The sequence below is a fragment of the Microtus oregoni genome, unplaced genomic scaffold (genome assembly GCF_018167655.1).
Source record: "Microtus oregoni isolate MIOR12 unplaced genomic scaffold, Mior012 000035F_ref0000213, whole genome shotgun sequence".
NCBI lineage: Eukaryota > Metazoa > Chordata > Mammalia > Rodentia > Cricetidae > Microtus > Microtus oregoni.
The window spans coordinates 13,640,173-13,712,261 of NW_024543094.1; the positions used below are offsets into that span (position 1 = coordinate 13,640,173).

General features: G+C 42.7%; 1 protein-coding gene and 1 pseudogene across 1 annotated transcript; both read left to right on the forward strand.

The window, feature by feature from the left end:
- The first annotated feature begins 11,906 nt into the window (after nt 1-11,906).
- Nucleotides 11,907-32,692, forward strand: LOC121432571 (annotated as a pseudogene).
- Nucleotides 32,693-35,295: 2,603 nt separating this feature from the next.
- Nucleotides 35,296-59,694, forward strand: Rbm17 (RNA binding motif protein 17). Its single transcript, XM_041630766.1, has 12 exons — nt 35,296-35,471; nt 40,866-41,003; nt 45,785-45,901; nt 47,623-47,789; nt 49,085-49,182; nt 49,980-50,036; nt 52,126-52,267; nt 54,383-54,546; nt 56,661-56,734; nt 57,683-57,781; nt 59,240-59,312; nt 59,419-59,694. The coding sequence occupies exons 2-12, from the start codon at nt 40,881-40,883 to the stop codon at nt 59,520-59,522; spliced, it is 1,218 nt and encodes a 405-aa protein (XP_041486700.1). The 5' UTR covers nt 35,296-35,471; nt 40,866-40,880; the 3' UTR covers nt 59,523-59,694.
- The last annotated feature ends 12,395 nt before the right edge of the window (nt 59,695-72,089 follow it).

Genomic DNA, 72,089 nt, shown 5'->3' on the forward strand with positions numbered 1-72,089 from the left:
CTACATCTTCTTTATCCATTCTTCAGTCGAGGGGCATTTAGGTTGTTTCCAGGTTCTGGCTATGACAAACAATGCCGCTATGAACATAGTTGAGCACATGTTCTTATGGTATGATTGGACATTTTTTAGGTATATGCCCAAAACCTACTTTCTCTTCTATCAGGTTTAGTATATCTGTTTTTATGTTGAGATCTTTGATGCATTTGCTCTTGAGTTTTGAGCAGTCATACAGTTTGACAAGCACCATTTGTTGAAGATGGTGTCTTTTTTCCAGTATTTCTGGCTTCTTTATAAAAAATCAAGTGTCGCCGGGTGGTGGTGGCGCACGCCTTTAATCCCAGCACTCTGGAGGCAGAGGCAGGCGGATCTCTGTGAGTTCTAGGCCAGCCTGGTCTACAAGAGCTAGTGCCAGGACAGGCTCCAAAGCCACAGAGAAACCCTGCCTCAAAAAAAAAAATCAAGTATCCATAGGTGTGTGAATTTATTCCCAGGTCTTCAGTTCCATTCAATTGATCAATGTGTCTGTTTTTGTGACAGTGCCATGTTGGTGCCTTTTTTTTTCTTTTATTCCCTTCCTCCCTCCTCTCTCCCTTCCTCCCTCCTTCCTTCCCTCCCTTCCTTTCTTTCTTTCTTTCTTTCTTTCTTTCTTTCTTTCTTTCTTCCTATCTTTCCCAAGCCCTGTCATAGTACACCTTGAAATTGGGCATGGTGATAAATACCTCCAGTATTTGTTTTATTATTCAGGATAGTTTTTGCTATCCCATTTTTTTGTTTGTTTTGTGTATGTGTGTGTGTGTGTGTGTGTGTGTGTGTTATGTGTGTGTGTTTCCATATGAAGTTGAAAATTGTCCTTTCAAGATCCATAAAGAATTGTGTTGGAATTTTGATGGGATGTGCATTGAATCCTTAGATTACTTTTGGTATAGTGCCATTTTTACTATATTAATCCTACCAATCCATGACCTTGGGAGATCTTTCCATCTTCTGATATCTTCTTCAATTTCTTTCCTTGAGGTCTTAAAGTTTTTATTATACATGCTTTTCACTTGCTTGGTTAGAGTTACCTTAAGATGTTTTAATATTATTTGAAGCTATTGCAAAAGATGCTGTTTTCCTGATTTCTTTCTTAGTCTGTTTGTCATTTGTGAATAGGAGGGCTACTAATTTCTGTGAGTCAGTTTGGTATCCAGCTACTTTGCTAAAAATGTTCACACCCGGAGGAATTTCAAAAGAAATTTTTGGGGTCACTTATGTAACTATTATGCCATCTGCAAATAAAGATACCCTGACTTCTTCCCTTCCAATTTGTATCCCGTTGATCTCCTTTAGTTGTCTTGCTGCTCTAGCTAAACTTTCAAGTACTATATTGAATATTAAAAGAGAGAACATTGCTTTGTTCAGGATTTTAACAGAATTGCTTTGAGATTTTTCTCCATTGAAGTTAATATTGGCAATGGACTTGCTATAAGCTGCTTTTGTTTTTTTATTTTTCGAGACAGGGTTTCTCCGTAGCTTTTGGTTCCTGTCCTGGAACTAGCTCTTGTAGACCAGGCTGGCCTCGAACTCACAGAGATCCGCCTGCCTCTGCCTCCCGAGTGCTGGGATTAAAGGCGTGCACCACCACCGCCCGGCTAAGCTGCTTTTGTTATGTTGAGGTATGTCCCTTGTAACTCTTCAGTACTTTTATCATAAAGGGGTGTTGGATTTTGTCAAAAGCTTTTTCTGTGTCTAATGAGATGATCATATGTGTGTGTGTGTTTATCTTTCAGTTTGTTTATATGATGGATTACACTTGTCAATTTATATATACTGAAACATATCTGCATCTCTGAGATGAAGCCTACTTGATCATGGTGGATGATATTTTTTAATGTGTATTTGGATTTGGTTTGCAAGTATCTTACTGAGAATTTTTGCATTTATGTTCATGGGGGAATTGAACTGTAATTCTTTTTGTTTGTTGGGTCTTTGTGGTTTGAGTACCAACTTCCCTATTTCTCTCTAAGGTCTAATCCATACACTGCTTTCTAAAAAAAAAAAAATGTCTTATCAGATCCCCGCATCTGGAGGTGTTCTGTTCTCTGAGCTGTTACCTCTCAAGTACTGAAATAATCACTAGCACTGACTAGCTGGTTAGTACTGGCAGGCTCTGGGCCTAGCATTTGGAATGTTCTATCACACTGACTTTTGTGTATGACTGGTGAATTATCACGATTTCCATCTACTGATGAAGACATTGCATATTACTGTCATTATGAACTGTCCACTCTTGTGAGGAGTGGTGTCTACAAACTTAACCCTCGAACAGGCCACCTTCCCATCACTGTCGAGATATTCACCAACTTAAAACTGCGTTCTCATCCCTGGATAAATGCCCAAGAGTTCTAACTGTACCCTGTGTGCCTTTAGAAAAAGGACCTGTCTTCTGACATCACCTTTTTAGACTCAGTTCTGAGTGTAGGACCTAATGCATGATACAGAAATGTTTATTTTGCTTTCTTTTCCCCACCAGATGTGTTAAACAGTTGTGTTTCTGTTACTGTGAAAAAAAATCCCTGATAAAATCAACTTAAAATAAGAAAATATTCTTTGGCGTACAATCATCTGTAACTCTACTCACAGAGCACCCCTCTTCTGACTACCATAGGCACCAGGCATGCATGTTGTGTACAGATACACATGCAAACAAAACACACAAATACATAAAATAAAAAATTAACACGCTTGGTCTTTTAAAATTAAAAAGCAAAACAATGGTTTGGTAGAAAGCTTCAGTGAAGTTGGATCATAGGCTCGACCATAAATCCAAAAAGGTGGGCCTGCTGAGGCGAATATTGTTTTCTTACTTGTAAAACCCTCCTTTTGACTCCGGATCTACCTCTCTTTCAGAGCAGGTGGGTCTGCAGGAGGGGAGCACACCAGCCTCGCCTTCTGAGCACAGGAGGTGACTTCCTGAAGAGAGAGAGACGAGGAAGGAGAGCAGCATGATGCCGTGTCCATTCGAGGCTCTAAGCAACTTCGTTCTTCTCCACTGGGCCTCAGTTTCCCCACATTTCTCCTACTTCTAGTCTCAAATCTTGAGGAAACAAACAAAGACAAAACCAAAACCAAAACATGGGCTTTTTCTCAGTAATAATGCCAGAGACTGAGCTCCTAAGAAGCCAATGCTTTTCGTACAACACCTAGAAGACTGGAAGAACAAGAGGCGCCATCTCTCAGAAACTCTGCTGAACCAGAAGCAGCAAGTGGCTCAGTTCCCAGAAGCAAATCTGTTTCATCGCTTATGGCAGAATGGCATATTAAGAATACTTTGAATTAATGATACTCATTTTTTCTGAGAAACTAGAATGTTTTTGTTTGGATAACCTCATTTTCCCTGCCCAACTCATTGTGAGATTTGTGAAATTCTTTTTTTTTTTATTTTTTTTTTATTTTTATTTTTCGAGACAGGGTTTCTCTCTGTAGCTTTTGGTTCCTGTCCTGGCACTAGCTCTTTCTAGACCAGGCTGGCCTCGAACTCACAGAGATCCGACTGCCTCTGCCTCCCGAGTGCTGGGATTAAAGGCGTGCGCCACCACTGCCCGGCAAGATTCTTTTTTTTTTTTTAATCTGATGCAGGAAAAGACTGAGCCTGGGTGAGTTCATCCATGGCAGAGATGAATTCCTTCCTTTCTTCTTATTACATTCCTTTCTTCCTTTCTTTCTTCCTCTCTTCTTTCTTTCCTTCTTTCCTTCCTTTCTTCTTCTCTTCCTTCCTTCCATCCTTCTTTCTTTCCTTCCTTCCTTTCTTCCTTCCTTCTTTCCTTTCTTCCTCTCCTTCCTTTCTTCCTTCCATCCTTCCTCTCTTTCTCTCTCTCTTTCTTCTTTGCTTTTTTCATTTCTTAATAAATTCTCATGTAGATAGGCTAGCCTTGTATTCCTATGTAGCTGCAGATAACCTTGAATTCTTGATCCTCTTGCCTCTACCTTCTGAGAGCAGGGATTACAGGTGAGCACCATCACATCCAGCCCAAAAAGGACACGTTTCTAATTGTCACCTGCCTGTCATTTGCTGAAGACCGTCTCCGTTTTCATGATCTCCTTTTCCCCACGTTGTTGACAGGCCTACCTGTTTTATATGAAACATTTTACGCTCAGTTTTGAACTCTTGTGACCCCCTACAGTTTATGAAGTAGCTACTATGTGCTAGGTGCGTGCTATGCACTGGGAAAACAAATACACATAAAATCCTTCATTGTCACTGTGGCCCTTCAATTGGGGTGAGGCTGACAGATAAGAAGCGATGAAATGAATGTGTAGCATAATGTTACATGGTGATGTGTATTATAAAGAAAAGTATGACAGTAAGCAAGCCATGCCAGAGCTAGTGTGTAAAGGATGCCCTTGTAGGTGGAAGAGTTATTCAGAGAAGACGCCATTTGTACTGAAATAAATGATGCTACCACTTGCTAAGCTGGAGTGGGTAGAAGCCAGGTTTATACGAAAGACAGACAACCAAGAGTTCTGTTTTTGATATCGACACTTGGCCAATCTCGTCTGGGGTGTGCCTCACAGGACAGAGTGCTCACTTCATATGTAGAAAGCCCTGGATTCCATCCCTCGTGCTTCCTAAAACCAGACATGGTAGCACAGTCCTATAACTCCAGCACTCGGAAGGGAGAAGCAGGAGGGTCAGAAACCCCTTCTGGGAAAGGGCTGTGTAAGGGCTGACCTAGGTCTAGGGCTATGAAGGCAATGTACAGTCAGGCACCCTCAGTTGTATAATGAGTTCAAGGCCAGCCTGGGATACACTAGACACCACTTAAAAACAAAATGGGGATACCATACGCATGCCGGATAAACACCTCATTGGAGAACTTGTACTCTGATACAGAACAGAATACCCTTCTCTGGGAGAAAGCACCTTTGAGTCGAGGAGTTCAGGGTAACAAAGTTGCAAGACAGCAACTGGGTATTGGGAGAAGAGAAGCCAGCTATGCATGTGATCAATTCAGGTTGGGAATTTTTGCAGGACTGGATTGTTTAAAGGCTTGCATACAGGTCAAGAGTCTGGTATTTTAGTCTATGTTGGGGAGCTACATGGTGTAGGAGTCCTTCTGTGTGCTGTGATTACCATTAATGAATAAAATGAAACTGCTTTGGACCTATAGCAAGACAGAACTTAGGTAGGCAGGGAAAGCTAGGCTGAATGCTGGGAAAAGGAAGGGCAGAGTCAGAGAAACACCATGGAGCCGCCGCCAGAGTCAGACATGCCGAAACATTGCCAGTAAGCCACTGTCACGTGGTGATACACAGATTAATGGAGATGGGTTAAATTAATATGTAAGAGTTAGCCAATAAGAAGCTAGAGCTAATGGGCCAGGCAGTGATTTAAATGATACAGTTTCTGTGTGATAATTTCGGGTCTAAGCTAGCCTGGTGGCAGAGAACCAACAAGCGGCCTCGTATTCCCAACAGCTACAGATAGATGAAGCCTGGGTAAATAGTCACTTGGGCTACCACAGTTGCTCAACTCAGGGGTCAGGTACAGTCTGTCACTGCTGGGAGATGGTTACTGGGAGCCACTTGGGGCTCTGTTTTAAAAGAATAACTGGCAAGGCCCGGAGGTATAGCTCAGTGATAGAGTGCTTGCCTAATATCTATAAGGCCCAGTTTCTAAACCCAGCAAAACACACACACACACTCACACACATACACACACTCACAAACTCACACACACACTCACACACATACACACACTCACAATCCTACAGTATTTGCCTTGTTGATCAAATGTGTAAGGAAAATACAAAAAATCAATTCGGACTCAAATGTTTGGCCTGATTCCCCAATGAAATATGTTGCTGCTGGGCCTGAAGAGATGGCTCAAGTGGTTAAGAGAGCTTCCTGTTTTTCCAGAGAACCCAAGTTCAGTTCCTAGCACTCATGTATGGTAACTCACAGCAGCCTGTAACTCCAGCTCTCTGGGGATCTGACACCCCTGGTCTCGATAGGCACCGACACTCAGGTGCACATTGCACATGTATACACAGTCATGTATGTGTTCTTCATGTGTATGGGTGTTTTTCCTGCGTGTATGTCTATGTACCACATGCCTTCAGAGGCCGAAAGGGGGTGTTGGATCCCCTGGAACTAGAGTTACAGGTTGTTGGGAGCTTCCAAGTGGGTGCTGGGAATGGCACCCATGTTCCCTGGAAGGGCAGCCTGTGCTCTTAATGGCTGAGCCGTCTCCCCGCCCATGAGGAGAATTTTGAAGAGGCTGCTGCTTCCTGGCAGAGCTGAGTGGAAGCTGGTGTGTGGTTAAGAAGGAGTTGTCAGACTGAGAGTTCCAGGGGGGCCACAGCAACTGGCATCTAGGTGGAGACGCTGTGTGCACCGAATAACCACCTCAGCAGAGACATTGTGCTCTAAAGTAGAGCAAAGAGTGCATGAACAGGAAGTGGAAGGAGTTGCGGGACTAACCAGGTTTGAGAATCAGAGTCTACCGCTGTCCGGGGCTGGTGCGCACCCTTTATCTCAGCACTTGGAAGGCAGAGGCGGGCAGATCTCTAAGTCTGAGGCCAGCCTGGTCTACAGGCTGAGTTCCAGGATTCCAGGATATCCAGGGCTAAACAGAGAAACCCTGTCTCAAACAAACAAACAAACAATTAAAAAAAAAGAGTATATTTTTCAGAGCAGATTTGGGTGAGCAGCAAACTTGAGCAGATGGCACATGTTCCCTGTCTATCTTCTTTTTTTTCTTTTTTCTTTTTTTTTGGTTTTTCGAGACAGGGTTTCTCTGTGGCTTTGGAGCCTGTCCTGGAACTAGCTCTGTAGACCTGGAGCCTGTCCTGGAACTAGCTCTGTAGACCAGGCTGGTCTCGAACTCACAGAGATCCGCCTGCCTCTGCCTCCCGAGTGCTGGGATTAAAGGCGTGCGCTACCATCGCCCGGCTCCCTGTCTATCTTCTGTGTATATAATCACACATTCACAATCTTCCCCGTCAGAGTGGGACGCCTTCTGCCATGAATGGGCCCACTGCCACATCATTATGTTTCTGGGTTTGGTTTTCTTAACATGGAAACCGTTGGCAGGCAAGGTGGATGGCAAGAATGAACTTTGCTGTGTGTTAAGTTGTTGAGCACACCCAGGGAGTGAGATATGTCACATGCTAATGTTTTTCAATTCTGGGTGTTTCCTAGAATTTTCTGGGTAACTTTGAAGGTTTACACTTGAGTTTCAGATTCAATCTACATAAGTCAGGACTGAAGCATCATCAAGTTCTCAAATAGTCTCAGATAATTTTAAAGTGTAGTCCCCATGGAAAGCATGGCTTGAGTCTTAACTGTCAACTGGTATTTGAGATTAAAGAGTGAGGATGTAAAATAAGTAAATGTATATAAAAAAGAAGTGAGAGTAGAATCAGAGATAACTCAGACAATAAGGCGCTTGCTGCATATGGATGAGGACCTGAATTGTGTCCCCAGAACCCACATCACCAGCCAAACTGGTCTCCTTGGTGATCTGCAGGTCAGTTAGATCTTGCACTAAAAAACAAGGTGAATGAGACATCCTGGGGGATGACACATGAAATGGTCTTTTGACCTCCATAGTCATGTATATACACACACACACGCATAGAAACACACACATCCACACACAGAGACACATACATAGACACACACAGAGAGACACATGTGGACACGCATACACACAGAGAGACACATGCATAGACACACACACAGAGACATGTGTCCACACACACACGTACACAGAGAGACACATGCAGAGACATACCATACACAGAGACACATGCATAGTCTCACACACACACACACACACACATCCACATACAGAGATACATGCATTTAGACACATACACACACATATACACACCCAGAATGTGATAGCAGGGACATATGGTTTGATTTTTAGAGTAATAAGTTGTAGCTACTAATTAAGTCTTCTCAAAGACAGGGCATTTTAAACTATGTAGTCCTATTTAATGCAAATCCACTTAAATGAGGAAGGAATTTATGGCAGGATATAGGAGTTTTTCACAAAACCCAAGGAACTCTTGGGCTAAGTTAGCTTGGAGGAGTTGAAGGAAAAGAAGTAGAGGCTTTGAATGAATAAACATTCAAAGGCTCTGCCTGTAACTCCCACACTTGTTCATTCACATTCTCAATGAGCATGTGATTGGCCACAAGCAACCGAAGAATCTGGATTTCCCTAAGCCAGTATCCCATTTTTGATGCTTTCTGATGCAGTCGAAACTACCAACATAGATGATATAATAGTTTACATAAGCGAACCCAAAAATTCTATCAAGGAACTTCTACAACTTACAAAACTTTACCAGGATACAAGATTAGCTCAAAAAAAAAAATCAGTAGCCCTCCTGTACACAGATGATAAATGGGCTGAGAAAGAAATCAGAGAAACATCATCCTTCACAATTGCCACAAATAGCTTAAAATATCTTGGAGTAACTCTAACCAAACAAGTGGAAGACTTGTATGAGAAGAACTTCAAATCTTTGAAGAAAGAAGTTGAAGAAGACACCAGAAAGTGGAAAGATCTCCCATGCTCTTGGGTAGGTAGAATTAACATAGTAAAAATGGCAATCTTACCAAAAGCAATCTACAGATTCAATGCAATGCCCATCAAAATTCTTCATATACCTCGAAAGAACAATACTCAACTTCATATGAAAAAGCAAAAAACCCAAGATAGCCAAAACAGTCCTGTACAACAAAAGAATTTCTGGAAGCATCATAATCCCTGACTACAACAGAGCTACAGTACTGAAAATAGCCTAGTATTGGCATAAAAAGAGACAGGAACAATGGAACCGAATCGAAGACCCGGGTATTAATCCACACACTTTCAAATGCCTGATTTTTGACCCCTCCCGATATCAAAGAAAAGAAAAAGCAATTAAAATATGTGACTGCCCTACCCCGGCTTTTGTTGGGACAGGGTCACGAAATCCAAGTTGGCCTTTAACTCGAGATCCTCCTGCCTCAGCCTCTCTAATTGTAGAATTACAAGCATTGGCATACTCCCAAGCTGGGTATAGAATATAAGACCTTATAAATGCTTGGCAAGTGTTCTCCTACTGAGTCACGTCCAAAGACCTCAACAACTCCTCATCCTATACATGATAAACTGTATGTAGCAACTTTTTAATAAGCATGTCTCTAAGCACAGTTCTTTAAAACCACATCCCTAGAAGTCTATTATTTGGAGCAAGAAATAGAAATCCAGGTGTAGATAGCATCTGCATACTGAATTCTAGCTGCTGGAAGTATTGAATAGAAATCTTCATCTTCCTTACCCTTTCCCTAGTCTTCCTCCAAGAAGAAGTTGATGGGCTAAGTCTAGTGGGCATTGGTCTGCTTTTCTCTTCTCCGCAGAATGAGTGTACAAAGGGTTACCTAGACTCTGTGCTCAGAAAGGGGTGGAGGCAAATCTCTTTCTCCATAGACCCGGACAAGGTCCCTTCTGTACACCTAACTCCCCCCATATAAGTCACAAGCCTATTGTTTGGCCTAAGCCTCAAATCCACCATGAATTTCAATCTAGGTTTACCACTAGTAAGGATGACACTTTAATTCATATGTTCCTTTTATTTCCTAACAGGGTTGCTAGTCAGAAAGGAGGGAGATGAAATTAATTAGCTTTCTGTCTTCTTCCATTTTCTGTTGCTATAACCCCAAAACATGAAACTAATACAGAGATTAAGCCGGGTATCATAGTGCATGCCTGTCATTCTAGCGCTTAAGAGGCACAGGCAGGAGGCCAGCCTTGCTACATGAGACCCTGTCTCAGACACGCCCTGCTCCACCACCCCAAAATAAAATAAAAAAAAACCAATAGAAATTATCTTTAAGACTCATGATTCGGGAGGCTGTCATAATCCAAGACCGTGGTGTCAACCTGTTCTGAATGTCATATGAATGCTTCCTGCTGCTTCAACTCGAGGAAAATGGAAGGACAAACAGACACATGTGGAGCACACAAAACGATAAGGGCAGTCTACTTTCTGACAACCTGCTCCCACGAGAATGGGATTAGTCACAATGAACGGTTTAACCACCTCTCAGAGGTTCCCATCTCCCAGCACCACCACCACCACAATGGCAACCAAATTTCAACATGAGTTTGGAGAGGACAAACCACACAAAAGCAGTCTGCAGTGAAGTTCTAGTATCATGGGTATAAGAGAAGCGATCTTGCATCCAATAAAGTGATGGGGTCTGCAGCAGCTTTCCACCTTAGCATATGAGACTCTGTGGAGGCTGCCCGATTCCAGCCCCTTCATTCATTCTCAACAGCACAGCGTCAAGCTGCCTCAGGGTGTCTCACAGCCCCCAAGGGAGCATGAAGAAGACTTTTCAGGTGTGTTCTCTTTTCTGGAACAATGTTCATGTCTAGATAAACAAAAATGTCTTCTTCGGAGCACAGAAAACCAACACGTCCAGAGAGACAAACTTTAAATTGTAATTTTCTACTTTTTTTTGTAATAGAAATGACATCTATTTCTGTTCAAGGAAAACATCTAAATAGAAAGGAAATGAAAGATAGGAAGGAAAGAAGGGGAAAGAAAATATCTGTTAAGGGGAAAAGTCAAGAAATTCACCCATGCTCACTGTTTCTCTGAAGGTCACACTGACTGATGTTTTGATAAGGACATCCTCTCTGAGGCATGATGGGTAGAGGGTGCTGTGAGTCACAGATCTACTGTCCCACCTTGAACTTCACTGGCAAGAAACGCCAGCAAAGCCTTTCCCTTTGTCCTGAGGTCATTGCTTTCTAAGTCACCTGTTTAGCTGGACTCCACACTCTTCACCTTGACTTTCAGGCCCCCACTACGGACCTGTGGTTTAATAAAATTTTAAAATCCGTTGCTGGGGAGGACACAAACCCTACCTAGTGCGGAAGCCACTGCTCCTCCTCTGCTACCTGGCCATCAAGCTGACTTCTCAATGCCATGTTGAGGCCCAGAGACTGGTGCTGCCATCGACGTCCCTTGGGGAAGAGTCTTCGCTCCCCTGCAGTGGGCAGTACTAACTTCAGAGACTCATGGTCTGTCAAGTGCTGACAGAGTGACTGGTGGACGTCCGTACTCACAGCAGCTCTGCATAGTCGCTGGGGGAATGAGAAGCGTTTTCTTCAGTGGTGTAAGGTGTCCATGCTCCTGTAAGCAACCATAGTGAAGCTCATTGAGTCACACACAATAAGAGATGACAACAGAAATGGGACTTGGTGGGAAGAGGAAGGGTGTCAGCCTGAGCGGAACAGGAAATACACGATACTTATGTATGAATATACCATAAGGAAGTCTGTTATATATGTAATTAATGTGGTCTAAGGAACTTGAAAAACGGTTTTAAAAGTTTTAAAAATTAAAGTCAAACCTTTTTCAAAAAATGGAAGAAAACCTGTTTTTAAATATGAAAGTGGCCTTTGGAGAAAGTTTTTTGGGATGCTTAGACTAGACCAAAGAATTAAGATTGCATCTTTCATTCCAACAAGATCATTAGAGCCCTACAAATTAATTTATAGTTTCATATATGGCAAATTATCAAAGATCTTTTCAAGAAGTCCATTGTACATAAGACATCTACACCTTTGGCATAAATGACCTTCTAAAATTAAAATTCACAGTGGAAAATGAACTTCCAAAGAGGCAAAATAAGGCATGTTTAATATTGCCATGCATGCTAGGAGAAATCGTGGAACACACATGCATGTCCAATGAAGATGTGTATGGAAGCGAAGGGCAGAGCTTTAATACTGAAGGACCAATCCCATGAGGCGTCTTGAGTTTGTGGAAAGAGGGAAAGGCTAACAGGAGGACTGCTGTCTCTGCAGTTTCCTGAAAGCGGCTCAAGACCAAGCCAGCTGTCCAAGGGCAAAGATGATCTACCCATCGAAGGTGGGATTGTCACTGTGTTGTTGCTGAATGAGGCTTGATACAAGCAAAGGTCTGTTGGGAGGCCCTGCTGATCAGATGTTGCATAAAAGCTCCAAAAGCTCGACCACATGAGGGACTCCTTCCCCAGGAAGACTTCCTGCCCTCGACCTGCCCTCTCTACCTGCCCTTGTCTGGAGAATGTCTGTGGGCCTGGATCACTGACCTTATCTAAATTCTGTCTTTAAGCCCAGAAGCCTGATTTATCTCTAGGGTGACCCTCAGAGGCTTCCTGCAAGAAGCCTCCCCTGCTGCACACACAGTAACTAAGACTTGTACTAGGAGCTTTGCTCTAGGACCCCTGCCACGTATAAAGCCCTGGGATAGGAGTGTGCCGCTTAATGCAAATGAGGGTTTGTCCCCAGGTTTCCCAGTCCTATAGATCCCCTAGACTCTGGAATAAAGTTGAACTTATTCACCAAAGCGATCTCCCAGAGGGCTATCTCTGTCGTGTTCACGAGCTGTCCAAGGCTCTCTGCCATCCCTTCTGCCCCTTTGTTCTTATGGACTGGGGGGCCACACAGACCACGAAAGTAAAGGGAACTCCATAAAGGTTTAGTGGTCAGTGCAAGATAACTAAAGGATAACTTGCCTTATCCCCCTAAGTGCGAAAGGATCCTCTTCTAACACCCCTCTTTCTTCTTGCTTCCTTGTCAGTCAGGAGCCCAAAGGTGGACAGAATCTTATGGTACTAGCTCTTGATAAGAGGGTCTATCCAGAACAGCTGATGACAAGTTAGTCACAAAGGTCCCAGCATTTGCCAGTTTCATAAATTAAGATGAAGTTGTGTTCAATCTATGTTCATATGTTCATTCTAAATTATCTTCAAATAGTGATTCTTTTGAGAAAAATAAAAGAAAGTACAATTGCAGCTGGTGACCGTCCCTGAAGATCTATGTGATGTAAGCTTTGGTGTCTTAGTGTGCTATACATAGCCACTTCAATCACCCATTTGACCTCTTTGGGATTCCTGCAGCCCACAGAGTCCTTTGTGTGCCCTCATGCCCATTTGCATAGGCCATTTTCATAGTAGAAAGGGCAATTTAAAGACCTGTACCTGACTACCAGGACAGCGCAAAGGAAAAAATCCTCACCTCTCCTCTACTCAGTTCTAAATGTTTTGAACACCTCTACATCTGGCATTTAAAAAGTCTTAGTTAATGGCGTTAGGGTTTTGGCTCAGTCGGTAGTGTTTGCACAGGCATGGAGACCTGAGTTTGGAACCCCAGAGTTCACGGAAAAAGCTGGGAGCAGTAGTGTGTCTCAGTAATCCCAGTGTTGAAAAAGCTGAGAGAGGAGGAGGATCCCTAGTGGTCATTGGATAGCCAGGCTACCTAACTCAGAGAGACTCTGTGTCAATGAAAAGATAAAAAGTAATTGAGGAAGCTATCTGATTCTGATCTCTGGCCTACGCACGTGTGTGTGCGTGCACGCAGACAGTCATACACATACCATGCACTCTCACACATACCACATGATAACTGCATCAATAAAAGTAATATTTTAAAGTGTCATGCTTCTAATACGCAATGACACAGGAAAATAAAACCATTTTCTTTTAAAAGGGAGAAGTGAGGTAGAGCAAGGAATAGCTGCCTGAAGCAAGACTGGAACCCACAGGCAGACCCCAAAGCTCTCTGTCTATCCTCTAGAACACATCGGGTTAGGGCGGCCATGCCCCTGTGACCCTGCCACCGCAGCACACAGAAGACAACACTACAGAGCACCACTTCTGAGTTGGAATTTTAAAGACACACTTTGGCAAACTACTCTAGTTTCCTTTAGCCAGGAACTGCTAAGCGGTGCAGGATGAGATATGACCAGCTTAGGTATGTGGCAGTTTGTGCCCCTGGGCTCCTGGAGAGCCTCCATGTCTGCTACGTTGGTCCTTTCACGCAGTGACTGCATGCCAGCACTTTGGTGATCCACGAGCATGGCTGACTAATGTCATCTCATCATGGCAATGTCTGCTGAATCATTTAGTTCTGCTTTTGTGGTGGAAGCTTTCTGGAATCAAAGATACAAGCCACAACAGTGCTCATGCTTCATGTCCACGAGATCTCTTCATCCCCAGCCTTTCAATACCTTCTCTTTCATATCCCCAACCATGAGTCAAATCACCTACACTGATGAACAGGAGTCTATTGTATCCTCAGGCCATGTCTTCTCTCCACACAAAGTACCGCTTCCATCAATGGGCCCGTGAGAAAGACTTTCACCACTGTCCTTCAAGGCCACCTCAGGGACATCCACAAGGACTTCTATTTCCAGCATGCATCCTTATAACAATCTTGCTTCTCTAAAGGAAGTTAAGTCCTTTCCTCCTCTGCAGTGGGTGTGAAGGGCCCCTCACTTGCCTGCGGGGGAGGGTGGGATGAAGACAACTTCAGTTCATTTTCCTGTCACTGTGACAAACACCTGACAGAAGCAGCTTACAGGGAGAAAAAGGTTCATTTGGGCTACGATTGCAAATAGCGCAGACAATTATCTGGGCATGGTGGTGACACCCGTAATCCCAGCACTTTTGAGGCAGAGGCAGGTGGGTCTCTGTGAGTTCCAGAACAGTCAGGACTATACAGAGAGACACCGTCTCAAAAGGAAAAGAAAAAGAAAAAAAATCACCCCCCCAACAGAAAAACCACACATAAACAACAACCAAAACCTAGATAGTTGCAAAGCTTTGGATATGACAGTCAAAGCCAAACCAAGTTCTTAATTTCTGAATTACAGTTCTAGTCTATATTGAGTTTCTAAGAAATTGGACTTCATAATTCTAAAATAGAATTCAATTTTAAAAATCTAAGAAATCATTCTTTCTGTTGCTTGTGTGCGTGGTGTATGTGCCTGTGAGGATGTGTGATTGTGTGTGAGGTGGCGTGTGTGTGGATGTGGCTCCCAGAGGTCTACAGTGAACGTATTGCTTGACTTTACGCCACTTTATCTATTGAGGCAGTGCCATTCACTGAACCTGGAGTTCTTGATTAGTCAGGCTAGCTGGCGTGTCTTAGAGGATCCCATCTCCTCCTGAGTGCTAGGATTATAGGCAGGCCACCACACCCAGTGGCTTTCACAACTGTGCTGGGGATTGAACTTTGGTCATCGGGCTTTCGTGGCAAGTGCTGAATCTTCTGAGCCATCTCCACTACCTGGCCCCCCATATCAATATTTTAGAGTCATACGAGAACGTCGTTAGTAATAAAGATAAATAGAGCTAAATGACTCAGTGGGTGCACTGCTTACTGCACAAGCACAAGGCCCTGATTCAAATCCCTATACCCACATCAAAAGCCTAGGGTGGAGACGCGCAGAGGCGGAGCGGCGCGGCGGCCAGACGCGCAGAGGCGGAGCGGCGCGGCGGCCAGACGCGCAGAGGCGGAGCGGCGCGGCACACAGGAAGAGGCTTTCGGGGACCAGCGCAGCTGCAGACCCAAGCAGCGGGGACAGGCGTGCAATAAGGAGAGCAGTTCGCCCTACTACAATTGAATCAAAGAGGTAGGCTTTTGGTTGGCCAGGTCACTGGCACAAGGGGAGCCTGGTCCTGTCCTAAAGATCCTTCGGAGGGGTGAGAGGGTTCTTGGCCTGCAGCAGGAACCACGAAAGAGAGTGAGGGCATTTTGTAAGCGGAGCCCTTGGCCAGCAGGGAAACCTGATCCGGCTTTTAAAGGACCCATTGGATAGGATCAATAGGAGGAAATGGGCAGGCGCCAAGGCAAGAATTCACCCAATAATCCGAAAAACAACATGAAAACATCAGAACCCAATGATCTTACAACAGAAGTATTTGAACAACCTAACACAGAAGAAGTGGAAAAAATCGACTTTATGAAGATAATAGAGTCCCTTAAACAACATGTAAAAAATGCCCTTATAGAAATGGATGAGAAGTATAACAAAAAGTTTGAAGAAATGAGTAAGTACGTACATGATACCCTGGGAAACCAAGAAAAACCATCAAGCAGGTAATGGAAACAGTTCAAGAATTGAAAACTGAAATGAAGGCAAAGAAGAAAATACAAACTGAGGACCAGCTGGATATGGAAAATCTAGGCCAACGAGCAGAGTCTACAGAAACAAGCATAATCAATAGAATACAAGAGCTAGAAGAAAGACTCTCAGATGCTGAGGACACCATAGAGAAAATAAACGAACAGATCAAAGGAAACAGCAAAGCCAACAAATTCTCAACACAAAACATTCAGGAACTATGGGACACAATAAAAAAACCAAACCTAAGAATAATAGGAATAGAAGAAGGAGAAGAGTCACAGCTCAAAGGCCCAGAAAATATTTTCAACAAAATTATGGAAGAAAACTTTCCCAACTTAAAGAAAGATATTCATTTAAATATTCAAGAAGCATACAGAACACCAAACAGACTGGATCAAAGAAAAACATCTCCTCGCCATATAATAATCAAAACACAAAATATACAGGTTAAAGAAAGAATATTAAGAGCTGCAAAAGAAAAAGGGCAAGTAACTTATAAAGGAAAACCGATCAGACTTACACCTGACTTCTCGATGGAAACTATGAAAGCCAGAAGGTCCTGGATAGAGGTTCTGCAGAAGCTAAGAGACCATGGATGCAAACCCAAACTACTATACCCAGCCAAGCTATCGTTCACTATCAACGGAGAAAACAAGACATTCCAGGATAAGAACAAATTTAAACAATACGTAGCCACAAATCCAGCCCTACAGAAAGTAATAGAAGGAAAATCGCAACCCAAGGAATCCAACACTGCCAACACTGCCTACAATAACCCAGGCATCTAATGACCCTTCACGAGCACATCTCAAAGAAGGGAGACACACAATCTCTACTACCAAAAGCAATAAGAATAACCGGAGTAAACAACCACTGGTCATTAATATCACTTAATATTAATGGGCTCAATTCACCTATAAAAAGTCACAGGCTAAAAGATTGGATACGAAAACAGGATCCAACATTCTGCTGTTTGCAAGAAACACATCTCAACCACAAAGACAGGCACCTACTCAGAGTAAAGGGTTGGGAAAAGGTGTTTCAAGCAAATGGTCCTAAGAAAAAAGCAGGTGTGGCCATACTAATTTCTAACAAAACTGACTTCAAACTAAAATCAATCAGAAGAGACCGAGACGGTCACTTTATACTCATAACAGGAACAATTCATCAGGAGGACGTCTCAATCCTGAATATATACGCCCCCAATATAAAAGCACCTACTTATGTAAAAGAAATATTACTAGAACTCAAGGCAGACATCAAACCACACACACTAGTAGTAGGAGACTTCAACACACCTCTCTCTCCAAGGGACAGGTCAATCAGACAGAAACCTAATAGAGAATTAAGAGAATTATTGGAGGTAATGAAGCAAATGGACTTAACAGACATCTATAGAACATTCCACCCAAATAGGAAAGAATATACCTTCTTCTCTGCAGCTCATGGAACCTTCTCAAAAATTGACCACATACTTGGTAACAAAGGAAACCTCCACAGATACAAAAAAATATCAGTGTCCACCTGTGTCTTATCAGATCATCACGGATTAAAGTTAGAAGGCAACAACCACGCTGCCCCCAAAAAACCGACAAACTCATGGAAACTGAACAGTCAACTACTGAACCACACCTGGGTCAAGGAAGAAATCAAGAAAGAAATTAAAGTCTTCCTTGAATTTAATGAAAATAAAGGGACAACATACTCAAACCTATGGGACACAATGAAAGCAGTGCTAAGAGGAAAGTTCATAGCACTAAGTGCCCACTTAAAGAAAACGGAGAATGCATACATTGGGGACTTAAAAACACACCTGAAAGCTCTAGAAAAAAAAGAAGCAGACGCGCCCAGGAGAAGTAGAAGACTGGAAATAATAAAACTGAGGGCTGAAATCAACAAAATAGAAACACAGAAAACAGTCCAAATAATCAATGAAACCAAAAGCTGGTTCTTGGAGAAAATCAACAAGATCGACAAACCCCTATCCAAACTAATTAAACGACAGAGAGAGAACACGCAAATAAATAAGATCAGAAATGAAAAGGGGGACATAACCACAGACACAGAGGAAATTCAGAGAATCATTAGATCTTACTACAAAAGCCTGTATGCCACAAAACTGGAAAATACAAAAGAAATGGACATTTTTTTAAATAAGTATCATATACCAAAGCTAAACCAAGACCAGGTGAATGATCTAAATAGACCGGTTTCTCGCGAAGAATTAGAAATGGTTATCAAAAATCTCCCTTCGAAAAAAAGCCCAGGACCAGATGGTTTCAATGCAGAATTCTACCAGAACTTCCAAGAAGAATTAATACCTATACTCCTTAAGGTATTTCACAATATAGAATCAGAAGAGTCATTGCCAAATTCCTTTTATGAAGCTACAGTTACCCTGATACCAAAACCACAAAAAGACCCAACCAAGAAAGAGAATTACAGACCGATCTCACTCATGAACATCGACGCAAAAATCTTCAATAAAATACTGGCAAACCGAATCCAAGAACACATAAGAAAAATTATCCATTATCATCAAGTAGGCTTCATCCCAGAGATGCAGGGCTGGTTCAACATACGCAAATCTATCAATGTAATCCACCATATAAATAAACTGAAAGAAAAAAACCATATGATCATTTCACTAGATGCGGAAAAAGCATTCGACAAAATTCAACACCCCTTTATGATAAAGGTCTTGGAGAGAATAGGGATACAAGGGTCCTACCTAAATATAATAAAAGCTATTTACAGCAAGCCAACAGCTAACATTAAATTAAACGGAGAAAAACTCAAAGCCATCCCACTAAAATCAGGAACACGACAAGGATGTCCACTCTCGCCATACCTCTTCAATATAGTGCTTGAAATTCTAGCAATAGCAATAAGACAACATAAGGAGATCAAGGGGATGCGTATGGGAAAGGAAGAAGTTAAGCTTTCGTTATTTGCAGATGATATGATAGTGTACATAAGCGACCCCAAAAATTCTACCAAAGAACTCCTACAGCTGATAAACAGCTTTAGTAACGTGGCAGGATACAAGATCAACTCCAAAAAATCAGTTGCCTTCCTATACACCAAGGATAAGGAAGCAGAGAGGGAAATCAGAGAAGCATCACCTTTCACGATAGCCACAAATAGCATAAAATACCTTGGGGTAACCCTGACCAAGGAAGTGAAAGATCTACTTGACAAGAACTATAAGTCTTTGAAGAAAGAAATTGAAGAAGACACCAGAAAATGGAAAGACCTCCCTTGCTCTTGGATCGGGAGGATCAACATAGTAAAAATGGCAATTCTACCAAAAGCAATCTATAGATTCAATGCAATCCCCATCAAAATCCCATCAAAATTCTTCACAGATCTGGAGAAGACAATAATTAACTTTATATGGAAAAACAAAAAACCCAGGATAGCCAAAACAATCTTATACAATAAAGGATTGTCTGGAGGCATTACCATCCCTGACTTCAAACTCTATTACAGAGCTACAGTATTGAAAACAGCTTGGTATTGGCATAAAAACAGAGAAGTCGACCAATGGAATCGAATAGAAGACCCTGACATTATCCCACAAACCTATGAACACCTGATCTTCGATAAAGGAGCTAAAAGTATACAATGGAAAAAAGAGAGCATCTTCAACAAATGGTGCTGGCAAAACTGGATGTCAATCTGTAGAAGAATGAAAATAGATCCATATCTATCACCATGCACAAAACTCAAATCCAAATGGATTAAAGACCTCAATATCAGTCCGAACACACTGAACCTGATAGAAGAGAAAGTGGGAAGTACTCTACAGCAAATGGGCACAGGAGACCACTTCCTATGTATAACCCCAGCAGCACAGACACTAAGGGCATCATTGAATAAATGGGACTTCCTGAGGCTGAGAAGCTTCTGTAAAGCAAAGGACACTGTCACTAAGACAAAAAGACAACCCACTGACTGGGAGAAGATCTTCACCAACCCTGCAACTGACAAAGGTTTGATCTCCAAAATATATAAAGAACTCAAGAAACTAGACCGTAAAAGGCTAATCAACCCAATTATAAAATGGGGCACTGAGCTGAACAGAGAATTCTCAACAGAAGAACTTCAAATGGCCAAAAGATACTTAAGGTCATGCTCAACTTCCTTAGCGATCAGGGAAATGCAAATCAAGACAACTTTAAGATACCACCTTACACCTGTCAGAATGGCTAAAATAAAAAACACCAATGATAGCCTTTGCTGGAGAGGTTGTGGAGAAAGGGGTACACTCACCCATTGCTGGTGGGAATGCAAACTTGTGCAACCACTCTGGAAAGCAGTGTTTCGGTTTCTCAGGAAATTCGGGATCAACCTACCCCTGGATCCAGCAATACCACTCTTGGGAATATACCCAAGAGAGGCCCTATCATACAACAAAAGTATATGCTCAACTATGTTCATGGCAGCATTGTTTGTAATAGCCAGAACCTGGAAACAACCTAGATGCCCTTCAACGGAAGAATGGATGAAGAAAGTATGGAATATATACATATTAGAGTATTACTCAGCAGTAAAAAACAAGGACTTCTTGAATTTTGCATACAAATGGATGGAAATAGAAAACACTATCCTGAGTGAGGTAAGCCAGACCCAAAAAGAGGAACATGGGATGTACTCACTCATATTTGGTTTCTAGCCATAAATAAAGGACATTGAGCTTATAATTCATGTTCCTAGAGAAGCTAAATAAGGCGAATCCAAAGACAAACACATAGGCATCCTCAGGAATATTAACCTTCATCAGGCGATGAAAGGAGACAGAGACAGAGACCCACACGGGAGCACCAGACAGAAATCTCAAGGTCGAAATCAGGAGCAGAAGGAGACGGAGCACGAGCAAGGAACTCAGGACCACAAGGGGTGCACCCACACACTAAGACAATGGGGATGTTCTATTGGGATCTCACCAAGGCCAGCTGGCCTAGGTCTGAAAAAGCATGGGATAAATCCGGACTAGCTGAACATAGCGGACAATGAGGAATACTGAGAATTCAAGAACAATTGCAGTGGGTTTTTGATCCTACTGCACGTACTGGCTTTGTGGGAGCCTAGGCAGTTTGAATGCTCACCTTACGAGACCTGGATAGAGGTGGGCAGTCCTTGGGCTTCCCACAGGTCAGGGAACCCTGATTGCTCTTCGAGCAGATGAGGGGGGGGGGGGACTTGATCGGGGGGAGGGGGAGGGAAATGGGAAGCGGTTGTGGAGACGAGGCAGAAATCCTTAATAAATAAATAAATTTAAAAAAAAAAAAAAAAGCCTAGGGTGGTGGTATCCACCCCGTCACACCTGTGCCAGGAGGAGCTCGTGGGCCTGGCAGTCTAGCTGAGTTTGTAGTTCCAGGTCAATGAGAGATCCTGTCTCAAAAAGAAAGAAAGAAAGAAAGAAAGAAAGAAAGAAAGAGAGAGGAGGGGGTGCAGAGTAAGAGAGGCAGACATCCAAAATTAACTACTCACCCCCCCCCCTGCCAGGAAGTGGACAGAGCTCCTCTGCCAACCACCCACCAATATGTAACTGTATTAGCACAGCCCTATGGCACCAGAGCCAACCAACCGTGAACTAAGACCTTCAACGCTGTAACCCAAACCAAACTTTTTATTTGCCTAAGCTTATTATCTCAGGTATTTGTTGACAGTAACAAAAAGCTGGTGAGCATTGCTATTTTTCTGTGGTGGAGAAAGGAGCCAAATCTAGGACCTATGGATTTGAATGAATATTTATGGATTTAGGCAGAAACTTCCTGAAACTGTCAATTCTTCATTTGCAAATGGGTATGTAACAACTAGCATATAGACCTTAGGAATAATACATTAGAGTGAATACGTAACTGAGTTCTTCCAGCGTTCCGTGCACACAGAGGGCATTACTAGTTAGAATGGGGACAAGGGGAGCCTTTCAGTGAGACTCTAAGCTGGAAACTAAACCGTTCAAAGTCAGAAGTATGACTGGCAGAGAGCGTCACTGCCGTGACCCTCATTAAATTGTCTTCCCATAAGGCGGCTGAATGTACAAAAAAAAAAAAAAAACCCACACCAACTTCTGCCAGGCAGACCTCAGTTCTCATTACAGCTCAGGAACCCACCAGTTGTATAGCCTCAGGAAATTCTCTAACTTCTGTGAGCCTCACTTTTCCATCATGAAAATAATTCCTGAATGCTTAGGAATAAACGCTGTCCGACGCTAAGATTTCTATCTGCAATTCTCTTCTACCGTCCTAGCCATGTCTTAACATCTGTGCTGAGCCGTGCCACCTTGCATCAGTTCTGCTTCAGAGAGCGCAGAGAGAGTATGGCTCGAAAGGGTTACTAATCCCTTGAAACCCTCAGATCACAGATACACTCATTTCCCGATCGTGCCCCTCCTTGGTTTACATGGCTTTGATGACCTGATCACACACACTGGGGACCACATGAAGGTCACCACTCAGAGCTGTACTCCCCATCAAAGACTTGTTTCTGCTCACGTACTTTGGGTATGTACTAAAGGACTTAGTGGGAAGGACGGCAGTCCTCCAAGCAGACATTACCAAGATCAAGTGCTTGCTTCACTGCTTGAGGGGGTGGGCATCTCAGGATTGAAAGGATAAGGACTTTTATCTCCCCACTTTAGGTGTATGTATGCACAAACTTGAAATGAAAAATAGCCAGAGGAGGCCCAGAACTTGTCGGAGTGACCGACAAATGACTGGTTTAACTTGAGGCCCTTGCCACAAGAGGGAGCCCAAGCCTAATACTGCCTTAATGGGCAGGAATAGAAAGGAGGTTGGATAGCCACAGACCCAGGATAGAAACAGACAGCAGACATGACTGGCAAAAAAAAAAAAAGAGGAGGAGGAGAAGGAGGAGGAGGAGGAGGAGGAGGAGGAGGAGGAGGAGGGGAGGAGGAGGAGGAGGAGGAGGAGGGGAGGAGGAGGAGGAGGAGGAGGAGGAGGAGGAGGAGGAGGAGGAGGAAGAAGAAGAAGAAGAAGAAGAAGAAGAAGAAGAAGAAGAAGAAGAAGAAGAAGAAGAAGTCAGTGAAAAGATCCTGCTATATGAGTAGACCGGAGCCTAACACCATCAGGTTTCATCCAGCAACTGATAAGAACAGATGCAGAGATCCACAGCTGAACATTAGGTGGAGCTTGGGGAATTCTGCAGAAAAGGGGGAGGAAGGATTGTAGCGGCCAGAGGGGTAGAGGACACCACAAGAACACAGCCCACAGAATCAGCTAAGCAGGACTCATAGGAACTCACAGAGACTGAAGTGACAACTAGGGAGTCTGTATGGGTCTGAGTCAGGTCCTCTGCATATATGTTATGGCTGTGTAGCTTGATTTTCTTATGGGACTCCTAACAGTAGAGGTGGGGCTATCCTGACTCTTTTGCCTGCTTTTGGAACCCTTTTCCTCTACTGGGTTGCCCCACATAGCCTTGGCATGAGGGGAGGTGCCTAGTCTTGCTGTAACTTGTGGCATGCCTGGTTGATATCCCTGGAAGGTTTGGTCTTTCCTGAAGGGAAATGGAGGAGGGAGATCTGGGGGAATGGGAAGGTTGGAGGAAGGGACTGGGAAAAGAGGAGGGAGGGGAAACTGAGGTAGGGATGTAATATGTGAGAGAAGAATAAATATTAAAAATTGAAAAAAAAAGAAAATCTAGTCACATGAAAGCCGTCAAGCATGCACAAAAATTACTTTGGGTTACACAGTGTTGCAGATGAGGTCTAGAGACTGACTCCTGCTAAGCAGATACGCTGTCACTGAGCGACACCTCAGCTGTACATCCGTCCTGGGCAGGGGGGTTGGTAGGCAATCTCCTAGGATCTTCGGGCTGCCAGCTTCCTACCCAGAAGTGAAAAAAAAATGAAACTAAAGCAGAAAATAAAATCTTACTTGAGAAGCCTAAATTTCAACCAATTAATGTATTTAAAGATTGATGGAAATATTGTTAAACAGGCAAAAGAAGCATTAACTGATACATGAGAAGTTTAATTTAATTTAATTCCAGAGAACTCTGCATCTCTAAAAATAATTATCCTTTTCATTATTTTTGCGATGAAAGTAATGCATGCGTAAAATAAGAAATTAGAAGATATAGAAGGTAAAAAAATTTTAAAAATCTTCGGCCCCACCGCCCTCTTTCGGCACATAACATCACCCAGCCCAGCCTGTCTGGGCACTGGGTCCGAATCCTCGGGGCACCCAAGCGGGCGGGAGTTCCTTTATTTCTATGGCCTGCCTGCACCAAGCAGGGTAGGCGCTTTGTTTGCGAGCTGCCCAACCAGCATGGAGACCTGATCTCTCGGTGCCAGGAGAGCCAACGTTGGGGGGAGCCAGCGTTGGGTAGGCAAGGAGACCTGATCCGGTAAAAGAAGATCCATAAGGGAGCATTTGGAAGAAGAGATGGGCAGACGCCAAGGCAAGAATTCGCCCAACAAGCTGAAAAGCAACATGAAGCCACCAGAAACCAGCGACCTCACAACGGGAGGACATGAACACCTTAATCAAGAAGAAGTAGAAAAGATTGACTTCATGAAAGTGATTGTCGCCCTTAAACAGCATGTAAAAAAGGCCCTTATAGAAATGGATGAGAAATATAACAGAAAGTTTGAAGAACTGAATAAATCAGTGAATGATACCCTAGAAAACCAAGGAAAAGCAATCAAACAGATAATGGAAACGGTGCAAGACTTGAAAACTGAAATGGAGGCAAAGAAGAAAACACAAACAGAGGGCCGGCTGGACATGGAAAATTTAAGTAAACAAACAGAGTCTACAGAAACAAGCATAACCAACAGAATACAAGAGTTAGAAGAAAGAATCTCAGATTCTGAAGATACCATAGAGAAAATAAACACACTGATCAAAGAAAACAGCAAGTCCAACAAACTCTCATCACAAAACATTCAGGAAATATGGGACACAATAAAAAGACCAAACCTAAGAATAATAGGAGTAGAAGAAGGAGAAGAAGTGCAGCTCAATGGTCCAGAAAATATATTTAATAAAATTATAGAAGAAAACTTTCCCAATCTAAAGAAAGATATACCTATGAAGGTTCAAGAAGCATACAGAACACCGAATAGGCTGGATCAAAAAAAAAAAAAGCATCCCCTCGCCATATAATTATCAAAACACAAAGCATACAGAATAAGGAAAGAATATTAAGAGCTGCAAAGGAAAAAGGCCAAATTACTTATAAAGGTAAACCTATCAGACTTACACCTGACTTCTCTATGGAAACCATGAAAGCCAGAAGGTCCTGGATAGATGTACTGCAGAAACTGAGAGACCATGGATGCAAGCCCAGATTACTATACCCAGCCAAGCTTTCGTTCACTATAAATGGAGAAAATAAAATTTTCCAGGATAAAAACAAATTTAAACAATACGTAGCCACAAATCCAGCCTCACAGAAAGTAATAGAAGGAAAATCACTAACCAAGGAGTCCAACAATGACCACAATAACTCAGACATCTAGAGACCCTTCACCAACACAAATCAAAGAAGGGAAACACACAAATTCTACGACTAAAAAAATGACCGGAGTTAACAACCACTGGTCATTAATATCACTTAATGTCAATGGACTCAACTCACCTATTAAAAGGCACAGGCTAAGAGACTGGATACGAAAACAGGATCCAACATTCTGCTGTTTACAAGAAACACACCTCAACCACAAAGACAGGCACCTACTCAGAGTAAAGGGCTGGGAAAAGGCTTATCAAGCAAATTGACCTAAGAAACAAGCAGGTGTGGCCATACTAATCTCTAACAAAGTTGACTTCAAACTTAAATCAATCAGAAGAGATGGAGAGGGGCATTTTATACTCATAACAGGAACAGTTCATCAGGATGAAGTCTCAATCCTGAACATCTATGCCCCTAATATAAAAGCACCCACGTACATAAAAGAAACATTGCTAAAACTCAAAGCAGCCATCAAACCGCACACACTAATAGTAGGAGACTTCAACACTCCTCTCTCACCAATGGACAGGTCAATCAGACAGAAACCTAAAAGAGAAATTAGAGAATTAATGGAGGTAATGAAGCAAATGGACTTAACAGACATCTATAGAACATTCCACCCAAATAGGAAAGAATATACCTTCTTCTCTGCAGCTCATGGAACCTTCTCAAAAATCGACCACATAGTCGGTAACAAAGCAAACATCCACAGTTACAAAAAAATATTAGTAACCACCTGTGTCTTATCAGATCACCATGGATTAAAGTTAGAATTCAACAACAATGCTACCCCCAGAAAGCCTACAAATTTATGGAAACTGAACAGTCAACTACTGAACCATACCTGGATTAAGGAAGAAATTAAGAAAGAAATTAAAGTCTTCCTGGAATTCAATGAAAATAAAGAAACAACATACTCAAACTTATGGGACACTATGAAAGCAGTCCTAAGAGGAAAGTTCATAGCACTAAGTGCCCACTTAAAGAAAACAGAGAAAGCTCACATTGGAGACTTTACAGCCCACCTGAAAGCTCTAGGAAAAAAAAGAAGCAGACTCACCTAGGAGGAGTAGAAGACTGGAAATAATCAAACTGAGGGCTGAAATCAACAAAATAGAAACACAGAAAACAATACAAAGAATCAATGAAACAAAAAGCTGGTTCCTGGAGAAAATCAACAAGATTGACAAACCCCTATCCAAACTAATCAAACGGCAGAGAGAGAATTTGCAAATTAATAAGATCAGAAATGAAAAGGGGGGCATAATTACAGACACAGAGGAAATTCGGAGAATCATTAGATCTTAGTACAAAAGCCTATATGCCACAAAACTGGAAAATGTAAAGGAAATGGACACTTTTTTAGATATATACCATATACCAAAGTTAAACCAGGACCAGGTGAACAATCTAAATAGACCTGTTAGTGGCGAAGAATTAGAAGAGGTTATCAAAAACCTCCCTACCAAAAAAAGCCCAGGACCAGATGGTTTCAATTCGGAATTCTACCAGAACTTCCAAGAAGACCTAATACCTATACTCCTTAATGTATTTCACACTATAGAAACAGAAGAGGCATTGCCAAATTCCTTTTATGAAGCTACAGTTACTCTGATACCAAAACCGCACAAAGACTCAACCAAGAAAGAGAATTATAGACCAATCTCACTCATGAACATCGATGCAAAAATCCTCAACAAAATACTGGCAAACCGAATCCAAGAATATATTAGAAAAATTATCCATTATGATCAAGTAGGCTTCATCCCAGGGATGCAGGGCTGGTTCAACATACGAAAATCTATCAATGTAATCCATCATATAAATAAACTGAAAGAAAAAAACCTTATGATCATTTCATTAGATGCTGAAAAAGCATTTGACAAAATTCAACATCCCTTTATGATAAAAGTCTTGGAGAGATTAGGGATACAAGGGTCATACCGAAATATAATAAAAGTTATATACAGCAAGCCGACAGCTAACATCAAATTAAATGGAGAGAAACTCAAAGCCATCCCACTAAACTCAGGAACACGACAAGGCTGTCCACTCTCGCCATACCTCTTCAATATAGTGCTTGAAGTTCCAGCAATAGCAATAAGACAACATAAGGGGATCAAGGGGATTCGAATTGGAAAGGAAGAAGTGAAACTTTCGTTATTTGCAGATGATATGATAGTGTACATAAGTGACCCCCAAAACTCCACCAAAGAACTTTTACAGCTGATAAACACCTTTAGTAATGTGGCAGGATACAAGATCAACTCCAAAAAATCAGTCGCCCTCTTATACACAAAGGATATGGAAGCAGAGAGGGAAATCAGAGAAGCTTCACCTTTCACGATAGCCACAAACAGCATAAGATATCTTGGGGTAACTCTAACCAAGGAAGTGAAAGATCTATTTGACAAGAACTTTAAGGCATTGAAGAAAGAAACTGAGGAGTATACCAGAAAATAGAAGGACCTCCCTTGCTCTTGGATTAGGAGGATCAACATAGTAAAATGGCAATTCTACCAAAGGCAATTTATAGATTCAGTGCAATCCCCATCAAGGTCCCATCAAAATTCTTCACAGATCTTGAGAGGACAATAATCAACTTTATATGGAAAAACAAAAAACCCAGGATAGCCAAAACAATCCTATACAATAAAGGATTGTCTGGAGGCATTACCATCCCTGACTTCAAACTCTATTACAGAGCTACAGTGATGAAAACAGTGTGGTACTGGCATAAAAACAGAGAAGTCGACCAATGGAATCGTATAGAAGACCCGAATTTTAACCCACAAACCTATGAACACCTCATTTTTGATAAAGGAGCCAAAAGTATACAATAGAAGAAAGAAAGTATCTTCAACAAATGATGCTGGCATAACTGGATGTCAACCTGTAGAAGAATGAAAATAGACCCATATCTATCACCATGCACAAAATTCAAGTTCAAATGGATTAAAGACCTCACTATCAGTCAGAACACACTGAACCTGATAGAAGAGAAAGTGGGAAGTACCCTACAACAGATGGGCACAGGAGATCGCTTCCTATGTGTAACCCCAACAGCACAGACATTAAGGGCAACATTGAATAAATGGGACCTACTAAAACTGAGAAGCTTCTGTAAAGCAAAGGACACTGTCACCAAGACAAAAAGGCAACCTACTGACTGGGAGAAGATCTTCACCAACCCCGCAACAGACAAAGGTCTGATCTCCAAAATATATAGAGAACTCAGGAAACTAGACTTTAAAATGCTAATTAACCCAATTAAAAAATGGGGCACTGAACTGAACAGAGAATTCTCAGCAGAGGAAGTTCAAAAGGCCAAAAGACACTTAAGGTCATGCTCAACCTCCTTAGCGATCAGGGAAATGCAAATCAAAACAACTTTGAGATATCATCTTACACCTGTCAGAATGGCTAAAATAAAAAACTCCAATGATAGCCTTTGCTGGAGAGGCTGTGGAGGAAGGGGTAGCCTCATCCATTGCTGGTGGGAATGCAATCTTGTGCAACCACTTTGGAAATATGTGTTTCGGTTTCTCAGGAAATTCGGGATAAACCTACCCCTGGACCCAGCAATACCACTCTTGGGAATATACCAAGAGATGCCCTATCATATGACAAGAGCATTTGTTCAACTATGTTCATAGCAGTATTATTTGTAATAGCCAAAACCTGGAAACAACCTAGATGCCCTTCAATGGAAGAATGGATGAAGAAAGTGTGGAATATCTACACATTAGAGTACTATGCTGCGGTAAAAAACAATGACTTCTCAAATTTTGCATGCAAATGGGTGGAAATAGAAAACACTATCCTGAGTGAGGTTACCCAGACCCAAAAAGATGAACAAGGGATGTACTCACTCATACTTGGTTTCTAGCCATAAATAAGGGTCACGGAGTCTACAATTGGTGATCCCAAAGAAGCTAAGTAAGAAGGTGAACCAAAGGAAAAACATATAGTTGTCCTCTTGGCTATGGGAAGTAGACAAAATTGCTTAGGGAGAAAATTGGGATCTTGGGGGTGGGGTGGGATGGAGGTAAGGGGAGATGGGGAGAGAAAAGGGAGAAGGGGAGGATGGGGGAACTTGGGGGAAAAGGAGGATTGGGATAAAGGAAGGTTGGATAGGGGAGCACGGAAGCACAATTCTTAGTTAAGGGATCCACCTTAGGGTTGGCAAGAGACTTGAACCTAGAGTGGCTCCCAGGTGCCCAAGCCGAGGTCCCCAGTTAGTTCCTTGGGCAGCTGAGGATAGGGAACCTGAAATGACCCTATCCTATAGCAATACTGACGAATATCTTGCATATCATCATAGAACCTTCATCTGGTGATGGATGGAGATAGAGACAGAGACCCACACTGGAGCACTGGACTGAGCTCCCAAGGTCCCAATGAGGAGCAGAAGGAGGGAGAACATGAGCAAAGAAGTCGGGACCACGAGGGGTGCACCCACACACTGAGACAGTGGAGCTGATCTATTGGGAGCTCACCAAGGCCAGCAGGACTGTGACTGAAAAAGCAAGGGATAAAACCGGACTCTCTGAACATGGCGAACAATGAGGGCTGATGAGAATCCAAGGACAATGGCACGGGGTTTTGATCCTACTTCATGTTCTGGCTTTGTGGGAGCCTAGCCAGTTTGGATGTTCACCTTCCTAGATATGGACGGAGGGGGGAGTACCTAGGACTTACCACAGGGCAGGGAACCCTGACTGCTCTTTGGACTGGAGAGGAAGGGGAAAGGAGTGGGGGGAGGAGGAGAAGGGTGGGAGGAGGGGGAGGGAAATGGGAGGCTGGGAGGAGGTGGAAACTTGTTTTTTTTTTCTCCTTTTCTCAATAAAAAAAAGTTAAAAAAAATTTTTAAAAATCATTATAGATCCATCTAGTCACAAAAGAAACAAGATCAGCAAATATCTTTTATATATGTTCTCTGTAGTTTAAAAAAGGCAGGATCCTTCAATTAAGTTATTTGTATCCAACATAGTTGAATTTTGTGAGCTTTCATTGTGGGCAATTTAGTTTGCTTCTACAGTTTCGCAATTATAAACATCACAGGTTGGTAATGGATCTATAAAATGGCTTGGAAGAGGGTTGGAGAGGTGACTCGGTAGTTAAGAGCTCTGGCTGGCCTTCTATGAAACCTGGGTTTGATTCCCAGTAACTGTGTGGGAGCTCACAACTTTAACTCCAATCCCAGAAATCTGCTTCCCTCTTCTGGCCTCCCTGGTCACATGACCTGCACATGATACACAGACACACTTGCAGACAAAACACCCATACACATAAAGTCTAAAAATTAAAAAACAATGCCTCACAATTGAAAATTAATATAATTAAAACACTTGAAATATTCTGTTAGTTGGGCAAAAGTGTTTAAAGATGTATGAGAGAAAGGACTGGGGAGATGGATCTGTGGGGAAAGTCCCTGATGAACAAACGTGAGCACCTAGGTTTGCATCCACCTCCCTCATGCAAAATCTGAGCATGGTCATGCATGTCTGTAACCCTAGTACAAGAAAAGGCCACCCAGCTTGGCCAAAACCATGAGCTCCAGGTTGAATGGGAGACCCCGTTTCAAAAATAAAAAGCAAGATGAGCAATGGCTTCTCCTCACAGAGGACCCTAATATAAGGTACTTCAGGACGACTGCAAGAAAGGGCTAGAAGGCTAGGAGAGTGGCTGTCACCTTAAGGAACTAAGGGAAAGTTTAGAACTTACAAAGTGGTATGAAAAACCTGACAAAGATCTGAAGACACTACAAAGTGTTGGGCAGATCGTGGATGAAGTGCTTCAACAGTTAGCAGAAGAACAACTCATTGTTAAAGCAACAGATGGACCAACGTATGCCATAGGTTGTCATCGGCAGCTTGATAGAAGTAAGCTGAAGCCAGGAACAAGAGTTGTTTTGGATGTAACTACACTACCCATCATGAGGTATTTGCCAAGAGAGATCTAGTTTACGACATGTCTCACGAGGATCCTGGAAATATTTCTTATTCTGAGGTTGAAGGACTGTCAGCACAGAATTGGGAATTAGTGAAAAGGCTGGGGCTGGGGGCAGCAGAGACCAGACCTTAGTTTGACTTCACTAGAATGGGCCAAAGCTGAGCAAGCAGGTCTCATGAAAACCACAACTTATAGGTGACTATCATCAAGCACCCCCACAAACCCTTCTGCTAGCTCAGCAGACCCCAAAGCCTCTCTGCAAGCTCAGCAGATGCCCCCCAGATTTCTGCATTTTAAAGATAGCTTTCCCTATCCTGTTGCTGGAAGGCCCCTAACCACTAGGACCTCCCACCAATCAGCCCCCACACTAATCTTTCCTCTACCAATGAGCCCCAGGTTAATCCCTTCTCTCTGGAATTCCCCTAACTCTGCTTAAAAGGACCTTCTTTGGGGGTCGCCAAGTGCCACCCCAACATTAGAATTAATAAAGCGCTCTTATTATTATTGCATACATGGTTGTTGGTCTTCTTTGGAGGCTTCTCTCGGACCCTAACAAGTAAGAGAGGTAATAGAATCGCTTCTTCCAAGCCCAGAATTATCCAAGTATGTAGGAATAATACTCCAAAAGGCTGTTTGCCATATGGACTACCAAGCACCAGGAAATCACTCTTGGCATGAGCGGTTGCCAGCCAGCTCAACTGCAACATCCTAAAGGTTGTATCTAGTTCTGTTATAGACAAGTACCTTGGTGAAAGTGCTTGTTTGATTAGAGAGATGTTTAATTATGCCAGGGACCACCAGCCATGCATTTTCTTTATGGATGAAATAGATGCCATTGGTGGCCATCGGTTTTCAGACTGTACATCTCAGCTGAATCTCAGCTGACAGCGAGATTCAGAGAACTTTAATGGAGTTACTAAATCAAAAGGATGGATTCGACATTTTGCACAGAGTTAAAATGATCATGACCCCAAACTGACCAGATACACTGGATCCAGCTTTGTTGCATCCAGGAATATTAGAAAAACATGTATTGATTTAGCAAATGAACAAGCACGATTAGGTCTATTGAAACTCCACACGGGCCCCATTACAGGCATGGTGAAATAGATCATGAAGTGTCTGTAAGCCTTCCAGACGGCTTTAGGGAAGCAGACCTGAGGGATGTTGGTACCGCAGCAGGTATATTTGCGATTCGTGCCCATCATAACTTTGTAGTTCAGGAAGACTTCACGAAAGCAGTCAGAAAAGCGGCTGATTCTAAGAACCTAGAGTCCAAACTGGACTACAACCCTGTGTAATTTACGGCGAAGCCTCTGATGGCTGCATAACAGACATTGGCTTACTGTGAGGATAAAGTTAAGGGAAACAGTGTAGGTATTGGCAGCGACCTCATTCAAAGTGAATGAGCATGTGTACGAGTGACATAAAAGCATGTAACTCAGGAATCCTCTTAAAGTCGGCGCAGAAGAAAGTTGTATGTTTGTGAACATTGCTTTCCCTGCAGCAGAACTTACAGAAGACGTGCTGAAGCCTTTCGTATGTGTTTGTGAGCATTTTGTGTACACTCAAAACAGCTTGAGATCATTCAGGAGAGCATTTCTTAGGACTTTATAGTTTTGTTTTCCTTGTCTTAAAAAATAGAATAAATCTGTTTTAAATAAAATAAATAAAAATAAAAAGTAAAATAAGAAGTGACTAATAAAATTATGCCATATGCATAAAGAATACACACACACACACACACACACACACACTCCAGGAAACAAAAATTACCCTTCGTGACATCAATAGTATCACCAGCTGGGCATGGTTGGAGCATGCCTTTATTCCCAGACTTCGGGAGGCAGAGGCAAGAGGATTTCTCTGAGTTCAAGATCAGCCTGGTCTACGTAGTGAGTTTCAGGACTACATAGAGAAACCCTGTCTCAAAACAACAGCAAAAGTATCATTATACACACCACACAAAGCCATAATCAAATTATCAGTTTAAGCAAATTGTCACCTTATCTAAGCCGCTTTCCTTTGAGGGCACCCACCACTTTGTTACCTTCCTTCACGCCAGCCTCCAGTTTCTGCCCATTTTTCATGCCAGAACATTTGATCTGCCCACTTTCCTTCTGGTCCCAAACACCCCTTGGTGCTGCTTTCTTCTGGAGCATCTGCTCTGCTAATATTTGTTTCAGATTAACTAATGTCCTATTTTTGATTAATGCTGCCATTTGCTTCCTGGTGTCCCTTCAGGCTGCTAAACACTGCTAGAAAATTTCCCAGGACTTCTCTGTGCTGGTGCTCCCTTGGAGACTCGCTCTGCAGCTCACCCATCTCATACTGTCCTTCAAAGTAGGAAGAAGAAAACTCTCATTTAAAAATATTTGTGTTCATTGAAAATTTGAACTAGGTTCTTTGATCTAAGAGGCTATGTAAGAAGCTAGAAACAGAACAAAATAAAAAGTTCTTTTTTTAAGCTGTGCATGGTGATGCATGCCTTTATCTCAGCATTTGGGAGGCAGAGGCAGGCAGATCTCTGAGTTCGAAGCCCTCCTTGTCTACAAAGTGAATTCCAGATAGCTAGAGCTACACAGAGAAACTCTGTCTCAAAAAAACAAACCAAAACAAAACAAGCAAATAAACAAAAATATTTTAAAACAAACAGAAAACCCAGATGGAAGTCTATATATTAGAACAAATTGATTTTGCTTTAAAATCTCAATTAAAATGTATTTATTTTATTTTATGAGTATGGGTGGTCTGCATGTAAGTCTTTGTGCCACCTGTGCGCTGGTTGCTCACAGAGGCCCCTGGATCACCTGAGACTGGAGTTACAGATGGTTGTGAACATGGGATGGTGGACAGTTAACCAAGGTACCCTGGAAGAGGCTGCTCTCTCAGGCCCAGTAAAAGCAAAATCCCAACTATTTCCCACTTTTTTCTTTTATTAAGAATTGTATTTGCCAGGCAGTGGTGGCGCACGCCTTTAATCCCAGCACTTGGGAGTCAGAGGCAGGCAGATCTCTGTGAGTTCGAGGCCAGCCTGGTCTCGAAGAGCTAGCTCCAGGACAGGAACCAAAAAGCTACAGAGAAATCCTGTCTCGAAAATCCAAAAAAAAAAATTGTATTTATAAAATTTCATTTAAGCCGAGCAGTGGTGGTGCACGCCTTTAGTCCCAGCCCTCGGGAGGCAGAGGCAGGTGGATCTTTGTAAGTTCGAGGCCAGCCTGGTCTACAAGAGCTAGTTCCAGGACAGGCTCCAAAGAAACCCTGTCTCGAAAGCCCGCCCCCCCCAAAAAAATTCATTTAAAACTTTTGTCCAGAAATAGACCTGCACAGTTTTGCTGATTTCTTTTTTAATCTGCCATAAAGTGACACAACATTTCCAGTTTCCAAACTTTCAGAATTCTTTGAGCATTTTCTTGTATATCGTATTTTAGTTGACTGTCAATTTAGTGTGTTCATTTGTGCTGAGGTCCATCTAATCCTACAATTTTATCAGTTTGAAATAATTTTTGCACCCAACTAAAGCTGTTGAAAACACGTTTACACAAAGCCAGGGATTCTCTGACCCTCCTTTGGTCTTTTGCATTTTTTATTCTCTTCTGAGGCCCTAATCTCAGCATGTTCTTCAATGCTATTCTGCAACATATCGCCTACACTGATTCATTCTCAGCTTTTAGTATAGAAAGGAATAGTTGGGAATGAATAACTAAAGCCTAATAGGGGATTCTCATCGCTCTTACTCAAAAGTCATGAACCCTATGGGATTTCAAAACCTTGCACCAATAGCGACATCTCCTGGTGAAATAACAGGCAGGCAGAGGGGAGGTGCAGTGTAGTCCTCCCGTCAGCAGGGTGCAGTGAGAGCCGGGCAGCTCCGCTTTGCTGCCGCGAGTCACGCGCAGGCGCAGTCGTGTGCTCCCGGCAGCCTCCGCTCTCTCACCCCGCGCGGTGGCTCACCCTGCGGAATCGGAGGAGGGTCGGCGCCGCGGTGGGCACCGGCGGTCGGCGGGCTTCCGCGCAGGGCGGCCGGGCTCCGCGCTGCCGCCGCCGTGGCCCATGGGCAGAATCGTCTCGGAAGGCCGGGTGAGTAGCACCGTGGCGGCCCCGGGCAGGCGGTCTGATCCGGAACGGAGATTTGGGTGAGCGCGCCTCCACGGATGGGGACGCGAGGCCGCGGCTCTAGGCCGCGCCGTGAGGGGCACGGGGATGCGGGCTCGGCCTCCCGACCAGCCCAGGGGTTCCCGGCCCTCCGCTGCGGGCCTCTTCTGCTTGCCGTGCTCGGCCGGGCCACTCTGATCTCCCCTCCACCTGTCTTGATCGCCTTGACACTAAACACCGTACCTTCCTCCTCTTCATGGCCCATGTCCAGACCTAGTTGTTGGGTCGCCAGACCCCAGTAACCCGGAGTGTGTCAGGCCTCAGGAAGCTCGTTTCCTTCCTGGGCCCCAGAAGTAAGGGTTGAGGACGACGTCTCGCCTGGACAGGTAGAGGCAGTTGTAAATCCGGCATCTTCAGCTCTGTGCTACGGGGAGTTTGAGCGCTCGTGTCCATCCTCTGATTTTTGGACTTCGTTTGCTTGGGCTAGAATGCGTGCTGCAAGTTCAGTGAGGTACTTCTCCAGGAATTAGAGCTCGACGAAGCGGGCTTGAAAACCCAGGCCTGGGTTGATCTGAAGACCCGGAGGACAATCTGAAAAGACCTGGAAGAGGATCTGATGTTTATTCTGTTTTGGAGGGAGTTTATTAAAAGTGCAGAAGTGGGAAAAGCAACAACACGAAACACCGTCGAGTATTCTGCAGTTTAAGTCAGTTAAGAGGGATTTGGAGGGGTGAACAGGTCCTGACCATACTTTAAGTGAGGAAGGGAGGACCATTGACATTAAATTCTTATTGGGAAGGGTACATGAGGATGGAAAGTATGATTTCCTAAGATGATTCTGTTTGTGCTCAGAACAAATGAAGACTGTCTCCTTGTGACAGGTCGCTCTTTGAAACCATACAATACAGTGCGCACATTTATGCTGGGATGAGCTGTAAGCATTTCGAGATAACTAAATATGAATAGTCTAAGCCGGGCAGTGGTGGCCCTTTAATACCAGCACTCGGGAGGCAGAGGCAGGCGGATCTCTGTGAGTTCGAGACCAGCCTGGTCTACAAGAGCTAGTTCCAGGACAGGCTCCAAAGCCACAGAGAAACCCTGTCTTGAAAAATAAAAAAACAAAAAACAAACAAACAAAAAAGAATAGTCTATTACCGGGTGGTGGTTCATGCCTTGAACGCCAGTGCTTGGGAGGTGCAGGCAGGAAGATTAGGGGTTCAAGGAGAAGCCACAAGTGGAAATCAGAGAACAGCCTGCAGGAGTCCCTTTTCTCCTACCATGTGGATCCTTATTGACCCCTTATTTGTTGTCACATATTTTCCCCTGTACATGACCTTTTTGTAGTGGCATTTCATTTGTATTTTAATAAATAAAGCGTTAGCCCCACTGGTCAGCCTTACAGACCAAGGCACTGGTAACACACACCTTTAATCCCAGCAGCCACTCTAGTTTGTCATATAAACCGGGCAGTGCACTCCTTTAATCCCAGCACTAGACAGGATTATAAAACAGGAGGAGATAGCTTACAGCCACAGTCTCATTCTGAGGTCTCCTGGACATAGGATCACCATTTTCCAACTGAGGTTGAGGTAAGAGGCAGTGGCTGGCTGCTTTGCTTTCCCGTCTCAGGAAAGCCTTGTTAAAATACAAATGAAACACCACAACACTTTTTCACAACTTTCCAGCAGGGAACAGTTTAGTAATAAGTCTACAAGTCTTTGAGAATAGTGGGGGAACCTGTTCTGCTCTGTGCTTGGGTTGCAAATGTCTCTAATTACTTTGATTTTGATAGGCTCTGTCCTATGGCATTTTGGTATAACTTTGATGGGAAATTTAAACTGTCAAAAATGGAGTAGCTGCAGATAGAGGGGAATAAGTAATTCTGTAAAAGGCATCATGAAGTACTGTATGCAAGGCATGATTGTGTGTCAAATTGACAAGGGGTAGGCTTGTGATGGTTGCTCTTGGCTATCAACTTGACTACATCTGGTACTGAAGACCAACTGAGACATTCAACTTCATGGACAGCTACTGGATTCTTGAAGCTTCAGTTTGTACACAGCCATTGTTGGATTAGCTGGACCACCGCCTATAAGCCATCTAGTGTGTGTGTTTTCATTCATTCTGTAAGTTCTGGTCCTCTAGAATTTAGAGAACTAATATTAGTGGGCTAACCAAAAAGGGTAACATTACCATAAAAAGTGAACTAAGGGTTGGGGAGATGGCTTAGTAAATTCTGTTGGGTAAACAAGAGACGCTAAGTTGAGATCCCCATCACCTGTGTTAAAATGTCTCCATAGAAGTGCAGCCTATAATCCCAGCTCTGAGGAAGCCAAAACAGGAGGTCCCCTGGACCATACTAACTAGCTAGCTAGTCTTGCCAAATCTGTGAGTTACAGGTTTGATAAGAGACCCTGTCTCAAGAATAAGGTGAATGGAGAGTGAGAGTGACAATAGAAGACACTCAGTGTCCAGCTGTGACCTCCGAATGTATATGTCTATTACAGCACACAGAGACAATGAATGGCCAAGCATGGTGGCGAAGGGCTGTAATCTCAGATGTTTATAGTTCTGCGTACATTTAACACACATGCATTCAGTAAACACATTTTACATTATAAAGACCAACTTCTGTTTATATTGTTATTTGAATCTCAGTTCTTATGGTATGTCTAAATATTGGAAAGTGCTGCTTTTTATTAGCTGGCATCAGACTCCATGAACTAAATGTATTATATTAGTGATACCAAAACATTTTAGGTTTGGATCTTGGCAGAATCTTGTTAATGTATTTGTGGTTTTTTTTTTTTTTTTTTTTTTGGTTTTTCGAGACAGGGTTTCTCTGTAGCTTTGGTGCCGGTCCCGGAACTAGCTCTTGTAGACCAGGCTGGCCTCGAACTCACAGAGATCCGCCTGCCTCTGCCTCCTGAGTGCTGGGATTAAAGGCGTGCGCCACCACTGCCCGGCTGTTAATGTATTTGTTAACTTTAGTGTTTGCTAGGTGTTTGTAGGGAGACTAATGACTAACCTATGGTATATTCATAAATGTTTAAAATCGCTAAAATATAAATATGTACACCTTAAAAGGAATAGATCCTTTGCAAGCAAAATTATTTAAGGTTAAAAAAACCAAGGAAGTAATTGAACAGGGTTCAGGGAAAATCACATGGATGACTGAGGAGCCAAGTGACTCCTTTTCCTGATCCTGTGTTCTGTTTTAGTTGATGAATTCACAGGAACTTGTAGTAGTTAGGTTGAAGTCATGGGTACGTATATGTGGGGTGGCATGTGCTTTACTGTGACAGTCCGGGTCTGTGAATGTATAGGTCAGTGAAAATCAGAACAGTCTTCATATCTACTGAGGTATAAAGGTATAACTTTATGAGCTGTTGCAAAAAACTACCAGATGGTGGAGAGACATCAGTTTCTAATACTTAAAGTGCTTTTTAAGGCAAAGAGGAGCTAGTCAGATCAGATGGAATTGTCAGTAGAGTCTTCAGTTCAGAGAAGTGAGATGAAATCACAGTAGATTCACAAAACCGCATTAACTCAGAAGAGTGCATTAGTCTTGAGTCTTGGTACCCGCCTTTTATCTCGGCACTTGGGAGGCAGAGGATCTGAGGTTGAGTCCAACCTGGTCTGTGTAGCCCGTTTCAGACCAGCTAGAGCTACATAGACCCTATCTCAGACTGGGAAAGGAGGGAGGGAGGACGAGACAGACTGTGAGAGAGAATGAAATGGGGGGGGTAGTGTGTATTAAATAGAAATTTTCAGGTGAAAGGGCGTTGCTGGATGCTGAGATCCTCCACTGTGTTTGAGTTTATTTTTAACCCTAAAATTTATGGCGATACCTGTGTCAGAGTTGACGCTTTGAATAGGGTGATATACCAGTATTTGCTGGTGTTGGTTCATTCCTGTCTCCATACCATGTGCTCCCTCTTTTAATTTTTATTTTTAAATTGCTGTATGGCACCGGCTGACTTGGAACTCAAGTTCCTTAGCTTCCTAGTGAGAGTACCTGTGGCAAAAAAATGTAATACAAATACATTATTATTTTAGCTATTTGTAAGTGTGCACTTCTGTGGCAGTGTGCTGGCTAGTGTTTTGTTGTTGTTTGGTTGGAATTTTTGACAGCTTGATACAAGCTAGAGTCATATGGGAAGAGGGAACTTTGATTAAGAAATTGCCTCCATCAGATTGGCCTGCGTTAATGATAGATGAGAATGGTCCCAGACCTTTGTGGGTGTTTCCACCCCTTGGCAGGTGGTCCTGGGTTGTATAAGATAGCAAGTAGAACAGCCAATAAGCTGTACTCTGTGGTCTCTGCTTCAGTTCCTCTCTCCATGTTTGTGCCCTGCTTGAGTTCCTGCCTTGACTTCCCTCAGTGATGGACTATGATGGGACATGTAAGCCAACCCTTCCCTCCCCAGGTTGCTTTAGGTCATGGCGTTTGTCACAATAGAAAGCAAACCTAGGGCAGGTGGCAAATGTACTCATTATTGCTCAACTTCTTGACTTTTTTAAGAAAAGTTTTTTTTTTCTTTGAGATAGGATTTGGTGTAGTGCAAGCTGGCCTGGAACTCAGTATATAGTCAAGGATGAACCTCTGATCCTCATGCCTGTATCTTCTAAGAGCTGGGGATCAATCCCATGGCTTCCGTGTGCTCTGCTGTCTGCCACCCTCGCTCTATCCGAAGCCCACAGGTCAATGCTGATAAGCAGGAGCGCTTAAGGGAGAGCCCCTCCATTACTCTTCCCTCTGTTTATTTAGGACATGGTCTCGTGCCCTGGGCTAACCTCAAACTCCTTCTGTAGCTTAGGTGACATTGTGTTCTAGATCCACCAGTCTGCACCCCCACACCTGGTTTGCATGTTGTCCTTATAAAAGAGCAGCTGCCTATGCTTATCCAGACTACAAGCTGCTGCTTTTATAAGACTTCTACTTTCTGCCATTGAGATGAACAGTTGTAAAATTGGATTAGTCTTAAAATGCCCGGATGTAGAGCTTCCATCCTAGTTCATTGTCTGTTCTAGAACTGTTTTACTCGTGAGTCACTTCACCACAGTCTTTTAGATGAAGAAATTAATTCTAGACTGGACAGTGGCATTTCCCAGCACTCAGAAGGTATAGGCCGGAGAATCACAAATTCAAAGCCAGCCTTATTGATGATTTCAAAGCCAACCTGAGCTACATGAGAACCAGTCTTAAAAGAAAAATGAATTCTAGATTGTTTAAAATAGTGCATGGGTATAGTTTTGCATGTTAGAAAGAACCCTGCATTTGTGATGTTAGGGGTCCATGGTGCAGCTGTTTAACACAGATGTTCAAGACTTGTTCCTGTTTCACATTATTTAGTCTCTGACCTTCCTTTCTTTCAGCATTAAACCAAAAAGATGTCCCTATATGATGACCTGGGAGTGGAGACCAGTGACTCAAAAACTGAAGGCTGGTCCAAAAACTTCAAGCTTCTGCAGTCCCAGCTTCAGGTGAAGAAGGCAGCTCTCACTCAAGCAAAGGTAAACTCGGGCCCAGAGCAGGAGTAGGAAAATCCACTAAGCAAGTTCCTTAAGAATACTTTGGTTTAAGCTTGCTCTTCAGCCTCCTTGTTGGGTAAATATAAATTAGTGAATGGGGAGCCGGGCGATGGTGGCGCACGCCTTTAATCCCAGCACTCGGGAGGCAGAGGCAGGCGGATCTCTGTGAGTTCGAGGCCAGCCTGGTCTACAGAGCTAGTTCCAGGACAGGCTCCAAAGCCACAGAGAAACCCTGTCTCAAAAACCCCCCCCCAAAAAAAAATTAATGAATGGGGACAGGATGGAGAGCTGAGATTACTTTGTTCTCCTGGCTCTTGGGAACAACAGGTCTGTTTCATGGGGTAGGAGTGAAGAGAAGCAGTGCTCTCAACGCCTAGCCATGAGGCTGGCTTTAGACTTGAGTATGTCAGAGACTGAGAACTTGTTTCAGATGCTTTCATAGCCAGAGTCCTAATATTCTGATAGTTCTGGTTCAAGGCTGGGTCCCAGGAATGTACATTGTTAGGTAACATCCTGCAAGTTTTTATTGTAGAAAACATGGGAGCAGCTTAATAGAATAATCAGATCACAGTGCATATCACAGAGGGCTCCATTATTTGTGAACATTCCAACATGTATAGTCATAGGTAGGAATTCCTCTAGTCTGTGTTGTATATGCATTAGACATGAGCATTGTCTTTTAAATAATTCAACTATTTCTTTGCTTCTGTTTTTGTTTTTTAGACAGGATCTCAATATGTGGCCTGAAGCTGGCTCTGTAGACCAGGCTGGCCTCAGATTCACAAAAATCTACCTCTACCTCCCAAGTACTGGGATTAAAGGTGTGGGCCACCACAAAATTTAAAATATAGAAGGTATAATTGTGAACTGGGTGTTTCTTAACCAAAATATTCAGTATATTTTAGGAATGAGAATACTTTGCTCATTGTTTAATGTTTGTTAAGTAAAGACCTTACTCTTTTCTGAAGTATAAACACACAAATAGTATTTACTGTATCTTTACTGTGGCTCCTTAAAGAGGGAATAAAGGTTGAAGCTGAACATGGTACACAACCCTGTAATCCCAGCACTTGCAGGCTGAGGTGGGAGTGTCAGTTTGTGTATAGCATGAGACTCTCTCAAAAGGGTGTGGAGGGGTTAGAAAAATACTTTGAAAGTAGACACTGAAGGATTGCTAAAAAGTGATTCCATTGGGCACTGGAGAGATGGCTCATCGGTTAAGAGCACTTAATGCGCTTGTAATGAACATGAGTTCAGGCGCCAGCACCCACAGTAAGCATCTCACAAACATCTCTAACTCCAGTTCCAGGGTCATGCATGTGGTACATAGACATATATACAGGCAAAACACTCAAAAATTAAAATTGTGTATGTATGTATATGTGTACATACACATATACATACATACATGCGTGCATACATACATACACGTGTGTGTGTATCAGTGGTAGAGTGCTTGCCTAGCTTGTATGGGTCATCAGGTTCAATCCCTAGCACCTCCCTCCCCCGAAATGGTCTTTAACAGATAAAAACACCCATACATGCCTTTAATCGCAGAATTTGTGAGACCGAGGCAGGAGGAATGCCCAGAAGTTTGAGACCAGCCTGGCTACACAGTGAGACCCTACCTTCTAAAAGAAGCCAGTTCTGTAGAGTATATATAACTGATTTTTAAGCTGTGTCTAATTTGTCATTTTCTGTATCTGCGAGTTCATAAATCTATTTATGAACTAAAGGTTCAAATATATAGGTTCAAAACCAGCTTATACATAGCTTAGAAGAGGAGGGAACCAGTAAGTATGGGAGAAGGTAATGGGATTGAGAGATGAATATGATGGAATACATTATGTATGTGTTTGAAATGTCATAAAACCTAGTAGTATATGTGAAGACTTTTTTGTTGTTTTACTTTGTCTCTTTTTCGAGACGGTTTCTCTGTGTAGCCCTGGCTGTCCTGGATCTCAGTATGTAGTCCAGACTGCCTGCCTCTGCCTCCCAAGTGCTGGCATCAAAGACCTGTACTACCATTCTGGCCACTAATGGTCTTCCCTCACCCACCCACCCTCCCCCAGACAGGGTTTCTCTATGTTACTGTCCTGGCTCTGCTGGAACTCGCTTTGTAGATCAGGCTGGCCTCCAACTCACTGAGATCCACCTGCCTTTGCTTCCTAAGTGTTGTTCCGCCACCACCGGCTCCACTAAATACATTTTAAAACACCTTATAAAGGTAGAATTGGAAAATGTTTTAAGAAATGCATGCAAGCCGGGCGGTGGTGGCGCACGCCTTTAATCCCAGCACTCGGGAGGCAGAGGCAGGCGGATCTCTGTGAGTTCGAGACCAGCCTGGTCTACAAGAGCTAGTTCCAGGACAGGCTCCAAAACCACAGAGAAACCCTGTCTCGAAAAACCAAAAAAAAGAAATGCATGCATTAAAAACTATAATGTAACTTCTGGATCATGTTGGTTTTGTTTTTTGTTGTTTTTGTTTTGTTTTTGCTTTTTTTGAGACAAGGTTTCACTTTGTGGCCCTGGCTGGCCTGGAACTCACTCTGTAGACTGGGCTGGCCTCTAACTCAGAGATCCTCCTGCCTTTTCTCCCCTAAGTGCTGGGATTGAAGGTGTGTACCACCACTGCCCAGCCCATGTTGGTTTTTGAGTTTTTTTGTTTTTTGTTTTTAAATAACATTTGTATGTGTGTGTGAAAATACGAAGTTAGTTTTTAAAAGTTGCTGTTTAGGCCGGGCAGTGGTGGCGCACGCCTTTAATCCCAGCACTCGGGAGGCAGAGACAGGCGGATCTCTGTGAGTTTGAGGCCAGCCTGGTCTACAAGAGCTAGTTCCAGGACAGAAACCAAAAGCTACAGAGAAACCCTGTCTCAAAAATCAAAAAAAAAAAAAAGTTGCTGTTTAGGAAGAAGAAAATATTTTCATATGAAATCTAGGCTGTTAGCCGTTTTCTGCCTCATCGCCTCAATCTTTTACGTTTATGTTTACTTTTGCTTATTGATATATATATATATCTATGTATGTATATGTACACTTCATGTTTTTCAAGGCAGAGTTTCTCTGTGTAGCCCCGACTGTCCTGGAACTCAGGGATCCATTCGTCTACATGTGACACTACACCCAGTTTTATCCAGATACTTTATTGTCTTCTTTTAGCAAATATCTGGAGATTGCAAGTAGATTTTACATCAGTCAAAATGGAACATTACTTTAAAAATTATCTCTGATAACTTTCTGACATGAACTTTGAGTTTTCTGTATGGTTAATTTCTTCTTTTTTTTTTTTTTATTATTAATTTTCGAGACAGGGTTTCTTCGTAGCTTTTTGGTTCCTGTCCTGGAACTAGCTCTTGTAGACCAGGCTGGCCTCGAACTCACAGAGATCTACCTGCCTCTGCCTCCCGAGTGCTGGGATTAAAGGCGTGCGCCACGGGGAAGTAAAGCTACCCATGTTGGTTCTCTTGTGCTCCAGGGAGTATCTCAGAATACTAACCAAACTTGTAAAAATATTTGGTAGAGAAAAATTTTACTTGTATCTGAAAGATGAAGCTGTGATTTTATTTGTATATTTCATTTCTGAAAATATCTGTTAAATTTTAAAATGAGCATATAGATGATTTTAACCCCTGTTATGGAAACTTTAGGGTTTATGTTGCAGTTTTCATGATACCTGCATGACATGTTGTTTGATTAAAGCACTGTTAAAGTCTGGAGAGCTCAGACTTCCTGATAAGAAAGTTTGTGCCACTTTAAATTGTGAAAATGGGAAGTTAAACTTTTGTGATCACCATCATTCCATTTGCTCAGCCATGGCCTCTTAGCTACCTGAGAACTTGATGTAGTTCAAGCAGCTCACCGTGAGACATTCTTGCCTACAAACTTTATCATGAATCTAACTGGGTTTGAGAGATGCCAGAGCACAGAGGTGTAAGTTAACTAGGCAGTCTAAAATAAGCAGCATTTGTGAGACCAATATCCCGAGGAAAAGCTAAGATGGTGATGTGCCAGGAAAGAGGGACACTGACAGATCAGAAGTCCCTTTCAGAAACTGCCAGGTCTTTGTTTAAAAAAAACAAAACAAAGATCAGCTATTTAACATGCACTTCGAGGATGGTGAGATGGCTCAGTAAGTCAAGCCTGATGACCTGATTTTGACTAGAACCCCTGTGGTGGAAGGAGAGACCCTAGTCTCTCCAGGTGTCCTCTGACCTCCATATAAACAGTGTGGTATTTGCATGTAAACACATATGCATACACACCCAAATAAGTTCATAAGTAATTTTAGTTAGTTAGAGTAAGGTCATACTAAAAGAAGTAGGGTAGTAGCTTGTACTCCAGAGGCAGAGAGGTGGATGGATCCCTGTCAGTTTAAGGCTAGCCAGAATGTGGTCACATTTACTATAAACTTTATAGGGAAGTAGAGGACATCTTTGCTTTTTAAAAGGATCAAGAAGGATGAAGCGGCCAGGCAGTGGTGGCACACGCCTTTAATCCCAGCACTCGGGAGGCAGAAACAGGTGGATCTCTGTGAGTTTGAGGGCAGCCTGGACTATAAGAGCTAGTTCCAGGACAGGCTCCAAAGCCATAGAGAAACCCTGTCTCAGGAACCAAAAAGAGAAAGAGAGAGACTGTTACTGTTTTAAGACTATGATTTTATAACAGCCAGAAGTGTGTTAAGACCAGAAAAAGTGTCTGTATTCCAAGTAGAATGAATTTTGATTTGGAACTTTGGTGTGTTTTTCTTGTTTCTGATATCAGAGCCAACGGACAAAACAAAGTACAGTCCTTGCTCCAGTCATTGACCTCAAGCGAGGAGGCTCCTCAGATGACCGGCAGATTGTAGACACGCCACCTCATGTAGCAGCCGGGCTGAAGGTAAGCCTGCACATGCCTGTAGCCTGTTTTCTTTATTTTGCACATATATTCCTCTACTTTTTTTAAGATTTACTTTATTTGTGAGTGTGTGTGTGTGTACATGTATGTACTGGTACCCATGGAGGCCAGAGGGGACATTAGATCTCTTGGGGCTGGAGTTAGGCATTTGTGGACACCCTGGTGTGGGTGCTGGGAACCAAATGCTGGTCCTCTGGTGGAGCAGTGAGCACTCTGAACCACTGCCCCATCTCCAGCCCCACACAAGAGGCTTCTCAATAGGCCATTGGTGTCATTTCCAACTCAAGTTTTACTTTATCACCATCAGAACCTATATTAGCTAAAATATTTTATTACGGAAACATCAGGAATGAAAGATGGGCCAAAAAAAAAAAAAAGCAGGTGTCTTTTCAATCATACTCTCCAGGCATTAAAAGTTACATAATTTTAGAATTTCTTACAGGAGTTCTGCCTTCTGTTCTCTAATTTGCTTTTCTTAGTACCTCAGTGAGTATTCAGCATCTTTGTCAAAAATGCAGAACTATGTGGTCATTTAAAAATATTTTTATAGGGCTGGAGAGATGGCTCAGCGGTTAAGAGCGTTGCCTGCTCTTCCAAAGGTCCTGAGTTCAATTTCCAGCAACCACATGGTGGCTCACAACCATCTGTAATGAGGTCTGGTGCCCTCTTCTGGCCTTCAGGCATACACGCAGAAAGAATATTGTATACATAATAAATAAATAAATAAGTTTTTTTAAAAAAAAATATTTTTATATGTATGAGTGTTTTGCCTGTGCTGCATGTGTGCCTGTTGCTATGGAGACCCATTCCCTGGGACTGAAGTTACAGATGGTAGTGAGCCACCATGTGGGTGATGGAAATCAAACTTGGGTCCTTTGGAAGAGCAGTCAGTGCAGTTAAGGCATATTTCCAACACCTGTATGGTCATTTTTAATGGCTTTGGTGTATTGCCTTGTGTAGATTACCTGTAATTTAATTCTATTAATGTAGACTATATGGTTGTTTCTTTCTTTTTTTTTTGGTTTATCGAGACAGGGTTTCTCTGTGGCTTTGGAGCCTGTCCTAGAACTAGTTCTGTAGACCAGGCTGGTCTCGAACTCACAGAGATCCGCCTGCCTCTGCCTCCCGAGTGCTGGGATTAAAGGCGTGCGCCACCATCGCCTGGTTTATATGGTTGTTTCTAATTGTTGTCTATTAACAGTGTTAGAGCTTAGTTTAGAGAAAAGCGCTAAAAATAAAAAGTTGAGCGTAATACTTTATGTCTTTAATAGGACAGGGCTGCAGGGAGGCAGGGCGATTGATGGTTGTTCATGGTCACCATTGACTATTTCTCTAGTTTGTGGCTCTGTGAGGGAGCAAGAGAGGTCTGGAAAATGGTAATCCATTTTCACATGTATTTTTCTACAGATGTCATTTAAATGGTGACTGGGTAGTCTAAAACTCACTTAAACAATGATTATGTTCATGGACTGTTTTAGTCTTTAAGTTGTATGGTGCTTTTCTATGAATAATTAAGCATTTGCTTGGTTGCCAGGTTGTGCTGCCACCTGGTGAGATGTAGTTTGCTATGAATTATTTACTCACCTAGGAAATATAAGATAATCTGGAAGACCTCTCTTTCATCATCCTCTGATCTTGATTCTGGGATTCCTGATTCTGCAGGATATGAAGATGGTATTCACTTGGGTGTTTTTCTTCCTCAGGACCCTGTTCCCAGTGGGTTCTCTGCAGGGGAAGTTCTGATCCCCTTAGCTGATGAGTATGACCCCATGTTTCCTAATGATTATGAGAAGGTAGTGAAGCGCCAGAGAGAAGAGCGCCAGAGGCAGCGGGAGCTGGAACGACAGAAGGAAATAGAAGAAAGAGAAAAGTAAGCTTCCTCTTGGTGTGGGAGCACATGTCCTGCAGCTAACGTGCATTAGAAGATGAGCGCATTTCGGTGTTCCTCTAGCGTTCGCCAGCTGTGCTCTCACTCTGCAGTGCTGTGGACCCAGCACTGGGGTTATGGTTTCAATCAGCAGGCGTTTACGTGGTTTTAAAAATTTGTAATTGTTCCATCCTCCTGTGAAAATGCACTTGAGAAAATTTATTTATAGACCCTGAAAATCTAAAGTGTAGACTTTGCGTGAATTAGAAAGTAATTCTAATTCTAATAGTAATTCTAAGTGCCTGTAATCCGACATACATAATTCAAGGCTAGCCAGGGCTACGTGAGACACTGTCTGAAAATCAAAACACAAGAGAAAACCCACGTTGAAGTTGTTTCCAGGGCTGTGACCTCTAGAATCAAAACAATTTACAGTATTTCAGTGTTATTCCTTTACTGTGTTTTGGTTTTTTGGGACAGGGTTTCTCTGTTTGGTGTTGGCTGTCCTAGAACTCAGTCTGTAGACCAGTCTGGCTTGGAACTCGGCCTATGCCTCCCGTGTTCTGGATTAAAGGCATGCACCACCACACCTGGCTCTCTTTCCTATTTTTGAGCCAGGTGAAAGTACATGTATTTTTCATTTACTTTTTAAAAGTATAGGCAATAGTATTTATTTCTTATTTTTTTCCCTCTCTCTCTTTTTTTTTTCTTTTCTTTCTTTCTTTCTTTCTTTCTTTTTTTTTTTTTTTTTTTTAAGCCAAGTGTGTCATTGTGTAGCTCTGACTGGCCTGGAACTCACTGTATATACCAAGCTGGCTTCAGACTCAAAAAGATCTGTTTGCCTGTACTTTCTGAGTGCTGGCATTAAAGACATGTACCACCATACCTAGCTTCTTAAAATATTTAATTAATATGCATTCTATGCTCATATGGTATTTCCTATTTATTGGGTAAGTGATTTTTATGAGTGAATGTGTAGCCTGGAAAATTGAAATCATTAAACTGTATATGCATATGCCTTAAAATAAAAAGTTAGATATCAAAATTTTTCCCTCATGTATCTGTTAAACATATTCATTTTTTCTTTTGAATTTTTTCTGTTGTATCCATCACCAGCATATATACATAAATTAACAATTTATTCTCAAAGAACATCTTTCGTTTTTTTCTTTTGCCAAGAGGAAGTCACAATGACATTTAAGCTTTGTTTATATTAATTTTCTATAATATGTTAATTATATTATAGCTTTTCTATATTAATTTGTCTGTGATAAACATTCATTATTTTGTTATTACAGGAGGCGTAAAGACAGGCATGAAGCCAGCGGGTTTTCAAGACGACCAGACCCAGATTCTGATGAAGATGAAGATTATGAGCGAGAGCGGAGGAAAAGAAGTAGGGCATAAGCAGAGATCAGCACACTTTAGACTCAGCACTGTCCCAGGCTTTGCTTTTCCTTTTATTTGAGACATGGTTTATTTCACGTTCGTTTGGGTCATTGCAGGGGATGGGAGGGAGTGCTCTCTATTCCCACCAGTCCACATTCCATAGCAGCTTTTGGTTTATACTGTTTTCATAGATAGTCCACTCTGAACTTTTACAGGTTTATGAAGCCAGAATAAGACTATAAATAAACAGGTGCCAGGTCGATGTGCTAATTCTGTGGGGTTTGCTTTTTCCTTAAAAAACACTTGATGACTACATTCTGGGGTTCCTAAATGCCTTTTGAAAAATAATTGTGCTTGGGTATCATCTACATTTTCTAATATGTGTTTATTATTAGAGAATTTCATACATGAATAGGATGTGTTTTGATTGTATTCACCTCTCACCCTCCCAGCTTAACCCCTGCTTCCCTGTCCTCTTCCAGCTTTGTCATGTCTTCCTTAAGAAGAATAAGTAACCCTTTAGTCCAGTCTAATATGCTGCCCCACTGGATTCTGGGTGTGAGGCCGGTGACATCATTCTCCTAAACACTCCCCAGAAGCTGCCAGTTGTTAATAGCTACTCCGTTAGGACTTGCGCTCCTTAGCCTGATCCCAGCTTTAGACGTGTAATCGCTAGTCTGCTGCTGTGAGGGACAAGATGGCTCTCTGTTGAGGAGAAGGGTGGTGATGGGACAGAGGGCACGAGCCGAACAGTAGTTCTTGTAAGCGTGCTGTCCTTTCATCTCTGTGCTCGTGTTTTCACAGGTATGGGAGGAGCTGCCATCGCCCCACCTACTTCTCTTGTAGAGAAAGACAAGGAGTGTATGTACATTTCTTTCTTCTTTTCTTATTTATGGACCATGGATATTCTACGTGTGAATCTCTGGTTTCCCAAGTTTAAAGCAAAGCAGCCTTGTGCCTGAAGTTACGGTGGCCTTGCTGCCTGCTACACTAGGGAGCTTTGCTTTGTTTTGCAACAGGGTCTCAACTGTGTAGTACTGGCTGGCCTGGAACTGTGTTGACTTGCCTCTGCCTTCTGAGTGCTGGGAGGATTAACGCATATGCCACCACTCGGAATTTTTTAATACCAGGATCTGGGTGCAGATTTGTTTTTAAATTTACTTTTTATGTACATTGATGTTTTGCCTGCATGCGTCCGTGTGAGGGTGTTAGAGCTTGGAGTTACAGACAGTTGTGAGCTGCCATGTAGGTGCTGGAAATTGAACTCAGATCTTCTGGAAGAGCAGTCAGTGCTCTTAACCATTGAGCCATCTCTCCAGCCCTGTAAGTGCAGGAAGATAAATAGATGTTTACTGTTTGTTGTTGTTATCAAGATTTCATGTTTGTGTGAGGTTCCTTTGAAGTTAGTAAAAGCAGTAGTTGCTCATGCCCATTACCCAGCAGGAAGTACTCATTCGAGGCCAGCCTGTGCTATATAGTGCATTTCCAGGCTACCTTGTGCTATAGAGTGAGACCTGTCTCAAAAATCACAAATAGGTAATAAATTTTGTGTCTCAGAGTTTAGAGTCTGTTGTATTTTGTGACCTTTCACAAGGAGGCAGTGTTTTTCTTGTTTTAAAAAAGTTCCATTATTTTTGGTTACTGAGTAGTATTTGTCTATGTCTACATAAGTACGTGGCTAAAGCATGCCCACCCACTGCCGATTCTCCTCTGGAGCTCGTCTAACATCTGGGTTGCATTGTTGGGCTTTGTGCTATGCTTTGTGCTAACCCATACCTAATCTATCATTAAAAATAAATGGCGCCTAGCAGTGGTGGCACACGCCTTTAATCCCAGCACTCAGGAGGCAGAGGCAGGTGGATCTTTGTGAGTTCGAGGCCAGCCTGGTCTACAAGAGCTAGTTCCAGGACAGGCTTCAAAGCTACAGAGAAACCCTGTCTCAAAACAAACAAACATAAAACAAAAATAAATGGCTAGGCCGGCAGAGATGACTCAGCACTTAGAAGCACTAGCTGCTCTTCCAGAGGACCCAGGTTTGATTCCCAGCACTCACATAGTGGCTAATAACCATCTATAACTTCGGTTCCAGGGAATCTGATACCTTCTTCTGTCCTTCATGGGCATCAGATGTGCAGACACATGGTAAATAGGAATAAATACAGGCAAAGCACTCACACACATAAAATAAAAATAAATAAATAAAACAAATAAAATTAAAAGTCATCAGTAATCTTTTAAAAATATTTATTATTTATTCTTATGTATGAGTGTTTTGCCTGTATTATGCCTGATAACTGTAGAGATTAGAATATCGTTAAATAAATATGTACACACATACACATATATTGTTCAAACAGACAAAACACCTGACACACAACAAACTGCTTTTGAGAGGCGGGTCCTATGCATCTATGTCTTTAAAGCTTCCTGTTGATGCTAATATGCAACTGGGTTAAAAAGCAGCTAAATATGGTCCTGATCTCAGAGATGTTTTCTGTAGTCTGTGCAGCTAGCTGAGTTAAGAGTCTCTGCTGTGGGACTCAAATGAGAGTTGCATTGCATTTCCTTGGCGCATACAGAAACCCTGCAGCCAAGCAAGAGTTGTCATCTAAGCCAGTGCTTTAATGGGTATGCCACTTGTCCTTATTACATACACTCGGGCATACACATATATAAACAAATGCATCTGAAAAGTCATCTCAGAACAATTCATACTGTCTGTGAAGACTGCTGAAATATGCTGAAAGGGGGACAGTGGGGTTTTTGTTTTTTTGTTTTTAAGAGAGAACAAAATGTAGGTTAAATCAGTTCAAGGTGAACAGTTGAAGCTAGTGAAGCTTTGGGTTTTGGTGGGGTTTTCTTTTTTTGTTTTTTCTTGGTTGTTGTTGTTGTTTTGTTTGGTTGGTTAGTTTTTGTTTTTTATGAAGCCTACTTTACTTTTCTCCAACAGTACCCCGAGATTTTCCTTATGAAGAGGACTCAAGACCTCGATCACAGTCTTCCAAAGCTGCTATTCCTCCCCCAGTGTATGAGGAGCCGGATAGACCAAGATCTCCAACTGGTCCCAGCAACTCCTTCCTTGCCAACATGGGGTAATTAAGTGGCTTGAGATAGGGGCGGGGTGGGCATATGGGTGTGGCACGGTCCTTTGAAAGTGCAGAGCAGAGGATTGTGATTTTCAGGTTAGCCTGGGCTACACAGTGAGAATGAAAACCATGAAGTGTTTGTCACTCTTTTCTGTAGACGGAACTCATTTGAAAATGAAGACACTGGTTACATGTTGCTCTGTATAGGATTAGTGTTCAAATCATGTTGAGCGTTTTCCAGCTCACTAGTATAAGCAGCCGTCTAGTACAAGTTGGTTTAGACACATTATTTCTATATATAGAAGAAGTTTCTGATAATTACACTGTTTTTCATAATGTGCAAATAGATTGGCTTATAGGAATTAGAGGTGGTTCGGTATATCTCCAAAGGAGGAGGGGCACAGGGTTTTCCTGAAGAAATGAGTCATTTGCCTTAGATTGTGGTTTTACACCTTTGGTTTTAAGAAACTATTTAGGCTGGGGGTGGAGCTTGGTGGTGGAAGGCTTGTCTGCTGTTTGCTAGTCTTAGGCTTTCGCCCTAACCACGCCCCCTCAAAACGAAAAACTCCAGTCAGTCTAACTGTATAGACGTGCATTTGTCATAGTATGAAAAAATGAATTTTAAGATGGACTTTTGAGCCAGGAGGTGGTGGCTCACGCCTTTAATTCCAGCACTCAGGAAGCAGAGACAAGCAGATCTCTGTAAGACCAGCCTGGTCTACAGAGTGAGGTCCAACACAGGCTCCAAAGCTACAGAGAAACCCTGTCTTGAAAAACAAGCAAACATTGACATTTGAGTAAGACTGGTGAATTTTATTTGTTGATTCTAGAGTAAAATCTCCTTATATAGCCCGGGTTGGCCTCAAACTCACTGTCCTCCTGCCGCCTGCCTCAGAATCTGGAGTGCTGATGTTAGGGTCGCATGTGTGTGCCACTGTATTTTGTCTTAGCTCTAGGGCTGCTCAAGTGGCGTTGCCCTAAATTATTTGTTCCATGCTGTTTAGCAGGATGCTGCTTGCAGTAGAAATGCTACTAGTGAGGCATCAGGTGTGGTAGTCCCACTAAGTGGCTACTGTGTGTAACTGGGTTCTGAGGGCCCTCAGGAGGTACTAATGAAGGTTCTAAGAGCTGACTAGCCTCATGCAATGGGAGAACTTTTCAGAAATGAAAATTCTTTAGTCATGCTGGTCTCAACTTCTGGTACCACACATTACAATCAGCAGTGCAGATTTAGTGCAGCTCCAGGACGACTGTCTTGCCCAACAGTGCCTTGTCTCACTGGAGGGGAAGATAACGGGGCATGCTTCTGGTTTTCGTCCTTCCTGCACACCTGAAAAATTGGCGTTTTGTTTGATTGTCATTTAAATAAGAATCGGATTTTTAACTTAAAAAAAGATCCAGCATGGTATAGTTATAGTAGTTTGTTTCGCCCTGGAATAGCTTGTTCAAAAGAAAACTGAAAGGAATTACAGAAGACTGGTGGAAGCTGGGCTTTGTGATCCAAAGCCAAGCAGATGGTGTCACTGGCAGCACCCTTGAGACCCTGGGATACTAGGAGAAAATTGTGCCCTCTTACAGAACGCAGCAGACCGAGAATCCAGTTCCTTTTGTGCCGTAACACCTGGAAAAAAGCATTTCAGATGCTTTCTTGCTTTGTGTTTGACCTTAAACTAATCATCTAGCCTTGGCCTTGTTTTACTTCCTGTCTGTTTAGTAGATGCTTTCTAAGGCTCTTTCAGTGTAGCTTCTGCTATGCCATGAAAAATACAATCTCTTTTATCTGAAACCTCATACTTAGAGTTTGACAGGCCAGATTTCTAACTGGTCTTAAGCGAGGTGACATTGCAGGTAGGGAGCTCACAGAGACAGTTATTTCTTAACGTGATGAAAGCTGTCACTTCCCACAGAGATAACTCAGACTACCTCGGTTGTAGTTATCCGCTTTTTATATTTCTCCTGTCCTGGGCATCCCCATAGCTTCCATCTAGAAGCCACTATTAATTGTGTGTCTTGAAGCCCGTGTGGTATACACACTGTTTCTGGCCAGGGTGTTGCTGCCATAGATCCAATGTGCTCTGACGTCAGTGGCATAAATTATAAGGATCCTTTTCCTTTCCTCAGTGGCACAGTGGCTCATAAGATCATGCAGAAGTATGGCTTCCGGGAAGGCCAGGGGCTGGGGAAACATGAGCAAGGCCTGAGTACTGCATTATCGGTGGAGAAGACCAGCAAGCGGGGTGGCAAGATCATTGTGGGTGATGCAACAGAGAAGGGCGAGTCTCAAGGTAAGTTCACAGAGCACTGTGTGTCCTTCAGCCCAGAGGGAAGGTGCACCTTCCCTTTTGGTGCACGGTGATTTCTAGTTATGGCATGTTTCCCACCTCTGTCTTATGACACCAGAAAGCCTTGAGACTCATCTTTATTTTCTTTAGAACCAAAGCAGAGATAAATATGCTTGTAGGAGCAAAGTTTCCCAGCTGCTTTGGTTAGGCAAAGAATCTCCATAGCTTGATGATAAATATTCGGTGTCTGCTGTACCCACATCTTCAGTGGATCGTCAAAGTTTTTTGCCCTACCAGGATAGATGTGGCTTTTGGTTCACTTACTGATCATTCATTTGTTGCTCTGTAGTACCTAGTTGTTATTTTATTTTCATTTGACTTTTATAATTTGTTCTGTATGTATAGAGAATAGGAATGAGACATATATCTTAGCGTTTTAAGTTTAAAAAAGTTTTTTTTTTCATATAAGTCGACTTATCTGAATTTCCTTCCCTAAAATACGAAGTTACAACTCATCTGGCAGCCCTATTAATTCATGGCTCAGCAGCAGCCAGTTGCCTGAATGCTGAGTACTGGCTGCAAAAACAACAATTACCCCAGTTTACAAAGGTATCTAAAGGAAGTTAGCTAATGGCTAGATAATTAAGTGTCTGAGCCAGCAACCTTAAACTGCTACTCCAGGACAAGGGCTCCCAGTAAATTTATAATCTGTATGTTCTGCCAGCCCTTTATCAAATGAAATGAGCAAAAGATGGTAGGTAATGGTAGAAGCCAGAAAATAACATAAAAGCATATTTCAAAGAAAAAATTTTTATTGCAGGGACTGGTTACATAGATGCTTTTATAGATGACTTGAGGGCACAAATAATAAAATTGCTATTGTAATTGAATTAGTCATGTGATGGGACTCAGTTCTAACACTTCTGTCTTAGTTTCATGATGTGGGATTCGCCTCTGTATGCTGTGAAAATGTTGTATTATCATCAGTTTGGCCTATGGCAGGGCAAAATAGAGCTAGGCAGGAAAACTAAACTGAATGCAGGGAGAAAGAAGGCGGAGTCAGGGAGATGCCATGTGGCTGCCTAAGGAGAAAGACACTGGAACCTTTCTGGTGGGCCACAGCCTCATGGTGATACACAGATTAATAGAAATGGGTTAATTTAAGATGTAAGAGCTAAGCCGGGCGGTGGTGGCGCACGCCTTTAATCCCAGCCCTCAGGAGGCAGAGGCAGGTGGATCTCTGGGAGTTCAAGGCCAGCCTGGTCTATAAGAGCTAGTTCCGCTAGTTCCGGGACAGGAACCAAAGCTACAGAGAAACCCTGTCTCGAAAAAACAAAAAACAAACAAAACAAAAAAAAAAAGGTTTTAAGAGCTAGCTGAGAAAACACCTAAGCTATTGGACAAAAGCAGCTTCTTTATTAACCAATGGTAATAAAACTTATTCCCAGCATACAGAGGGGAATCCCACATCAGTTTCGTTTTCCCTTGCTGTGGTAAAATACACTGACAAGAAACTCATGAGAGGGTTTATTTGGCTCAATTCCAGGTTACAGTTTATTACTGAGGGCTGACAGCAGGAACTTGAAGCTGCTAGTCACATAATGCGTAGTTGGGAGAGGAGAGCAATGAATTAGTGCATGTCAACTAATTTTAGTTTACTTTTCCCAGCATGGTATAGTCTAGGCCCCCAAACCCCAGAAGCCTTCCCATATTAATAAATATAATTTATAATTAAGATAATATCTCACTCAGGAGGCAGATGCAGGAGAATTTCTTAAGTTCGAGGACAGCCAGGGCTACACAGAGAAACCCTGTCTTGAGAAATCTCACAGACATTCTCAGAGGCCCTTCTAGGTAATTCTTTATTGTGCTGCAACAATTAACCAATAGGGGGCTGGAGAGATGGCTCAGTGGTTAAGAGCATTGCCTGCTCTTCCAAAGGTCCTGAGTTCAATTCCCAGCAACCACACTGTGGCTCACAACCATCTGTAATGAGGTCTGGTGCCCTCTTGCCTGTAGGCATACACACAGACAGAATATTGTATACATAATAATTTTTTTTTTAAAAAAAAAGAACAGTTAACCAGTATAGTGTCTGATGATATGTTTTGATACAGATGCATCCAAGAAGTCGGATTCAAATCCATTAACTGAAATACTTAAGTGCCCTACTAAAGTGGTCCTGCTGAGGGTAAGAAGTAAAGAAACCTGTCCCCCTTGATTCTGCATCACCCCAGTCTACCTGTCTCTTTGGTCTTTCATAAAGTTCTGCTGATAACCTAAGAGTTAAGAATATTGACTTGCCCAGGGTCTCAAGCAGTATGCAGGTAAAGTGGTAATAAATGGTATACTGTATGCTCCACAAGGGCAAAGCTCCTTGTTTTATTCTCTGATGTGTCCCAAGTACCCTGAATGATATTTAGCGCGTAACAGGCCCTCAATAAACACTTGATTTGATTGCTCTCCCCTCCCCTCCCCCCAAAGAATACTAAAAATATGGGTTGGAGTAGTGGTGCAGAGATTAAGAGCATGGAACCCAGGTTTGCTTCCCAGCACTCATATGATGGTTCACACCTGTCCAATTTGAGGGGATTCCCCTTCTGGTTAAGGCACAAGGCACTCACATGGTACACAGACATACGTTTAAGCAAAATGCTCATCCATATAAAAATCAATGAACTTTTGAAAAGAATACTGAAAATGATATTTTTGCAGATAATGAATGCCTTTGGGCAGATCTGTACAGATGGGTTTTAGATTATCCTCTAAATGATCTAAAGTGTAAAGTGTGACATTGAAACTGTAGGAAATGATTAATTGAAAGTGTTGAAAATTTCTGGAACATCCTCTTAGGTGTTGTTCCATGTACTAGTCTTATAGCACTTTTCAAAGCTTCGTGTATGTTTGCAGAAATGCCAGCTTTGGGTACTTGAGGGGCAGAGTTTTATGTTTGGGGACGAACATACCCATATCTGGAATGTGATTCAGGGTTAGAGTACTTCCCAGCATGTGCAAGGTTCTGCTACTGGGCGGCTGGAGGGAGAGAACATTTGCCGTTATGAAAGAAAATGTTATTTCTGAAACCTTACACATTTGTGGATTATGTTTGGTATTTAATTGTTTCTCTGTTTCTGTATAGAACATGGTTGGTGCAGGAGAGGTCGATGAAGACTTAGAAGTTGAAACCAAGGAAGAATGTGAAAAATACGGCAAAGTTGGGAAATGTGTGATATTTGAGGTAGGAAGATTTCCTTTTGATAGAACTTACAATTGGCAGGTTATAAATTCCCTTCCACAAGTAGTACTGGCATTGGCCCAGTAACATTGTCTTAACTACAGAAGCCAATGCGTATTAATTATATTTCTCATATGTGTTAGTTTGCTGTTATTTCATGGTTGATTGGTTGTTTTTAAGACAAAATCTTGCTTTGTAGACCAGGCTGGCATTAAGATCATAGAGATCTGCCTGCTTCTGCCTCCCAGATGCCAGGATTAAAGGTGTGCACCACCACTTCCAGCTGTGTATTAGTTTTAATTGTAAAAAAAAAAAGTAGATTTTATTTGGTAGTATAATGTGAATGTTTTATTACATCATTTTATAAGTATCTAGGGCCTCTCATGGAGCCCATTCTGTGTTGTGTTTTTAGGAATATGTTCAGTTGAAGAGACAGCACATAACAAATAAGCAGGAAATATAAAATAGTAGACCTGGGGGCTGGAGATGTGACTCCGAGGTTAAGAGCATTTGACTGCTCTTCCAGAGGTCCCGAGTTCAATTCCCATCAACCACATTGTAGCTCACAACTGTCTATAATGAGATCTGATATCCTCTTCTGTCATGCAGGCATACATGAAGGCAGAACACTATATAAAATAAATAAATCTTTAAAAAAAAATAATAGGAGGGGCTGGAGAGATGGCTCAATGGTTAAGAGCATTGCCCGCTCTTCCAAAGGTCCTGAGTTCAATTCCCAGCCACCACATGGTAGCTCACAACCATCTGTAATAAGGTCTGGTGCCCTCTTCTGGCCTTCGGCACACACACAGATAGACTATTGTATACATAATAAATAATAAATAAATATTTAAAAAAATAAAATAAAAAATAATAGGAGACCTAGTAGTGTTGGCTGTAAGTACAGATCTCGAGAATGGAGTCAGCAAAAACAAGTGAAGGCTTGTGAACAAAGAGGTGTGAGCTAAGCTTTGATAGGGTATGTGGGGAGTAGGAGGGGGTGTTTAGACGGAGGCAGCAGGAGGACTCGGAATTAGTTGGGGAGTTCTGCTTACATACATGGAGTGGGGCCATATTATGGAAGGCTTGAAAAGCTAAACAAAGCTAGAGAAAATGCAGACCTATGTGAAGGTAACTGGAGTAATGGCTCTGTCTGTTGCTAAAGTTTCTGCTGCTGCCGCTGCTTCATCCTGTTGTTTGCTGATGGTGTGATCACTTGATTGCATGCTAGCTGCCATGGGCAGCTTCCTCCAGGAAGTCAAAGACTGCATTGATTAGCTTCAGATATGTGTCCTCAGCCCCTCAGAAAGGATTAGTACATTTTTTACATGAGCAATTTTTATTTATTTCCTTGATGGTTGACCACTTTTGTCATGTGTATGTGTGTGCATGCGCACACACACATAATTAGAGCATATGCACAGACACACAGCTTTACTCCTATGGGCTTTTCTGTTCTAGATTCCTGGTGCCCCTGATGATGAAGCAGTACGGATATTTTTAGAATTTGAGAGAGTTGAATCAGCAATTAAAGGTATGCTGTTTATTTTAAAGAATTTAACAAATGTTAACGTTGCTGTTTGTTTTGATGTCTTCCAGGATACTGGTATTAACTGATTGTCTTTTTGTTTGCTTTCCAGCTGTTGTGGATCTGAATGGGAGGTATTTTGGTGGACGGGTGGTTAAAGCATGTTTCTACAATTTGGATAAATTCAGGGTCTTGGATCTGGCGGAACAAGTTTGATTGTAACCTAAAGTCACCTCTGTGATCCTTACACAAGCTGCAGACTGAGCAATGACACAGGCGTCAGCCTCCATGGCTGTTGGACACTGAGACTCTTGGATGGACTTCTGAGATATATGTTGATGGATCCCTTTTTTATTTTATGAGTTTTTTAATATAGTATAAAATACTTCAAAAAAAGAAAAAAAGAACCTGTGTGCCTCTCTGGTTGTTTTTTGCCTCTGTGTCAGTTGCTTTTGCTGGGATTTCATGTCGTGCAGCATGTCTGGCAGTGAAAAATCTAGAAAGACTTAGAGTGGAGTTTGTATTAAGTCATCCTTTTCCTACTTTCTTCCTTAATAAAACCTTCAAGTTACGGAGCCGTAGCTTTTCACGTTGTATAATAAAGTCCTATCTTGGCAGTCTGTTAGAGGTGAAAATGCTTGCTTTCTCTAATAGAGAAGGTCAGTGACTCTAGTCGGGGAAAACCCTTAGCTGAATTATGACTGTGGAATCGAGAGCTCATGTGACCTACCTGCTAGGTTGAGTTATTTGCTGTTTAAAAGACAGACTATAGGCTTTGTAATGGGTTTATGGAGGATTTCCGTATAGAAATCATTTTAGGGTGGATTAGAAATACCAGGTTAATTCAAAATCTAGAACCTGCATTATAAGTGTGTGCCCAGTTACATTCTGAGAGTGACTGCTCCCTGGAGTTGTGTATACTACTGGCAAAATCTGAAATTATTAGTTCTGGTATATATAATCTTAAAATTCACAAAATTCAGCCATGTTAGCTATTCAACCCGTATTGCCAACTTATTTAATTCTGTAATTGTGGGAAATTATCCACTTGAAACACAGTGGTACAAGTTGCTTAAAAACATTAGCTAGACTACAAAAAAAGAGAAAAATGTTTAGTACTGAGTCCATTACCATGACAAGAGGTACTACAGGAAAGTGCATATTCCTGTGTTGTTATAGAATAATACTTGTGTTATGACCTGGGCGGCTGGAGCGAGGGGACCTCAGTTTCTTTATGTCTATGCACTTGGTTTGGAGACATAAGATTTTCTTGTGTTTTTACTTGAATAGGATTTTATGTTTTAGAGTATTTCATCGAGTACAGTTGAATTAAGGTCTGGGGAGTGATTAGGTGAGGAAAGTGCTTGCTGGCAAGCAAGAAGCACTGAGTCCAATCCTTAAAACACAGAAAGTTTAGATACATTTATACCTGTCTCTAATCCCAGCCCGTTGTCCTCATCAGTTTAGATCATGAAATCCAATATGGACAAGTTCAACAGAACCGCCATACATATTAGAGCTGCCCCTAATCCCAGCCCAGGGACTTTCTGTGGGGCTCACTGGCCAGCCAATATAGTCAAATCAATTAGTATGACATGATCTTTCCCCCAGTCTCTTTGTAATTGTATTAATTGAGTACATCCTTTGTGTTTTCTTTTTGTGAGGATTTTTTGTTTGACTGCTTGTTTGGTTTTGCTGTTTTTAAGACAGGTTCTTAGGTACATGAGTCCTGGCTAGTCTTGAACTCACTTTGTATTATATTAGAAAATGACCTTGCGCTCCTAGTCCTTTGGCTCCCAAGTGTCAGGATTGCGGTGAGGTACTACCGCTATGCCCAGCAGAGGGTACTGAGATGAATTGCTGGTCGTAGACTGATTAGAAAATTACAGGACAGTGAAACCCGAGAGGTTCCGTGAGATGCATGCGTGTCACTCTTTAGTTTGCACAGGGGGAGGACGTGAGAGGACGATTACAGGAGTTGTTTCTCCCATCTGCCTTGTGGGTAATGAGAATCAAACTAGAGAGTACGTGCCCTTACCCAGCGAGTCATCTAGTGAGATGGCCCTGACATTTGTCATTCTGGATCTCCTATTTGCAATCTTGAAAACCCTTCCTGAGTTCAGGGAATTTTCTTTCACTCCCCCTTCCTAAGGTAACACATGGACTGTTGAGATCACTCCTGTATATTGAGTTCTAGAGCAGACTCCAGAGCTACAGCAAAACTGTCTCAAAAAACAAAAAAAAAAAAAAAAAAAAAAAAATCTCTTCATTCTCCATAGCCAGCTCTAGGTGTACATACAGTAAGTGGAGTGGTTCTCATACCCTTGACTTACTTATATCTGTTCTATGACACCGTCACCTTCAGCCTGGCAAGGAAAACCAGTGGCTGTTTTTGATGAGCCTTCCATGTTTCCATCTTGTACCTAGTAAGACACTACTCAAGGGTTTTGGCAACACAAGCCTCATAATGAAGAAAGTCCCCCACCCTATACTTCCCCATGGTAACCACTTATAACTTTTTGCTAGGTTGCTTCAGACATCTGCCTCTGTGTTTCTAAATCCATCCTTATGAAGCTTCTGTGTCAGCAGAGTTTTCCTTTCCCACCAGTCAGTTCCCAAATAACCGAAACAGAAACTTAATTATGAAAGCCTGGCAGCTCAGGTTTTATTACTAACTAGCTCTTACAACTTAACATCTTTCTATTAATCTACATTCTGCCACATGGCATTACCTCTCTTTCGTCTTGCACCTCCTGTTTTCCTCCCTGTCTGACTGGAGACTCCTCTGCCTCAGCCCTTCTTTCCAATAACCTTAGTCTGGTTCCCCCTCCTCCCCACACACACCTAACCTTATCCTGTCCAGCTATTGGCCAGTCAGCCTCCTTTTTAAACCAATCACAGCAACATATATTTACACAGTGTACAGGAAAGTTCCACACTACTGCCTAAGGTCTACACTAAGACACTACAGGTGTCTAAGGTCAGTCTGTACTCAGTCCTACATTTCCATTCACTTCACTTCAACCCACTGCAACTATCAATATCCAGAAAGAGATATTGACCCAAGAAATAGGAAAAGTAATCCTCAGTATCATGACCAAGTTAATTTGTTCAGAAAATAATCTGTGACAGCTGATCTTTAGTTTTGAGTGAATGGATATGTTGAGTATTCACCAGGCCTTTAATCCCAACACTTGGGAGGCAGAGGTAGACAAAGCCCAAAGCTCTATGTTTGAGGACAGCCTGGTCTCCATAGTTTCAGGACAGCCAGGGATACACAAAGAAACCTTGTCCTGAAACACTACCACCATTCCCCCAAAATTCTACATATATATTGAGTTTGAGGTCAGCCTGGTCTCCATAATGAGTCCCAGGACAGCAAGAGCTACACAGAGAAACCCTGTTTTGAAAACAAATGGCAAGTAGCAGACAATAGACAGACACCAAAACATCAAATTGGGGGACTGGAGCAATGGCTCGGTGGTTAAGAGCACTGACTACTCTTCCAGAGGACTGCGCTTTAATTCCCAGCACCCACGTGGCATCTCACAACTGTAATTCCAAGATCTAACACCCTCATACAAACACGCATGCAAAACACTAATGAACATAAAAATAACAAAAACCCATCAGATTGGGCACTCAAAACATCCAGCAGGGGCTGGAGTGATGGCTCAGAGGTTAAGAGCATTGCCTGCTCCCCTGAGTTCAATTCCCAGCAACCACATGGTGGCTCACAACCATCTGTAATGAGATCTGGTGCCCTCTTCTGGCCTGCAGGCATACATACAGACAGAACATTGTATACATAATAAGTAAATATAAAAAAAAAAATCCAGCAGAAAGCTCCAGTAGAGTCGTAAGCAGAGAAAAGCAGGAGGCTTCAGACTCCATTGATAAGGACCTAATGGCCCACAACCAGAGGCAGTGTGTTTTCCAAAATGTGTTGTGCTCGTATTGGGCCAGATGATGTCTTCCCCGAGATAACCTCCCTCTAGGATGTCAAGGACAGCAAGTTGGGAACAAAATGGTATCTAAGTATAAGCTTGTAGCACTCCCCCTCCTGGAGCTATGTGATGCTTCATGTGAATCTATCTCACTAATTTTTACTGGGAAAAATGCTTTAATTTGCCCAAGAATGTAGTGTTAGAGTCTAGCTGCTCCTTAGGCCCTATCTGCAGCTGCCTCTCCTCTTTCACAGATACCCACAGGCACACCCTCTTGATTCCCTAGCTAACAACCTCCCAGTGCCAAGATTTCTCACCTGGCAAGTGAGTTTACATCAAAGTGGGTATTGGCGGCCAAACATCTTTCTAACCCCTTCCCTGGCTTCTGCAGGGAATCTGAGAGCCTGGCTGCAGGCTTGTGCTGTAACTCCTGCTTCAGCCTTGGGGGCCCTGACTCTTTACCTCAGAGGTCCTCCACGGTCTTGTCTGTCTGTCCATGGCATTGATAGATAATTTTTTGTTGTTGTTTTTGAGATGAGATCTCACTTTATAAATCTGACTGGGCTGGAACTCAGAGATCCAAGTGGCTCTGCTTCCTAAATGCTGAGATTAAGGTGTGTCACCATGCCCGACTGATTAGTAACTCTTTAATAAACTCCTTATCTCCAGCAACCCTATGCCCCAACAAACTGACTCATGGTTTTTTTTGTTTGTTTGTTTGGTTTTTTTTTTTTTGAACACCAACCCCCCACTTTCCAGAATCCAAAACCTTTCACGTTCTTGTTTTTCGAGACAGGATTTCTCTGTGTAGACCATACTGGCCTCGAACTCACGAGATCCACCTACCTCTGCCTCCCAACTGCTGGAATTAAAGATGGGCACCACCATTGCCTGGCCCTTTCACTTTTTTTTTTAACCTTGTTGAAATTACATTCTTGAGCTGCAGAGATGGCTCAGTGGTTAAGAATATTGCTCTTACAGAGGCCCCACGGTTCAGTCCCCAGTGGCACCCACACAGTGGCTTCCAACTGTCTTCACTCCAGCTCCACATGACCCAGCACCCTCTTCTGACCTCTGCAGCCAACAAGTATGCATGTGGTGTACATAAGTGCATGTAGGCAAAATATTCATACACAGAAATAAATCTTTTTTTAAAAAAAAATTGCTTGTCGGGCAGAGACAGGTAGATTAGATCTCTGTGAGTTTGAAGCCAGTCTGGTCTACATAGTGAGTTTTAGGCCAACCAGGGCTATGTAGAGAGGCCTTGTCTCACAAAAGCCAATAAATAAATGGATACATTCTTTGGATGAGATTGGGAAGAAAGAAGGTGATTTCTTAGCAATCTTTAGAGATATAAATTGAGAGCTCCAACATCTCATATCTACCCACCTTACAGAAACCCAACTATGACTCCCTTGTCCTGTCAGGTGGCTTTACTCTCTCTTAGAACACCTTTCTGGTCTCAGTAAACCTACCTTGGCTCATTCTGAAGTTCACGTCTTTGTCGAAACCACAAACCTAAATCTTGCCCCTGTAAACCACAGAGTGTGGTGGTATTTAATTTTGGTACTCAAGAGCAGATGTAGGAGGATCTCTGTGAGTTCGAGGTCAGCCTGGGCTATTACAGTGAGACCCCTGTCCAAAAAAAAAGGTGATATAAACTAAAACTTGTTTTAATTGGCAGCAGAGAAAAATTAGAGAAATATTTTGTGTATAGGGTGCCTTGGGTTTCTTGTGGTCAAGTTCTTTTTCTCTGTTAAAGAACAGAAAGACAAGCCGGGCGATGGTGGTGCACGCCTTTAATCCCAGTGCTCGGGAGGCAGAGGCAGGCGGATCTTTGTGAGTTCAAGACCAGCCTGTTCTACAGAGCTAGTTCCAGGACAGGCTCCAAAGCCACAGAGAAATCCTGTCTCGAAAAACCAAAAAAAAAAAAAACCACAGAAAGACAGGAAGGAAGGCAAAGCAACAGTAAGCCACTGATTGTGATGCGGGGAGAGGTCTGGGTTTCTCTTGGGTTCGAGTTCCCACTCCTAATGCCCTGTTGGTCCTAAGGTGTCCTGGCATGAGAATTGTGTCCCCGTTTCTCTACACTTGTGGCGGTTTAATTGCCAGTACAGACAGTTCTCATCTTAGTGCATGAGCACAAACAGCTGCTGTTGGTTGTTGGGGTTTGTTACCAATCAGGGTGGTCCCCAACCTTCTTTTTCTTTATGGTATAATGGGGAAAGAGAAATGTGCCCCAGGATGAGAGAAACGACCCACTTTCCCGGCCCTGGGGCCTGCAGCTGCAGTCCCACTCAGGATAGCAGGAAGATTGTTACATTCATGTTCTTTTGAAAGGTACATGAACTGTGATACTTTTAGTATGATTTTAGGGTACAGGAACTTCTGGATTTGATACTCTTTGGACTTTCTTTTCTTTTTTTTTTTTTTTAAAGATTTATTTATTTATTGTGTATACAACATTCTGCCTCGATGTATGCCCGCATGCCAGAGGAGGGTGCCAGATCTCAGTACAGATGGTTGTGAGCCACCATGTGGTTGCTGGGAATTGAACTCAGGACCTCTGGAAGAGCAGCCAGTGCTCTTAACCTTTGAGCCATCTCTCCAGCCCCCGGACTTTTTTTTTTCTTTAGTGATTACCTCTTTTTCCTGTTTTCACACAATGTTCAAATACCTCTTAGTAAATTCTATTTTCCTCTTCTCGTTCTGGTATATATTTCTCAGACATTTAAGTTTGTTTTCTTGGCAGAGAACACATGCCATTTCAAAGTTTCTGAAAAGTTAAGTTTGCACCTACCTGTAGACAGGTTTGTGGCAAATCCTCATAGGTTCCTGGCTTGCTAAAACCCTGATCTTAGCTGGAAGACTAGAATCGGGAAGCTGTGTGTATTGCTGCTTTTTCTCAGAAAACTAAGGAACAAATGTAATCAAGTTCTGATATTTGTCCCCTCCTCCCCACAAGAATACTAAAGTAGCAAAGACATACTCCACATTAACTTGCAATCCGAGGGTCAGAGTCAGGAACCAAACAACAAAATGCAATCAGAAGTAAGCTGATGGCGGCTGAAACCTCCTGCCCCAGCACCTGTAGGAACTAGAACTGCAGGAGCATGCCTCCGCCCAGCAATGCACCTTTTGTTTAATGTTTGTGTAAATTTAATACATAGCCCAAGTTGGCCCAGGACTTGTGATCCTCCGACCCAGACTCCGTTAGCAATGATTCTAGGTCTATACTACCATGATGGACTTGCTTGAAGAAATTACACAAATCATTTTCATTTCTATCCAGTCTCGGGTGTTAGTTTATGCTTTTAATCCCAGCACTTGAGGCAGAGGTGGGAGGACCTTGAGCTCAAGGCCATTCCCTGCTAGTTGTGAGGCCCCTCTCAAGTCCTGTCATAAAAAGGGTCTCAGGTTCCCTGGGGGCCTCCTGGGAGAGATGCTGTAGTACTCAGAGTCCCATTCTCGCTGCAGTCTGCCAGCCATACTGTTTATAACAGTGACTGCAGGAAAGAGGCAACACCTCCCCCGAGCATGTGGACAAAGCATACTTTTTAAACCAAAGTAAGTCTTCCTCCTCGCGTCCTCCCCGGCTTCCCACCAGTCACCCACGCGGCCTCTTATTCTGAAGCAAGTCCCTTCCTGCTAATGACAACCTTCAGGGCAGCCCTGAAAGACTGAAATAGCATTTTAAATTGAGCGGTGCCACCACATCTGCTGTGCTGTTCAAGGGCTCAGAGCAAGCTTGTGTATGCTGAACTATTTCATCTTCACAGGGTACCGAGGGCAAGAGGTTGCCATAGAATACTGAATCGGTTTTTAGAGGAACTTGAAAATACTGGATGAGGGCGTAGGCTTGTACTTGGCTTTCTCTAGTGTTAGAAGATGCAGGACTGAGGGTATATTTCCATCGTAGAATTCCTGCCTAGCATGTACATAGTTCTGGCTGGGTTCAAAACTATAGGAAGGATGGGGAAGGAGAAACAAAAAGAGAAGCTAAAAGAGGCAGGAGGGTCTCAGTTGGAGGCCCCACTGGTCTACAGAGCTAGTTCTAGGACAGCAAAGGCTGCACAAAAAAACCCTATCTGGGGAAAAAAACAAAACAACAGAGAAACTAAAGTTCATAGTTTTGGTGCTCAGTGAGTAAAACACTTGCTGTGAAATCATGAGGACCTGAGTTTGAATGCCCAGCACCCAATTAAAACACTTCACAAGGCAGTACACGTGTGTACACGGATAACTCTAGCACGGAGGGGGGTAGAGAGGGTGGCCACTAGGTCTTGCTGACTGCCAGCCTCGTTCTAGGTTCAACAAGAAACCTTTTCTCAAGGGAATAAGGTGGAGAGTGACAGATGGAACACTCGAGAATACACACATGCACATACACCACACAGACAGATGGCATCTTAACCTGTCTAAGAAGTAAGGAGTTCAAGGTCATCCTCAGTTACAAAGTGAGTTTGAGGTCAGCCCAGGCTACAGGAAATTCTCAGAACACCACTAAAGCAAAACAAAAGAACAAAAGAGACAACTGGAAAGGTAAAATTGAATAAAGGAATTTAGAATGAGAATTATGTTGAATAACCCTGCCCCTATCTACCTCTTTGTATAGAACATTGTCTCTCCCAGTATGGAAAACAAAAACATAGCATTTCTAGGGCTGGAGAAATGGCTCAGCTTGTTAGCAGCACTAGCTGCTCTTCCAGAAGAGACAGGTTCAAGTCCCAGCACTCACATAGTGGCTCACAACCTTCTACAGCTCTAGTTCCAGAGGATTCAAGATCCTCTTCTGGCCTCCTTGGGTAAAAGGTATGTATCCATATACAAACAAAGAAGAAAAAAAGTCTGTGCACTTTATCCCACCCAACTCAAACCCCTGCCTCTCTGGGGCTGTGCCAGCCCTTCCTGTAGACCCTCATGATCCAGCCAGTCACAGCTGAAAGGCGTCTGTCCCCATCACAACAAATAAAGAATGATGATCTGTGGTCCATTCTGCTCAACTGGATCCATGGTAGAACATTTCAAGTGGCTTTTCTCGCCTCTTGCTAGTCTCCATGTCAGTCAGACTGCAAACCAAGAACAAATACTTAAAAAATCAACCAGCAAGCTGGCACACAACTGGATGCCAGGACATGGGAGGCTGATGCAGGATTGCTGTTGAAGGCCAGCCTGGGCTATATAGCAAGACTGTGTCTCAAAAATAAATAAATAGGGGCCAGGCAGTGGTGGTGCACTCCTTTCATCCCAGCACTCGGGAGGAAGAGGCAGGCAGATATCTGTGAGTTCAAGACCAACCTGGGTTACAGAGCTGCCAGGAGGTTATTTTTCTTATACAGCTCGTGCAAGCTGGTCATGGTGGTACATGCCTGCAATCCTAGCTATTTAGGAGCCAGAGGCCGAGGATGACAAGTTCAAGGGCAGGCTGGCCAATAACACAGTATGTCCCTGTCTGGAGAAAAATAAGTCCAGGCTAGCAGACCAGAGCTGATGCGGTGGCTCAGTTGTGTTCTAGTCCACCAACAGTGCCTCCCTGCTAGCAACTGAGAGTGTAGGACCATGGCTGTGGTAAGTGCAGCTGGTCGGTGATGACTGACCATCAGGAAGATACTCTTTGTGGGAATGAGTCAAGAACCCTGCATCTTGCTGAAGGACCTTGTGGGTCCTACAGAGCTACTTTGGCTGAGAAGGAATGTTCTCGCATCTGAGATAGTAGAGGGAGGTGGGTCTCTTTGTACTGTTTTTTGTTGTTGTTGTTGTTTTGTTTTTATTTGTTGTTTTCCCTATTAAGTCTACTATTTCTTGTAGGAGGAAGGCCAATTCTTTCTTTGGCTTAGATCATGAAGTTTAGGGCAGGAAAGACTACGAGAAGGTGTGAAGGGCACTCTTGCCGTTCCCCGCACATGTTCCAGCTCCAGTCTTCATGCTCAGCTTCATCTCATTTCATTGTCTAATCCGCGTCTTAAACTGTGGCTACACATGGGCTTGTATAACTGAATGTCGGAAGTGCAAAACCCAGCAGTGATACATGGCCAGTGAGCATGCAACAGCCAGATACTTAAAGTTAAGCATCTAACGAATCTGAGGGGTTTCCAGCAGGCTTGTTGTTCCAGCACACAGCTGCATTGCAGGTTGGTTCTGACCATACAGTGTGCTCAGTTGGCACAGTATATGCCCTCACACCAGGCAAGACAGCCAGGGCCGCCTCCAACGCTGTAACTTAGAGTTGACTATTGTATACTGTGCACTGCAGTGTTTACGACACATGGAAAACTCCTGCCCTTACAGGAACATGACCGTCACAGGAGTAGACAGTACTCTTGACCCCTGAGCCTCCTCTCCCAGCCCTCTAACCATTTCTGAAATGGCCCTCAACCTTCTTCTGCCCTTGATTACACACTCCTGCAAAGTAACTTTTTCAGCATCACTAATTATCAAATCAAAATGCTAATTAACTCTGAAAAGCATTGAAGATGCTCTTCTCTCTATAGCATAAAATATTCAGATAATATTTAGTTTTTCGTTGTAAAATTAAATTGAAATTAGCACACTGATCTCATTAGTAATGCAAATTTGCTCACACTAATAAATGATGAAATTATGTATATATAGTGTTTATAGGTGTTTTACAATGATTTCTTATACTTTATTATCAGTATACGTTTAATTTATATCCATATTTTCTATACCTGTATATCTGGAGTTGTGTGAGGATTTCTCAGGTGAAAAGGTGTTGGGAATGGGGAAGTTGAACTGTGCCTGCTCCAGTCAGTACAGTCAGTGAGGAAAAGTACTCTCTTAATTCCAGGTCAAAACAGGAGGATATTTAGACATAATTCAGCTTACCTAGAATTCTGGCAATGACTTAATTATGCCAGACTTTATTATAGGTCTATAGCTACTGTACTGGAGAGAGGTGATTGGGCACTGAGATAGCCCTGTGGCAAGCAAGCACGGTTCAGTGTGAGCCCTCACCCTCATGTGCTCTCAGAGAGTTGCTGTCAACCGTTCATCGCTTGTCATGTGTATCCAGGCACAACCTACACTGACTTAATACCTGACCTAGTGCCTGGTGAAGTCAGCCAGCCTCGGGATATGAAGGAAGGCAAAAGTTCATTGCTTGTAGCCTGCATCCAGGCACAACCCATACTTGCCAAGACGTGACCTAGTGCCTGGTGAAGTCAGCCCGCCTCAGGATATGAATGAAGGTCAGGAGGCTCTGGAAGTAGCTGGGGTTTCTCCCCTGTAATAAGGACTCCTCACACGGCCTGATCCTGGGTCTTCTAATATATAAGAAACTCAGTCCTCGGACAGGACTCGCAGCTTTCTTGTCATAGCGGATTCTTTTCTTTTTCGGTGTCTTGAAACCGTGTCTCAGGTAGCCCAGATGGCCTTGCAGTCTCAACATGCAGGGTGACTCGCCAGGACCTCCAGAGTGCTGTCATGTGCCGCCTCACCTGCTTGGCTTCCTCCCCCTCCTCTTCTTTTTAACGGTACTAGGGACTCAAGCCAGGGCCTAACACGTCCTAGACATGTGCTCTGCCGCTGAGCTGCATCCCCGTCTCGTCTTTGTTTCTTTATTGGGTCAAGAGCTGCTTTTGACCCTGGAAATATTTCCTTTAACGTGAAAGGACAATCATAGTTTTGATATTTGAAGGCGAAATTTAGATTACGTGTGTGTGTGTGTGTGTGTGTGTGTGTGTGTGTGTCTAGCATTTTAAGAAGTTGTAGCAGATGATGGTAACACACACCTTTAATCCCAACACTTGGGAAGCAGAGGTAGGGAATCTCTGTGAGTTTGAGGCCAGCCTGGTGAACTGAGTGAGACCTTATTTGAGAGGTGGGGAGAGAGAGAGAGAAAGAGAGACCTTGGGTATGCAATGGAAGGTCTTATGATCATAATTTAAAATATATAATGGGGGTAACTGATGCAGACTTTCGATAAAGCTGGAAAGTTCATTTCTGCATAGTGCCAGTCTCTCTCAGCAGTGACTCTTAAAGTTGTTTTTAATGTCCTGGGGTGGAGATTATGAAATATACTACCTCTGAGAGATATCCCTAACCCTAAAATTTTTCCGTTTTCTAATCAAGTTAGTTCTAGTCGAGGTAGAAACATGGAGTTTAAGTCAGCTCTAAAGGCTTAAAATGATCACTGCATTGAATTTGAATAACGTGAACAGTAACTGGATGAACTCATCCTGAGCAGGCTTATCTACATGAAGGCCACCCTCCATTATAATGAAAATTACAATTAACCTATTTAGGTGTTTTTAAAATAACCTGCTCATGACATGTGGCCAGTGACAAGTATTCATTGCATCTTACAGGGAAATAAACACTGGTAAGTTTAGGAAGAAGTGACCACAGCAGAAGTTCCAGCAATACCCCCTTGAACAGTGGTTCTCAACCTTCTTAATGCTGCCAACCTTTAATACAATGCCTTAGGTTGTGCTGACCCCCACATAAAATTGGTTTCATTACTATTGTTATTGTTATTATATGTATTATTATTATATGTTATTGCTGTTGTTATGAATTATGATGTAAATTTATGTGTTTTCTGATGATCTAAGGCAACCTACGAAAGGGTCATCTGATCCCAAAGGGCTTGTTACCCACAGGTTGAAAAATGCTGCCCTAGGGCATACTGATCTTTTTCTTTAATATTTATTTATTTATTTAGTATACAGTATTCTTTCTATGTGTATGCCTGCAGGCCAGAAGAGGGCACCAGACCTCATTACAGATGGTTGTGAGCCATCATGGGGTTGCTGGGAATTGAACTCAGGAACTTTGGAAGAGCAGGCAATGCTCTTAACCTCTGAGTCATCTCTCC

Bases quoted from the DNA above. Each gene is read 5' to 3' on its own strand.
- Rbm17 (XM_041630766.1), top strand. From the start codon at position 40,881: ATGTCCCTATATGATGACCTGGGAGTGGAGACCAGTGACTCAAAAACT. The intron at 49,183-49,979 runs GTAGGGCATAAG...GTGTTTTCACAG, and splicing joins GCGAGAGCGGAGGAAAAGAA to GTATGGGAGGAGCTGCCATC. The intron at 52,268-54,382 runs GTAATTAAGTGG...TCCTTTCCTCAG, and splicing joins TCCTTCCTTGCCAACATGGG to TGGCACAGTGGCTCATAAGA.